The sequence below is a fragment of the Eleutherodactylus coqui genome, chromosome 4 (genome assembly GCF_035609145.1).
Source record: "Eleutherodactylus coqui strain aEleCoq1 chromosome 4, aEleCoq1.hap1, whole genome shotgun sequence".
In the NCBI taxonomy this organism is placed as follows: domain Eukaryota; kingdom Metazoa; phylum Chordata; class Amphibia; order Anura; family Eleutherodactylidae; genus Eleutherodactylus; species Eleutherodactylus coqui.
The window spans coordinates 299,414,360-299,486,448 of record NC_089840.1 but is presented as its reverse complement, the minus strand read 5'-3'; positions in this window follow the sequence as shown (position 1 = coordinate 299,486,448).

Below are 72,089 nucleotides of genomic sequence, written 5' to 3'. Positions count from 1 at the left end.
GGGGAAATGGCAAATGAAGTTCAATGTTGAAAAATGGAAGACTATGCACATGGGCAGGAGAAACGGATGTCACAAATATTCACTTATTGGGATACCACTAGGGAAATGTGATATGGAAAAGGATCTGGGGGTATTAGTGGATAGTAGACTAAACTGGAGTAACCAATGCCAGTCAGCTGCTGCAAAGACAAATAAAGTCTTGGGGTGCATTAAAAGAGGTATAGGGGCGAAGGACGAGAACATTATCCTCCCACTATATAAGGCACTTGTCAAGCCTCACATGGAATACTGCGTACAATTCTGGTCACCGGGGCTCAGGAAAGATGTTACAGTGCTGGAGGGGGTTCAAAGAAGGGCAACTAAACTAATACATGGAATGACGGGACTGGAATACCCAGAGAGGCACCAAAACTGGGATTATTCACCCTGGAAAAAAGACAGCTAAGAGGTGATCAAATAACCATGTATAAGTACATGAGGGGACGATACAAGGATCTCTCCCAAGATCTGTTTACACCCAGGACCGCGACAGTAACAAGAGGACATCCGCTACGATTAGAGGAAAGTAGGTTTCATCACCAACATAGAAAAGGGGTTCTTTACTGTAAGAGCAGTTAGACTGTGGAACTCTCTGCCGGAGAAAGTGGTGATGGCAAAATCCATAGAGGAGTTTAAAAGGGGACTTGATGTCTTTCTGGAGAGGAAGGACATTATAGGATACAAGTCTTAGGTTAATTGTCAATCCTGGTATACAGGCAGGTAGGAACTATTAGGGGTTGATCCAGGGAACAGTCCGATTGCCATTAGGGAGTCGGGAAGGAATTTTTTCCCCAGAAGGGCTAAATTGGCTTCTGCCCTTGGGGTTTTTTGCCTTCCTCTGGATCAACACAGGAAGATAGACAGGCTGGACTAGATGGACATTGTCTTCATTCAGCCTTACATACTATGTTACTATGTTACTATATCGCTCCACCTTTGCTGTAACTGAGCCTCTAGATCTTCTCGTAGGCTGTGGAAGTTGGTGTGCCAGATGGTTCCATACATGTTCTACTGGTGATAAGTCTGGTGACGGAGTGGCCACGGAAGTGTGACAATGTTGAAGGGCTTCCTGTGACCCCCTTGTGTGTGCTAAGCATTATCCTGTTGACTCTTGGAAGCCACCATGAGAGAAACAGATGTGGCTGCAGGATGTCCTGAGCATATCACTGAGCTATCAAGGTCCCTTGTACCACTACAAGTCCCAACACCCACTAACAGTCTGGTCAGACGCTCCTCTCTACTGGTGGTCTGTAGGGGACGTCCTGAGCCCGGTCACCTTGTGTGCCCTCACACATCCACTGGTTCCAACGCCTCCTAACAGTCTGATCAGATGCTCCTCTCTACTGGTGGTCTGTAGGGGGCATCCTGAGCCCGGTCACCTTGTGTGCCCCTCATCCACTGGTCCCAACACCTCCTAACAGTCTGGTCAGATGCTCCTCTCTACTGGTGGTCTGTAGGGGACGTCCTGAGCCCGGTCACCTTGTGTGCCTCCATTCACTGGTCCCAACACCCCCTAACAGTCTGGTCAAATGCTCCTCTCTACTGGGGGTCTGTAGGGGACGTCCTGAGCCCAGTCACCTTGTGTGCCCCCATTGATTAGTCTCAACACCTCCTAACAGTCTGGTCAGACGCTTCTCTCTACTGGTGGTATGTAGGGGGCGTCCTGAGCCTGGTCACCTTGTGTGCCCCTCATCCACTGGTCCCAACACCACCAAACAGTTTGGTCAGAGGCTCCTCTCTACTGGTGGTCTGTAGGGGGTGTCCTGAGCCCGTTCACCTTGTGTGCCCCCATCCACTGGTCCCAACACCTCCTAACAGTCTGGTCAGACGGTCCTCTCTACCGGTGATCTGTAGGGGGCATCCTGAGCCCGGTCACCTTGTGTGCCTCCATCCACTGGTCCCAGCACTTCCTAACAGTTTGGTCAGAGGCTCCTCTCTACTGGTGGTCTGTAGGGGGCATCCTGAGCCCAGTCACCTTGTGTGCCCCCATTGATTAGTCTCAACACCTCCTAACAGTCTGGTCAGACGCTTCTCTCTACTGGTGGTATGTAGGGGGCGTCCTGAGCCTGGTCACCTTGTGTGCCCCCATTGATTAGTCTCAACACCTCCTAACAGTGTGGTCAGACGCTTCTCTCTACTGGTGGTATGTAGGGGGCGTCCTGAGCCTGGTCACCTTGTGTGCCCCTCATCCACTGGTCCCAACACCACCAAACAGTTTGGTCAGAGGCTCCTCTCTACTGGTGGTCTGTAAGGGGTGTCCTGAGCCCGTTCACCTTGTGTGCCCCCATCCACTGGTCCCAACACCTCCTAACAGTCTGGTCAGACGGTCCTCTCTACCGGTGATCTGTAGGGGGCATCCTGAGCCCGGTCACCTTGTGTGCCTCCATCCACTGGTCCCAGCACTTCCTAACAGTCTGGTCAGAGGCACCTCTCTACTGGTGGTCTGTAGGGGATGTCCTGAGCCCAGTCACCTTGTGTGCCCTCATCCACTGGTCCCAACACCACCTAACAGTTTGGTCAGAGGCTCCTCTCTACTGGTGGTCTGTAGGGGGTGTCCTGAGCCCGTTCACCTTGTGTGCCCCCATCCACTGGTCCCAACACCTCCTAACAGTCTGGTCAGACGGTCCTCTCTACCGGTGATCTGTAGGGGGCATCCTGAGCCCGGTCACCTTGTGTGCCTCCATCCACTGGTCCCAGCACTTCCTAACAGTTTGGTCAGAGGCTCCTCTCTACTGGTGGTCTGTAGGGGGCATCCTGAGCCCAGTCACCTTGTGTGCCCCCATTGATTAGTCTCAACACCTCCTAACAGTCTGGTCAGACGCTTCTCTCTACTGGTGGTATGTAGGGGGCGTCCTGAGCCTGGTCACCTTGTGTGCCCCCATTGATTAGTCTCAACACCTCCTAACAGTGTGGTCAGACGCTTCTCTCTACTGGTGGTATGTAGGGGGCGTCCTGAGCCTGGTCACCTTGTGTGCCCCTCATCCACTGGTCCCAACACCACCAAACAGTTTGGTCAGAGGCTCCTCTCTACTGGTGGTCTGTAAGGGGTGTCCTGAGCCCGTTCACCTTGTGTGCCCCCATCCACTGGTCCCAACACCTCCTAACAGTCTGGTCAGACGGTCCTCTCTACCGGTGATCTGTAGGGGGCATCCTGAGCCCGGTCACCTTGTGTGCCTCCATCCACTGGTCCCAGCACTTCCTAACAGTCTGGTCAGAGGCTCCTCTCTACTGGTGGTCTGTAGGGAGCGTCCTGAGCCCGTTCACCTTGTGTGCCAGCATCCACTGGTCCCAACACCTCCCAACAGTCTGGTCAGATGGTCCTCTCTACTGGTGGTCTGTAGGAGGCGTCCTGAGCCTGGTTACCTTGTGTGCCCCCATCCACTGGTCCCAACACCTCCTAACAGTCTGGTCAGATGGTCCTCTCTACTGGTGGTCTGTAGGGGGCGTCCTGAGCCCAGTCACCTTGTGTGCCCCCATCCACTGGTCCCAACACTTCCTAATAGTTTGGTCAGATGTTCCTCTCTACTGGTGGTCTGTAGGGGACGTCCTGAGCCCGGTCACCTTGTGTGCCTCCATCGATTAGTCTCAACACCTTCTCACAGTCTGGTCAGATGCTCCTCTCTACTGTTGGTCTGTAGGGGGTCCTGAGCCCAGTCACCTTGTGTGCCCTCATCCACTGGTCCCAACACCACCTAACAGTTTGGTCAGAGGCTCCTCTCTACTGGTGGTCTGTAGGGGGTGTCCTGAGCCCGTTCACCTTGTGTGCCCCCATCCACTGGTCCCAACACCTCCTAACAGTCTGGTCAGACGGTCCTCTCTACCGGTGATCTGTAGGGGGCATCCTGAGCCCGGTCACCTTGTGTGCCTCCATCCACTGGTCCCAGCACTTCCTAACAGTCTGGTCAGAGGCTCCTCTCTACTGGTGGTCTGTAGGGAGCGTCCTGAGCCCGTTCACCTTGTGTGCCAGCATCCACTGGTCCCAACACCTCCCAACAGTCTGGTCAGATGGTCCTCTCTACTGGTGGTCTGTAGGAGGCGTCCTGAGCCTGGTTATCTTGTGTGCCCCCATCCACTGGTCCCAACACCTCCTAACAGTCTGGTCAGACGGTCCTCTCTACTGGTGGTCTGTAGGGGGCGTCCTGAGCCCAGTCACCTTGTGTGCCCCCATCCACTGGTCCCAACACTTCCTAATAGTTTGGTCAGATGTTCCTCTCTACTGGTGGTCTGTAGGGGACGTCCTGAGCCCGGTCACCTTGTGTGCCTCCATCGATTAGTCTCAACACCTTCTCACAGTCTGGTCAGATGCTCCTCTCTACTGTTGGTCTGTAGGGGGTCCTGAGCCCAGTCACCTTGTGTGCCCTCATCCACTGGTCCCAACACCTCCTAACAGTTTGGTCAGAGGCTCCTCTCTACTGGTGGTCTGTAGGGGGCGTCCTTAGACCGTTCACCTTGTGTGCCAGCATCCACTGGTCGCAACACCTCCTAACAGTCTGGTCAGATGGTCCTCTCTACTGGTGGTCTGTAGGGGACGTCCTGAGCCCGGTCACCTTGTGTGCCTCCATCGATTAGTCTCAACACCTTCTCACAGTCTGGTCAGATGCTCCTCTCTACTGTTGGTCTGTAGGGGGTCCTGAGCCCAGTCACCTTGTGTGCCCTCATCCACTGGTCCCAACACCTCCTAACAGTTTGGTCAGAGGCTCCTCTCTACTGGTGGTCTGTAGGGGGCGTCCTTAGGCCGTTCACCTTGTGTGCCAGCATCCACTGGTCGCAACACCTCCTAACAGTCTGGTCAGATGGTCCTCTCTACTGGTGGTCTGTAGGGGGCGTCCTGAGCCCAGTCACCTTGTGTGCCCCCATCCACTGGTCCCAACACTTCCTAATAGTTTGGTCAGATGTTCCTCTCTACTGGTGGTCTGTAGGGGACGTCCTGAGCCCGGTCACCTTGTGTGCCTCCATCGATTAGTCTCAACACCTTCTCACAGTCTGGTCAGATGCTCCTCTCTACTGTTGGTCTGTAGGGGGTCCTGAGCCCAGTCACCTTGTGTGCCCTCATCCACTGGTCCCAACACCACCTAACAGTTTGGTCAGAGGCTCCTCTCTACTGGTGGTCTGTAGGGGGTGTCCTGAGCCCGTTCACCTTGTGTGCCCCCATCCACTGGTCCCAACACCTCCTAACAGTCTGGTCAGACGGTCCTCTCTACCGGTGATCTGTAGGGGGCATCCTGAGCCCGGTCACCTTGTGTGCCTCCATCCACTGGTCCCAGCACTTCCTAACAGTCTGGTCAGAGGCTCCTCTCTACTGGTGGTCTGTAGGGAGCGTCCTGAGCCCGTTCACCTTGTGTGCCAGCATCCACTGGTCCCAACACCTCCCAACAGTCTGGTCAGATGGTCCTCTCTACTGGTGGTCTGTAGGAGGCGTCCTGAGCCTGGTTATCTTGTGTGCCCCCATCCACTGGTCCCAACACCTCCTAACAGTCTGGTCAGACGGTCCTCTCTACTGGTGGTCTGTAGGGGGCGTCCTGAGCCCAGTCACCTTGTGTGCCCCCATCCACTGGTCCCAACACTTCCTAATAGTTTGGTCAGATGTTCCTCTCTACTGGTGGTCTGTAGGGGACGTCCTGAGCCCGGTCACCTTGTGTGCCTCCATCGATTAGTCTCAACACCTTCTCACAGTCTGGTCAGATGCTCCTCTCTACTGTTGGTCTGTAGGGGGTCCTGAGCCCAGTCACCTTGTGTGCCCTCATCCACTGGTCCCAACACCTCCTAACAGTTTGGTCAGAGGCTCCTCTCTACTGGTGGTCTGTAGGGGGCGTCCTTAGGCCGTTCACCTTGTGTGCCAGCATCCACTGGTCGCAACACCTCCTAACAGTCTGGTCAGATGGTCCTCTCTACTGGTGGTCTGTAGGAGGCGTCCTGAGCCTGGTCACCTTGTGTGCCCCCATCCACTGGTTCCAACACCTCCTAACAGTCTGGTCAGATGGTCCTCTCTACTGGTGGTCAGTAGGGGGCGTCCTGAGCCCGGTCACCTTGTGTGCCCCCATCCACTGGTCCCAACACTTCCTAACAGTTTGGTCAGATGTTCCTCTCTACTGGTGGTCTGTAGGGGGCGTCCTGAGCCTGGTCACCTTGTGTGCCCTCACGCATCCATTGGTCCCAACACCTCCTAACAGTCTGACCAGCATCACCTGACCAGCAACACCTGACCATACCGCTGGAAACCGGAAGCCGGGGAGCGCTGACAGCAGGAAGCCTTCGGAGGAGGTGAGGTGGAGCACTGCAGAGTATGACATCAGCAGTCAAATCTGCACCCTAGGACGTGTTTTTTTTCGTCCTTACATACTATGCTACTACGTTACATACAAGGGGCCTCCGAGAGCCTCTTATAGGCCAAGGGGGAACCACTTTTAGGGCCTCCGGTGACAAGACCGTTCATCTAATCACCACAACTCTCCTCATTTACAGATCTGCCTGAGATGGAGCCTCATGCCGGGGTCTGCAGCATAACGCCAGCTTCTTCAGGGGGCGCAGGAGGGTTTTTGACAATGAGCCTTTATGAGGCTGCTGGTTGGAAGATCATAGAGTTCAATTTACAGGGATAGAGCAGCCCCAGTTACTCAGCCTTTGTCTTACCTCTCAGCCAATCAGCTCTATGGTGCTGGGAGGACCCTATAGTTATAAAAGTCCTTGGAGAGTTCCAGAAGGTTCGGTAAGAGGACGTATAGGTGGGGTATACATTGTGCTGATAGTCGGTTAGGGAACAGAAGCAGCAGAATTTTCCCGATTCCAAGGATTTGAGGATAAAGGGTGCCAAGTACGGGTTGTAAGGTTTGTCCTCAGCATCCCATGATTGTAGGCAGCCGTACTGCCAGCCACCACCGCTGGGTATGGATGCAGTGAAAGCGGACGGTTGGATGTCACCATCTGGATGTGCAATGAACGATGCGCTATTAACCCCTCCTGCCTCATTGGACTCTCTTCTCTGGGGGACGCTCAGTGCCCTACACCAGGACCCCAGACCAAGGGCAAAGACCAGCCTGTAGCACCCAGTCTGCCAACTCTCCATTGTAGTGTAGCATCTGCCCCGTTACACTAGCCTCCGCCACACCACATATGTAGATTCTTGATACTACTGGATGTAACATGAATACAAACCTGCAAACGTTTGACCAACAATCTCCTACCGTATTGTGTATACAGCTTCCATGCAGAACTCTGGGGAAAATGTATCCAATCAGACGTTTCCTAGGTCTCTCTTGATAAAATCTGCACTGCTGTGAGGCGCACTTCATTTACTAAGAGGCGCACATCTTTTAGGGGCCTCCTTCACACAGGTGACATGGCATCGCAGCGATATCTCATCGCTGGTCCGTGTGATATTGCTGCATCTTCTCACGGCAATACCGTGATTTTGTAGCACCACATATGAGGGTTTTGGGGGGACTTGACATATAAGCCTTCCCCGAAAATAAGCTGAAACTGAAGAAAAACATGTTTCCATCACCTCTCCCACCTTGTCCGGGGCGCCACTACAGCTTCTCCACGGGTCCCGGCTACAAAACCTCACGAGTCGCGTGCAAATTGCCGGACCTGCGAGGTCTTTGTGTCGGGTTGTCGCAGGCTACAAAACATCGCATGTGTGAAGGAACCCATAAGAAAGCACGGGCTTCACATACATCCGATTTGCAGCATTGTAGCAACGCAACAAAATCGCGCGACTTTGTCACCCATGTGAAGGAGGCCAAAGGGAAATGCACATGCAGACTGGAGGAAGAAGGGAGTGGGGACAGGGCTGCCGGTGGGGGTGGAGCCTAATGCTACACGGTTCTTCCCTCTCTGCTCTGCACTTGCACTCTCCCACCCTCGGCATGGATGGCAGAGTATGGGCGACAACCATATTGTGGCATTCCCGGAACCCCTTTAACAACCTGAGGCACGTCTAACCAGTCCTTGTGCCAGGGACAAGCTGCTGTGGATTCTGGCTAGTAAAACTGATCGGCCTGAGAGGCCAGACTTTTTTTTGCCAAGTCCCATCTACTTTTGGAAACGTGGCACAAAAAGCCTCAAAAGTTGCACATTTTTGCATCTGTAGGAGCCATGCAAAAAATTGTGAATTATTTATAACAGGAAGCTGGTGTGGAGGGGTTGTTAGACGTGCCCCCTGTGATCTTACATAGGACTGCCCTTTCATTCTGCACATTTCTCCTCCTCTCTGCCCTGTCCTGGCCTATGACCATCTATCAGGCTTTACATGCGGCATGTCGTTTACTGCCCAAGAAAGTGGTCATAAAGTTGGTAAAGCTAGACGTGGCGTGTAGCGCTCCCCACAATGCACCTGTATACCTGCCCCAGTGGCAGCCGGCAGCGTTACCTGGGGTCCACAGCGGGGAAGGCCCAAAGCGAACAAACAAATCAGGATTATTTCATACTGAATGCAAAACTTCTGTGACAGCAACTTTATGAGCCACTGCCTGTTGTTTTATGTCTTCTCTCAGAGTTTAGCTCCCGACTGTAGGGTATGAGGAGTGGTCAGCGGGCCGGGGCAGCGCGGGCAGCGTGGGCTCACTTTCCAGCTAATTGCCATATAAAATCTGGATTTATGGCCCAGTGTCTGCGATGACCCAGATATGGTGGGTAATTACAGAATGCAGTTTTACAAGCTCCTATGTAGACGGCCGGGCCGTAGATCACTGCCGCTCATTAGATGAGCCCGCCGCTGCAGCCTGTAATACAAAAATTAAGGATTCAACTATTTAATGCCAGATAGAAATTGCACCAATAAACTTCTGGAGAGCCCCCCCCCCCCCCCCCCTTCCACAATAAGAGCCTTGTTAGGAGAGCCTGGAGGCATCTGCAGCTCGGAGAAAGTCAATGAATGTTCTAACTAGAAGCTAAAAAGGGGCATTGTCAGGGCCGTATTATAGGGAGGGCACAAGGGGCCCCGGGCCCCCAGTACTCATTGTCCAGCCCTAAGCCCCTTCCACTAACCTTAATGCGGGCCCAGGTCCTGTTACCTGGCAGGGAGGTACATAAGGCAGGAGTCCTTGTTTGGTTCTGGCTAGCACCACCAAAGCCTCATTCTCAGTGATACAGTAGATGGGTGGTTGAGCTTCCATAGAACCCAAATATGGTGGAAATCCCTATGCACATTCCCTATATTCCTGGAGGGGTCAGTGCCCTTCTCTATTTCCCCACCCAAAGCCCAAAGTCAGACCAGGAACTGACAGTCTCTAGTGTATCTCATCCTTTGCACGAACGAGATCCTGCTGCACAGCCATATTCAGCTGCCTGCAGCCGGGACAGCACAATGGTGCCGATACACCAATGCGTCTGCACCTAGACTGTCAAAAAGTATGCCAGAATTTTGCACACTTCTGACCCATTATGTCACATCTGGGTTTAGACGCTTATCTGCACTCAAAAAGGAGGTGTGAGATATCCGAAAAAAATAGTCCCACAGTGGTGAACGGGCGCGTTGTCACAGGTGGCTCTGTGGTCCTTCCCGACAATGGCGCCAAAAGTGCTCTGCACGGGGTGTTGCAGTGGCCCAGAGAACGTACCATGGTACGCTTAACAGAAAGACCTGTTTTGTCACACATGACGCCAGTACTCCAACTGGACCCTCAGGATGGAATGCTGATGAAATAACTGAGACGAGTCCGGTAGCTTGTGGTAGTAATCTGGGAGTACACAGATTTACTAAACTGATATTTTGCAAAACAGTTAAATATACAATCTTCACAAAGGTCCTTGGAAGATACAGCAGTATGCAGTGAATTGAACATGATGAAGAATACAGCAATATTGACTTGATTAAGAACTGACTTCAACGCTCTCTCCTCTCCTCTTCTCTGAAACTCATTTGTAATAAAATTTCCCCCTAGCTGCTTTAGCTGAAGGGATAAGTGAATATGAAGCAGAGTGTAGGGTGGTCAGTAGACTAGTCCTGGCTTTGATTTCACCAGGTAGTTTTAGATTCACTGTTTTGTAGAAGACCGACCTTGGAAAGGTGTGACAGGACAGTTTTTGTGAGTGCCCTTAGGAGCAGCTGGGCCACTACAGTTCCCCCTGCTTAAAAACACAGCTGCCCTCAGCTGTACTGAGCTGCGAGTAGCGGGAAGGTGTGCCTACCAGGTATGTGTACAGTACTTAAGTTTGGAGTTTGGTATACCTGAGAGTTTTAGTATTTCGGTTGGGTTAGGACTAGAGATGAGCGAGCACCAAAATGCTCGAGTGCTCGTTACTCGAGTCGAACTTTCAGTGATGCTCGAGAGTTCGTTTCGAGTAACGAACCCCATTGAAGTCAATGGGCGACTCGAGCATTTTTGTATATGACTGGTGCTCCGCTAAGCTTTTCATTTGTGAAAATCTTAGCAAATCACCAAAGTCATGTAAAAAACACAGAAATGGATATGGCAGGCAAGGAGCAACATGCAGGGCTGCATTTCGGGCTCTGAGGTCTCACTATTAAGCCACAATAGTGGCAAGAGTGAGACCCCCCCCCCCCCACTGTCAGCATAACGATCGTTTTCCTCTGCCACAGCTGTAACAGCTGTGGCAGAGAAGAACGCTGTTAGCCCATTGAATTCAATGGAGCCGGCAATACAGCCGGCTCCATTGAAAGCAATGGGCTGCCGGCGAGTGCGGGATGAATTTTCGGGAAGGGCTTAAAAATATAAGCCCTTACCTGAAAAAGAAAGATTTTAGTGTAAAAAAGAATAAAAATGCAGGCATTCTCTTCAATGGAGCCGCTGCTGCTGCCGGCGACTCCATTGAAGACAATGGTCCGCTGGCACACCCAAATTCTTTTTCAGGGAAGGGCTTTACATATAAGCCATTCCCTGGAAATGAATTAAAAGTGATTTAAAAAACAAAAAAATAGATACTCACCTCCCTTCAGCTGCCGGGACACAGCCGTGTCTTCTCCTGCTGTCCCCTGCACTGTGGTGCTGAACTGCTGTCATTCAGCTGAGAGCTGCGCTGAGCCAATCAGAGGCAGCATTCACTCACCCATTCATGAATGGGTGTGAGTGAGATCTGCCTCTGATTGGTCAGGCTGTGACCAATCAGAGGCAGCTCATTCAGCAGGCGGGGATTTTAAATCCCCGGCTGCTGAATACTACAGAGAGCAGTTCAGAGAACTGCCAGCTGGCCGCAGCTGAACTCCGTCTGCCGGTACCAGGTGAGTATATATATATTTTTTTATTTTTACACATTTCTGGATGAATTGCAGGGAAGGGCTTATATATTTAAGCCCTTCCCGAAAATTCATTGTGCGATCGCCGGCAGCCCATTGCTTTCAATGGAGCCAGCTGTATTGCCGGCTCCATTGAATTCAATGGGCTAACATCGTTCTGCCGGGACAAGGTGATTATATTTTTTTTTTACGTTTTACACATTTTAGGATGATTTTCAGGTAAGGGCTTATATTTGTAAGCCCTTCCCGAAAATTCATCCCGCGCTCGCCGGCAGCCCATTGCTTTCAATGGAGCCGGCTGTATTGCCGGCTCCATTGAATTCAATGTTCAGTGCTCGTTTAATCGAGACGAGTACCGCGTGGTGCTCGTCTCGAGTAACGAGCATCTCGAGTACCCTAATACTCGAACGAGCATCAAGCTCGGACGAGTATGCTCGCTCATCTCTAGTTAGGACGAAATCCTACCTCCCAGCTTGCTATGGGGCACTTAGATAGTTCTCCCCAAAGACAAACAGAAAAATGCATAAACATTTAATGCAATTAAGGCATGAAAGAAATGTACTGTATGGTAGACCATCTGTTAGGAAGGGAATTTGAGGTTAGGCAACAATCATAGCATAACATGACTTTAGAGTCCTATGCAAAGTTTTTGCATATATACTGGAAGAAAAACATGCAGTAGTAACAACAGCGTGATTCTTGGCAAACCTTCTATTGATGGCAGAACAGCCACACGGATGTGCGAGAGTCCATGGAAAACATGAAAAGTCCACTATGCGAGAGTCTCTGAAAAAGAGGGTAAAATAAACGTGAGCATAAATAACAAACAACTGGTAGCAAACTTCAAGTAGTCTCTTGAGGCACATGACTTAAACGTTACAATAAACTTCAGAACTTCAGGACATTCTAAGTAGTCTCTCAGGGCAATGAGCTTGGTTGCGGACAATGTTGCAATAAATAAGATATGACTCTGAATCCGTGGGATTGATCAATTGACATTCGTATAACAAAGTCTATTCAAGAAGTCTTGGAGATGGTTGACCATGTGTGGTTCTGGTAGATCTTCTGAGGACGTTGGGCAATGCTGGTAATCTTTTTGACGTTGGTGATAATACTGGTGAAGCTGGTACAGAATTGGATGGGGTAGATGAAGTAGAAGCATTTGATGATGGGGTTGAAGTTGATATACCAGGCGAGAAAAATGGTTCAGATACTATAGCAACTGATTTTCTAAGGTGAATGGAGAAGGACATTCTGTGACTGATTGAGGGGTAGATTTGGTGATTTCTTCCTCTTGGTCCAATTCATTTTCTTCCATTTCAGAGTCTGTAGGTGAAGCAGGTTGGTCAAGACAAATTTTAAGGCAATTACGGTGGACAACTTGGAGTTTTCCTTCAGGATGGATGATGCGGTAGAGTAATTTGTCTGGGGATATTGCAGTGATGACTGTATAGGGGGTAAGTTCCCATCCAGTGTCTAACTCTCCACTACGGTGTTCTTCTCTTAACCCGACTTGGTCTCTAATTTGTAAATCTGATGTCAAAATCACAAGCTTGTTTTTTTCTTACTCCCTTCGAGTGTGTATCAACAATTTCTTGGGCTTCCTTGAGTCTTCTTTGGTGGTCTTGTATCCAATCAGTTTTGGGCAATGGGTCATGGTCATCTGCTACTTGAATTCCTAATTTGAGGTCTGTTGGCAACTTTCCTTGATGGCCAAACATTAAGTAGTAGGAGTATATCCTGTGGAACAATGTGAGGTATTCTTGTAGGTGTAGATCAATTTCGGCAGTAGAGTGGGCCAATAAGCTTTCTGTTTAGGTGGAATGGTTCTAAGTAATTCTAAAATGGTTTGGTTTACTTTTTCGCAAAGTTCATTTCCTTGGGGATGATAATTGGTGGTACGGAGTTTCTTGCAATTGTAGGTGGAACATAATTCTTGGAAGAGTTGGGATTCAAAAGCTGGTCCTCTGATAGGATTTAGTCAGGGCATTCATAGCTGAGAATGAAATGTTACCATACAATGGCGGCTGTGGTTCTGGTGGTACGGTCTTTTGCGGGAATGGCAACTGTGAATTTGGTGTAATGGTCGATCAAAGTGAGTACACAGCTATACCCGGACTTACTTGTTTCTATTCTAAGGTCATCAATGGCGAGGATTTCCAAAGGTTTGGTGGTAACGATGGGGTGTAGCGTGGCTTACTGATCATTTTGGGCCTTACTCTTGGTTTCACATACTGTGCATTCTTGGCACCATTTTAAAATAAAATTTCTCATGCCGATCCAGTAGAAAAGCTGTGGATTACAGTTTTTTTTTGTGAACGCCAAAATGTCCAGATTGATCATTGTATGAGAGTAGAACTTGGCTGGCATCTCTGCGGTGGATTACTATTTGTTGTAGGCGATTTTGAGATGTGGGGTCAATAGAACTTCTGTAGATGATGTTTTTTCTTAGGCATAATCTTTTTCTCTGTCTCCATAGTCGTTGTGACTCGGGGTCCATGGATTTACGTAGAATGCCTTTTGGAATGGCTCCTGTTAACAAATGTTCCTGTAGTTCTCTGAAGGTCCGACTGTCCTGCTGGCAAGAACCATTTGTTTAGAGAGTCCGCATTTTCTGCTAAAGAGTTCAGATTAGAAGAAACAGCCTGGCAGTTTTCTTGGGCTTGTTGGGAGGTGAAGTCTGGCATTTCAATGTCCTCCCATGTGTCGTCTTCAGGGGAACTGTCTATTGAGGTAGGTAGTCTGGAGAGAGCACCAGCGTTTGTGTTGCTTTTTGCAGTGCCGTATTTGACTTGGAAGGTGCAGTTGGCTAAGCGGGACAACCATCTTTGTTGTAATGGTCCTGGTTTGGCTGAGTTTATGTGGGCATCCAGATTATTTTATCCGTGTAAGCAGTAAAGGTGGCAGCAGGTAAGTAGTATTTACATTTCTCTGTAAGAGCCCAGACTAATGCGAGAAGTTCTAACTTGAAGGAGCTGTAATTCTAGTCATTCCTCTCAGCACCTTTTAATGAGTGGCTGGCATACACAACTACCCTCTCTTTGCCTTCTTGCACCTGGCTAAGTACTGTGCCTAGGCCCTTGAAGCTGCTGTCTGTGTAAAGGTAAAAGAGGGCGCATATTCAGGATATGAATGAATAGGGTGTGTGGTTAACCTCACTTTTATTACCTGGAAGACCTGCTCTTGTTCCTTTTCCCAATTAATGGTAACTCGTCATCTGAAAGTCTCTTTTGGATGTCCAAGCAAAATTTCTTGTAAGGGGGCGGCAATCTGCGCAAACTTAGGGATAAAGCGCCTGTATTACCCCACAAACCCTAGCAAGCTTCTGATATCTTTTAGCGTCTTTGGGGTAGGCCAGTTCTTAACAGCATCTACTTTTCAGTGTCTGGATAAACCCCCTCGGCACTGCCAATGTGTCAGAGATAGCCCACTTTCGTCTGCACAGGTGACACTTAAATGGTTTGATTTTTAGACCGTGGTCAATGAGGATCTGAAACACTTCCCTGAGGTGTTGGATATGCCCCTTATAGTCTTTTGAATATATGATCATGTCATCTAGGTATAATAGGACAGATTAAAAATTTCTATGGCCTAAACACCTTTCCATGAGATGCTGGAAAGTACCTGGGGCGTTGCAGAGGCCGAAGGGCATGCAATTAAACTCAAACAACCCCATAGGTGTGGTTAACGCAGTTTTCTCGTGATCTGCCTCGCTCATGGGCACCTGCCAATATCCACTGGTCAGTTCCAGAGTGGAAAAATACGTGACAGAACCGTAGGGCTGTCAGAGACTCCTCAATGCGAGGCAGGGGCTAGGCATCTTTGTGTGTGACACTATTGAGCTTTCTGTAATCTACACAGAAGCAGATGCCTTCATCTTTCTTTTTCACCAGGACTGTGGGAGCGGCCCAGGGACTATGGCTCTCCCTGATAATGTGATTATCCTTCATCTCTTGAATCATATTTTTGACCTGTTGGCAGGAGGAAGGTGGGATAGGCCTGTACCTCTCCTTGATCGGTGCGTGACCATTGGTGGGAATGGAGTGGCAGAGGTCCGTGACCTGGCCAAAATTAAGGCTATGTTGGTTGAAAGTGTCTTTCTTTTCCATCGCTACGTCTTTTATTTCCTGCACCTGATCAAGGAATGTCTGGGCATCTCCGATATGTAACTCAGAGAGACAGGAGGGAGACTCAGTGGAACCTGTCTGTACGGACTGAGTCTCTTGTAAGGCCCGGTCAGTCTCATTTTCAAGTATGTCATTGAGAGCAAGCAGGGAGACCTCCGCCACGGCAGAATATTTGTTTATTTGTACAGGGATATTTCCAATATTAATAAGATGGATTAGCACCTTCCCGTCTGCTACGGTAGCCAGGCTCCGGGCAGCCATCAGATATGGGACTAGTATTGGTGTGAATGTTCTGTAGGACCCGCTGGGCCACTACACTTTTAGATAAGACAATTTTCTTCTGGTAAGCAGAGAACCATTTGAAGGGAATCAATCTCCTTACCCAGAGAACCAACTCTGTGCACAGGCCAACTGTCTTGTCACTAGACTGCGGCACACCAAATTGTTCCATCAAAACCTGGAATGTCTGCAACAAAAATTAACAACCCAACAAATCCCCTGGACAACAAAAAGGAATTGTCAAGATAGTGAATCACCCATGAGATGCTCATCTTATATCGGACCGTCCAGTCTAGAGAGGAACTAAACAACTCAAAGTAATAACATGAGATGGAGCATCCCATTGGCAAACTCATCCACCAAGAACTGACCTTCCAAGTAGGTGGAAACAGACCGGGTAGAAACAAACAAAGAGCTGACTGGATGTCAGATGGATAGCAGAGGTCCATGGCTGCACTGATAGTACTAATACTGATAATACTATACTGATAATACTAATACTAATGCTGATAATACTGATAATACTAATGCTGATAATACTAATACTGATAATACTGATAGTACTAATAATACTAATGCTGGTAATACTAATTCTGATAATACTAATACTAATGCTGATAGGACTGATGCTGATAATACTAATGCTGATAATACTGATACTGATAATACTAATAGTACTAATGCTGGTAATACTAATACTGATGCTGATAATACTAATGCTGATAATACTGATAGTACTAATACTGATAATACTAATAGTACTAATGCTGGTAATACTAATACTGATGCTGATAATACTAATGCTGATAATACTGATAGTACTAATACTGATAATACTAATAATACTAATGCTGGTAATACTAATACTGATAATACCGATAATACTAATACTAATGCTGATAGTACTAATGCTGCTAATACTAATAATACTAAGGCTGATAATACTAATACTGATAATACTAATAGTACTAATGCTGGTAATACTAATACTGATGTTGATAATACTAATGCTGATAATACTGATAGTACTAATACTGATAATACTGATAATACTAATGCTGATAATACTGATAGTACTAATGCTGATAGTATTCATACTGATAATACTGATGCTGATAATACTAATACTGATAATACTGATAGTACTAATGATGATAATACTGATAATACTAATGCTGATAATACTAATAGTACTAATACTGATAATATTGTTAATACTAATGCTGATAATACTAATGCTGATAATACTAATACTGATAATACTGATAATACTAATGCTGATAATACTAATACTGATAGTACTAATGCTGGTAATACTAATACTGATAATACCGATAATACTAATACTGATAGTACTAATGCTGGTAATACTAATAATACTAACGCTGATCATACCAATGCTGATAATACTAATACTGATGCTGATAATACTAATGCTGATAATACTGATAGTACTAATACTGATAATACTAATGCTGATAATACTAATACTGATAGTACTAATGCTGATAGTACTAATACTGATAATACTGATTCTGATAATACTAATGCTGATAATACTAATAATATTAATACTGATAATACTGATAGTACTAATACTGATAATACTAATGCTGATAATACTAATACTGATAGTACTAATGATGATAATACTGATAGTACGAATGCTGATAATACTAATAATATTAATACTGATAATACTGATAGTACTAATGCTGATAATACTAATACTGATAATACTGATAGTACTAATGATGATAATACTGATAATACTAATACTGGTAATACTGATAGTACTAATACTGATAATACTAATGCTGATAATACTAATGCTGATAATACTGATAATACTGATAGTACTAATACTGATAATACTAATGCTGATAATACTAATACTGATAATACTGATAATGCTAATGCTTATAATACTAATAGTATTATTGCTGATAATACTGATAATACTAATGCTGATAATACTAATAGTACTAATAATGATAATACTAATACTGATAATACTGATAGTACTAATACTGATAATACTAATACTGATAATACTGATAATGCTAATGCTTATAATACTAATAGTATTATTGCTGATAATATTGATAGTACTAATGCTGATAATACTAATACTGATAATACTAATATTGATAATACTAATGCTGATAATACTGATAATACTAATGCTGATAATACTGATAGTACTAATACTGATAATACTGATGGTGCGGGCAGACGAGCGCATAAACGGCGCGTTTTTGCGACCAAACGTATATACGTAACCATCTGAGGCAATCATTTCGAATGTATTCGTTCACATGGGCGATTTTACGGCGCGTAAAAACGGCAATTCGAAAAAAAACGGAACATATGCGACCGAAATACGCGCCAACGCATATTCGATCGCCGAAAAGACCGTTTGCAAAGTAGGAACAAACGAAAATACGCTTTCTAGCTCTGGTCGTGATCGGTGAAAAACGATCGCTCGGGCGATTATACGTTGCACTCGTGCAAACGTAAATACGCCTACGCTCGTCTGACCGCACCCTAATACTGATATTACTGATAGTACTAATGCTGATAATACTGATAGTACTAATATTTATAATACTAATGCTGATAATACTGATACTGATAATACTAATGCTGATAATACTAATATTGATAATACTAATACTGATAATACTAATAATACTGATAGTACTAATACTGATAATACTAATACTGATAGTACTGATAGTACTAATGCTGATAATACTAATGCTGATAATACTAATAGTACTAATGCTGATAATACTGATAATACTAATGCTGATAATACTAATAATATTAATGCTGATAATACTGATAATACTAATACTGATAATACTAATGCTGATAATACTAATATTGATAATACTAATACTGATAATACTAATAATACTGATAGTACTAATACTGATAATACTAATAATACTAATGCTGATAATATTGATAGTACTAATACTGATAATACTAATGCTGATAATACTAATACTGATAATACTAATACTGATAATACTAATAATACTGATAGTACTAATACTGATAATACTAATAATACTAATGCTGATAATATTGATAGTACTAATACTGATAATACTAATGCTGATAATACTAATACTGATAATACTAGTGCTGATAATACTGATAGTACTAATGCTGATAATACTAATACTAATGCTGATAATACTGATAATACTAATGCTGATAATACTAATACTACTGATAGTACTAATACTGATAATACTAATACTGATAATACTAATAATACTAATGCTGGTAATACTAATACTGATAATACTGATAATGCTTATACTAATGCTGATAGTACTAATACTGATAATACTAATAAACTGATAATACTAATGCTGATAATACTAATAATACTAATACTTATAGTACTGATGCTGATAATATTAATACTGATAATACTGATAGTACTAATACTGATAATACTAATGCTGATAATACTAATATTGATAATACTAATACTGATAATACTAATAATACTGATAGTACTAATACTGATAATACTAATAATACTAATGCTGATAATATTGATAGTACTAATACTGATAATACTAATGCTGATAATACTAATACTGATAATACTAATGCTGATAATACTGATAGTACTAATGCTGATAATACTAATACTAATGCTGATAATACTGATAATACTAATGCTGATAATACTAATACTGATAATACTGATAGTACTAATACTGATAATACTAATACTGATAATACTAATAATACTAATGCTGGTAATACTAATACTGATAATACTGATAATGCTTATACTAATGCTGATAGTACTAATACTGATAATACTAATAAACTGATAATACTAATGCTGATAATACTAATAATACTAATACTTATAGTACTGATGCTGATAATATTGATAATACTAATGCTGATAATACTAATACTGATAATGCTAATAATACTGAAAATATTAATACTGATAATACTGATAGTACTAATGCTGATAATACTAATGCTGATAATACTAATGCTGATTATACTGATAATAATAATACTGATAGTACTAATGCTGTTAATACTGATAATACTAAAGCTGATTATACTGATAATAATGATAATACTAATACTGATAATACCTCTAGTACTAATGCTCATAGTACTGATACTGCTAGTACTAATACTGTTAATACTAATGCTGGTAATACTAATGCTGATAATACTAATACTGATAATACTAATAGTACTAATACGGATAGTACTAATAATACTAATACTAATAATACTAATACTGATAATACTGCTAGTACTAAGGGTGAAGTCACATGAACGTATATCCAGTCCATCCTGATGAAGTGACACGCTAAAACAGTGTCATAGAAACGTGTCGATGTGACAGTGTGTATAGATATAGAAAGTACAATATAAAGTACTGATAAATATCGATCCCTCTACTTATTCAATCTGAGGTTGCTTATGTGACAGTGTGTACAGATATAGAAAGCACAACAAAAGTGCTGACTCTCTATCAAATATTGATCTTTTTGCTGATACTATCTAGGGGTATTATTGTAATAAATGCGCTTGATTTCATCTGACAAAAGACGTATAAACATAACGTGTTGGTGACAGAGTCAGATTATCCTACCACCTTCAACGTTTGGGGTTACTTTTCCCAACATAACCTGGTGCGACGGGTATTAATCTTCTATAGCACTCGTAAGTTATGTGGGTAGTGAAATAAGAAAAGAAGAAACGTCTACACTCATAATTTAACAGAGTAGTGAGTGTAGTGATGGTCAAGTCACTTTAAAGACGGACCAATATTTACAAATAATTCTTTTAGTTTGTGTATGTTTGTGTATGGTCCCCTTCCCTCCCCCCCCCCCCCCTCTTTCCCTTCTTTTAATGAACATTAATAAAATTTATGATTTTAGTATTAGTAAAGTTCTTGTCGGTGAAGAATTATTACTGAGTTTCATGAGGACTTAGAGGCCACTGTGACACACGAACGTATATCGGCTCGGTTTTTACGCCGAGCCGATATACGTTGTCTTCGTGTGCAGGGGGGGAGGATGGAAGAACCAGGAGAAGGAACTGAGCTCCCGCCCCCTCTCTGCCGCCTCTCCGCCCCTCTGCACTATTTGCAATGGGAAGAGGTGTGGCGGGGGCGGGGTTAAGTTCTGAGAATTAGCCCCACCCCGCTCCACCTCTCCCCATTGCAAATAGTGCAGAGGGGCGGAGAGGAGGCAGAGAGGGGGGCGGGAGCTCAGTTCCTGCTCCTGGCTCTTCTATCCCCCCCCCCCTGCAGAGGAGAACAACGTATATCGGCTCGGCATGCAAATCGAGCCAATATACGTTCGTGTGACTTCACCCTTATACTGATAATGCTGATACTGATAATACTAATACTGATAACTGACAAGGGAAAAGCCACCATAAGGGTAAACAAAAACTTCACAGAATAAATCTCAGAACCTATCCGAAGAGCTGCTGGAAGAATCACAGACCCAGACCCAGACCCAGATCCAGACCCAGACCCAGACCCAGACCCAGACCCAGACCCAGACCCAGACCCAGACCCAGACCCAGACCCAGACCCAGATCCAGACCCAGATCCAGACCCAGACCCAGACCCAGATCCAGACCCAGATCCAGACCCAGATCCAGACCCAGATCCAGACCCAGATCCAGACAGGTCCTCACTCCACGGCAGAAGGAGACTGCACTGAATTGACCAGTACAGAACCCAGGCCAGGAGGGAACTAAAAACCCTCCCTAATTGCCCCCAGGTGTAAACTAACAGCTGACACCCCCATCAGAGGCAAAGGAGACCCGTGCAGTCAGGACCGACACAACAGTTATTGTTAGAACCTGATTTGGTATCTCTGTGGATCTGAACACTGTATCTGTTTATTGTAACTCATAGTTCATTTTTGGAAAAACACCCTCCAGTACATTTAGGGCTAATGCCCATGGACGGAAATCCTTTGCGCTGTTCCGCAGCTATTACTTTTTATTGAACCTAATAGCTTTCTGCCTTGCAATGTTCACGCTGTGGAATTCTACCGCCGATTTCTGTAGCGTGAAAGAAATTGCGGCATGTTCTTTTTGCCGTGGAAAAACACGCATCCGGCTTCATTTTAGTCAATGGAAGCTGTCCCACGATACTTCTGCTGTGAGCCCAGCAGGAGCATCGTGAGAATACGCGTCACTGCCCACCGCCGGTGCATCATGAGCTGCACTGCGCATGTGCACCAGCTCACTGGATGGGACTCTTGTGGAAGATTCGGAGAGGTAAGTATCGGGTCCTTGTGGGGCGCCATGTCAGACTCCGCTGCAATATTCCACTGGCAGAGTCCAACACGGCCGCAGGCCGGAGGACTTAGAGGCTTTACCCTGGGTGGAGTCACCGGTAAGACTTAGTTAAAGTAAGCACCAAGATCTGTTGTGGGAGGGAAAGTGTTCATACCTCCCCCCACCCCTAAATAGGGGTACACAGGCCCAGGATTGTTGAGAGTTGTAGTACATACTTGTACTTGTGGACACTTTCGCTTGTCAGGGCCCTGGGGAGCAGCCCGCCGGCAGCACTGTAACAGCAGGAAGCGGGCTGCAGGTAGGAGCTCTGGTGGGGTGGATGTGACCGCATTGAGATCGGATGAGCAGCGGCTTTCTTTACCTGGTGGCTCTGTTTTTGACCACCACAGCCAGACATAGGGATCAGCAAGGACTTGAACATCGCAAGGGAATAGTGGAGCACATGGCTGTTGGCCGCCATCTTGATCAGCTGCCATGCGCTGACCAGGAGGGAAGTTGGGGGAGCGGGGAGCAGCAGCACAAACGGAAGTGCAGTTGGTTTGGCCAGCACTGCCTCCCATTCCTCTTCCCTGCTGCTTACTCTAAATCCCCTGGGGCTGCCTGCTTTGGGTCCTGCACAGAGGTCCATGCCAGGAGACTACAGGGTTATGCAGAAGACCTCAGGGAAGAAGCTATAGCTTCCAGCCTGGCAGCTGCTACTGTAGCTGGCCAGAGAGAGGAGAGTTCTACTGGGCAGAGAGCGAACTCTGATATTACAGCGGCATCAGTGCGAAGCGCAGGCTTGGATTCAGACAGTATTTTGGCAGCAGCATGAGGATACCGACTCCTCTTCTTTTTCCACAGGTCAACAGTCACATCATTCCAGTGCATTCACGAGAAAGGAAAAGCAATGGCTGCATTCAGGCCGGCGAGACAGATATGGCAGCCATGGTCACCCCTCCTACCATTCTGAACACAGGTCAACCCGTTCCTCCTCTTAGTCAGAAAAAGTCAATATCAGTGCAAAAAATCCAGACATTCTTTGTGGTCAAGACGTTCAAAGTGGACCAGAGTCAACCATGAGCCTTCAGCCGAGGGAACTTCTTCCAACACTGTCGGTTCAGATCAGTATATGGGACAGCCCTCTATCCAGGCGCCAGCTCGGCTTCCACCCTTGCCAGTGGAGGAGGACAGAAGGGATGAAGAGATGATCTGCCAGCGTGTTTGGTCTTCCGGGACTGTTCATGGGGTTTCTAAAGATAGTAACCTGATTAATGCACTTGGACAAAGAATTGGGGACATTTGCCCTTTACTCACAGTAGGGGGAATATCTGATCCCCCTGATCGGGATGTGGAGCCCCAGGGCATAATATTAAGAAGTACTATGTTGTTGTGTGGTTCCCCTTGGTTGAGATTTATCAAAGGATGTAATAAAAAGGATTAAAAAAAGGAGAGTCCATGGAAATATGGGGGTTCCTTTCAGTCGACCACAATGCAGTAGAAAAGAGAGAATTTTTTTAAGGGATTCGGATAGGAAACCAAGGGTTGGCGAAATCTTTGGTAATTTGGCTGCAGGTTTTTTTTGGCTTTGGCATATGTTGTATGTCAATATCAGTCACTTCTATCTGTGGGTGTACAGTCACTTATATCTGCGGGTGCACGGTCACCTATATCTGCGGGCGCACAGTCACCTATATCTGCAGGTGCGTAGTCACTTATATCTGTGGTTGCACAGTTACCTATATCTGCGGGCACGCAGTCACCTATATCTGCAGGTGCACAGTCACCTATATCTGCAGGTGCATAGTCACCTATATCTGCAGGTGCACAGCCACCTATATCTGCAGGTGCACAGTCACCTATATCTGCGGGTGCACAGTCACCTATATCTGCAGGTGCACAGTCACCTATATCTGCAGGTGCACAGCCACCTATATCTGCAGGTGCACAGCCACCTATATCTGCAGGTGCACAGTCACCCATATCTGCGGGTGCACAGTAACCTATATCTATGGGTGTGCAGTCACCTATATCTATGGGTGCGCAGTCACTTCTATCTGCGAGTGCACAGTCACTTATATCTGCGGGTGCACAGTCACCTATATCTACGGGTGCATAGTCACCTATATCTACGGGTGCACAGTCACCTTTATCTGCAGGTGCACAGTTACCTATATCTGCGGGTGCACAGTCACCTATATCTGTGGGTGCGCAGTCACCTATATCTGCAGGTGTGCAGTCACCTATATCTACGGGTGCACAATCACCTTTATCTGCGGGTGCACAGTCACTTATATATGTGTGTGCACAGTTACTTATATCTGCGGGTGCACAGTCACTTACATCTATGGGTGCGCAGTCACTTACATCTGTGGGTGCGCAGTCACCTATATCTGCGGGTGCACAGTCACCTATATCTGCGGGTGCGCAGTCACCTATATCTGCGGGTGCACAGTCACTTACATCTGTGGGTGCGCAGTCACCTATAGCTGCGGGTGTGCAGTCACTTACATCTGTGGGTGCGCAGTCACCTATATCTGCGGGTGCGCAGTCACCTATATCTGCGGGTGCACAGTCACTTATATCTGTGGGTGCGCAGTCACTTCTATCTGCGGGTGCGCAGTCACTTCTATCTGCGGGTGCGCAGTCACTTCTATCTGCGGGTGCGCAGTCACCTATATCTGTGGGTGCACAGTCACCTATATCTGCGGGTGCGCAGTCACCTATATCTACGGGTGCACAGTCACCTATATCTGCGGGTGCGCAGTCACCTATATCTACGGGTGTGCAGTCACTTCTATCTGCGGGTGCGCAGTCACTTACATCTGTGGGTGCACAGTCACCTATATCTGCGGGTGCACAGTCACCTATATCTGCGGGTGCGCAGTCACCTATATCTGCGGGTGCACAGTCACTTACATCTGTGGGTGCGCAGTCACCTATATCTGCGGGTGCGCAGTCACTTATATCTGTGGGTGCATAGTCAACTATATCTGCGGGTGCGCAGTCACCTATATCTGTGGGTGCGCAGTCACCTATATCTGCGGGTGCGCAGTCACTTATATCTGTACGGGGTAATTATCGGGCTTCTGCCTGCCGGTATTGTGGCTATTCCTGGTACCCGCTCTTACGTGTTGTGTTTGATGCGCGGTGTAATACCAGCCGGTTCAGCTCATATCTCTTCCAGAGAGTCTTGCTTTAGTCTTCTCCACTTGTCCTATCTTATTCCTGAGCATCTTAAGTCACCGGCGCCCCCCCCCCCCCCCCCAGCGTATATCACTGCGCCGCACAGTCCAGGGCTCAATAGCCTTCTCTCTCCGTGATACTCCCAGAGTACGTGTCTCCGCATCCAAACGGCTCCTTGATTAGATGACTCGCTCTTTGCCAGATGTGATATTATTCTCTGCTGCATCCATTAACTCCCTCACTGCTGAACGCGGGACGCCGGAGCAAGAGATACTCGCATTAATAGCGAGTCGTAGAACATTTGTGGCGCCTCAGGAGGGACTTCACGCTTCTGAGACTGGAATTCCGATTCTTCAACCTAAAACTTAAGATATTCAGTTAAACAGCGACGGCGGATAGTTTTGCATTCCTACCAGTTAACACTTACCGGGGTCCAGGAAGCTGAGATAGGGGAAGCTGTTTGCTTGGGGTTGCCACACTGTGGAGCCGCTGTACTAGCCTCTTCTACAGAATGAACAGCGCACAATCTCTGCGTTCGCACAGGTGACATTCGCCGCTCCTGCTGAAGGGGGCGCCAGGTGCTCAAAGCCCGGGACCAGAACGAATGTCAAGATGAACTGTATGACACTACGAGATTACTTTATGCTTGTAGCTGCTATTCTGCTTCCCAATCATTCCCTTTTTCATTGTTGGCCAAAATGGGTTGCAAAGTGGGTGGAGCTTATACAAATTTGCATAAAATTGAGTGCTCCTTGTATGTTTTGCAGGTGTTGCAGTCCACTCATGGGGATGCAGATGTCGTCAGTTACCTGTTCTCTGGTCGTAGTATGTTGGTCTTACTTGAGCAGTGTGTGGCGGTATGTCACTGCGTTGTGTGACGCTATGACTGATGAGTGTAATTTCTGCAGTGTACTGTATGCTGGTGGCGGCACGGAGTAAAAAGGGTTACTAGGCTGAGAGGGTACATGGTGCAACCGTCCAATGATAAGATGAGAAGAGATACATAACTCCTCCTTTATTTTGATAATGACACGTTTCAAGGCTCCGGACCCTTCTTCAGTAATGCAGGGGGTGTATAATTGGAGCCATAAGTGTGTGTCCACCATGCATCTGGAAAAGCAGGTTGTTCTGCACCCACTCCCAGTAAAGTGCCCACCTGGTCCAGATGGCCTCCAAACAGGGAAATCCCTCTACTGCAGATATATATAGGCCTCTGGGCATCCCAACAGGGTGGCTCCACCCTCTTCTGCTTCCGTGCACCGGTTCAGATACTTAAAGGATGCGTAATAACTTGTTATAACATCATGCATCCATATTGTACTCTGCATCATCCGGTGTAGCCCACCGCTGCGCACATCTCCTCCCACCGTCTTCTAGTTGGCCGTGTCAAGGCACATGTCCATAATAACGGCCAGTTCCTGTCTCACTGGTTGTAGCGTCTCATCCCCGTAGGAGCTCCATCCCATCACCCAGAACACAAACACGTCACAGCCATAACTTCCCACATTAATGACTTGCGGCTTCACTCCTGTGTCACATCCATCTATAATTATATCCCGCTGCTTCACTATAACGCGTGCCTTGTTGTGCCATTACATATATATCACAACATCCTAAACACATAACAGAGCAACTGCACTGCACGGTATTGCACTATACTCTAAACCATGCGCCATAACTAATTATGCTCACTTGCATCTTGCAGTCCCATGAAGTCTTCATCCTCTACCCTGGCCAGGAATTCAACAAAACACAGTCCCAAGGGAGTCAGTGCCCTCATGCAGAGGCTGCTCTGTGTTCATGGTGCTATCACTCACTTTGGCCTCAAGGCTTACCAGTCTGATGGCATCATCTTTTTCTGCCCCCAGATCATCAGGGCTCACTGGTGGTCTCTGAGTTCAGCGGCCCTGTTGCTCATGTCCTTTCCTGGCAGGTTGAGTATGGAGTAGGCCTCCACCACTTTAAGAGCCCTTGCTGGTGGCTGCTGCCTGGACTCTGCTCCGCATTGCTTCTCGCTGATGTCCCTCTGGCTCACTGCTCTGGAGCTCTGATGCAGGCCCTTCCCTTATATAGCAGGATCCCGAGAATGTTCCAGATGATTCTGGACAGTGGCTGGGGCCTAGCCTCTTCACGAGCCTCCTCACTCTCAGCCCTGCTCACAGGGATGTAATCCAGAGCGGAGCCAAAAGTACACAGCCACAAAATCTCAGTGGTTTAAGTCATGTGACCTCCTTCTTTCTGAAGGTCCTCGAACACACACAAGTTCACCCATATACAGACAAGCACATCAAAGCTTTGGGGCTCAGTAACATGGGTGGTGATCCACGTGGAAAAATGCCACACCTGCCAGAAAAAGAACATAGGGCTGGCAATGGAGCTGGTCATGCGGAATTTTGTCAGCACATGTTGCGGGCGTTTGTAGAGCGGAAATACGTGCGGATCACCACCCGTGTGACTGAGCCCTTATGCTTGGCGGGACCATCGACTGTTTACCTACAGCTTCTATATAAGGTGGCCAGATTTTCCCAGAGTCAAAGCGGGACAAAGGGGTGTGGCCAGGGGCATAAACGATGGGTGTGGTCAGGGGCGGGGCTTACCACAATGTATGATTTTACCTCCATCGTTTTAAAAAGTAAAGGGCCGGTTCAAAAGAGAAAGGGAGCAAATTCCACAGAATTTCTACATCCAAAAACAGTCAAAATCTGCACGATTGAAACGAGCCACGTGTCCACAGCTGATGTCATACCACGCGGCGCTCCCCCTCACTTCCTCCGTAGGCTTCCTGCTGTCAGCGCTCCCTGACTTCCGGTTCTCAGCAGTTTGGTCAGATGATACTGGTCAGCTGAGGCCGCTGGAAAACGAGGAGCGCTGATAACAGGAAGCCTACAGAGGAGGTGAGGGGGAGCGCCGCATGGTATGACATCAGCTGTGGACATTCGTCTGGTTTCCAGTCAAAATCCCCACCAATGGTCCGGATTTTGACCTTTTTGGGATGTAGAAATGCTGCAGAATTTGCAGCAGAAATTTTCGCTGCAAACATTCTGCAGCATTATTGCCACGTGTACAGATATCGGAGGCCGCCCTCACACCGCCATTATTGCCACGTGTACAGATATCGGAGGTCGCCCTCACACCGCCATTATTGCCACGTGTACAGATATCGGAGGTCGCCCTCACACCGCCATTATTGCCACGTGTACATATATCGGAGGCCGCCCTCACACCGCCATTATTGCCACGTGTACAGATATCGGAGGCCGCCCTCACACAGGCATTTTTGTACAGCGTTTAGCGCTGCTTTTTCAGCACTGTGCTAAACGCTGTACAACGCTCGATTCATTTCAAATGGGCTGCTCACACAAGGCTGAAAACGTTGACAGCGTTGCCTGTTCTGTCTTCGGGGGTTTTCCGCTGTGCATCACCCATTGAAATAAATGGGCAGCTGTTTCCACACTGCTTAAGATGCGGCACAACTTGCTGCCGTGTTTTGAACAGCGCTAAACACCAGTGCTAGCTGCACGCCCAGAAAAAAAGAATTCTCACCTGGCAGTTGTCATCGGGCTTCCCCGGTGCCGCGGCGCAGGTTACTGCCCACTTGTCACGCCGACAGAGCATCGTCTGCTAGAGACAGAGATTGAATTCCCCGCCTCTAGTTAGAGATTGCTCTGATTAGCTGAGTCGGATATGAGTGACAGCCCTCTCAGCCAATCACAGCTAGTGCTGGATACACCAATCAAAGCCATTCAGTCAGCGCTGGCTATGATTGGCTTATGTGGGCCGTAAGTCAGCCGACTCAGCCAATCAGAACAATCTCTTGCTAGAGGCGGGGATTTCAATGAAGCCTACTTGCTAGAGTTTTTTCTATTTTGCACCTCAGGAAAGTTCAAGTTGTCCCATCTGTAAGACTCGATTCCAAAACTGAAGTATTTCTCTGCCTAAACAAACTATTTGAAGGGGTTGTCACGGAGCAGTAAGAGGGCAGACCTAATTGGGAAAGTCAAACAGCAGAGCAATCCTCCACTGTCTACCCCCTTTTATAAGCCAAAATGGAGGATCGCACTCGGTGCTCCCAGGGAGGCCGACAGAGAAAAAACATATAGCCGGGCATGTGTAGAGAAGCCAAACCCACGGCAATCACCTGATCAGATGCTTCTCGCGGGACGACACCTTTAATATTACCAGATTCACCCGCCGCTACGCAAACATAAAAAGCTTGGAAAAATGGTTGTAAATGTTTTAAGAACCGTTGAGCCGAGGATTCAGCTTGAACAGGTCGCAGTCCACGGCCTGATCTTCCACATTTTGTGGACATGGCAACAGTGTATATTAATGTCACTATATTACACCACTTAGTATAGTATATGTTACTGTGGAGCCCCCAGTATATTTGTTGTATCCTGCGGTAATTTCTTCTAGCTCTCTCTGTCTCTATCTTTCTCTCTGTCTATCTATTTCTCTCTCTGTGTGTCTCTTTCTCTATCTGCGCACCTCTCTCTCTCTCTCTCTGTGCCGTCATTGTGTCTCTCTCTGTGTCTCTCTGTGTATCTTTCTGTGTCTGCTGTGTGTGTCTCTGTCTCTTTCTATTTCTGCCTGTCATGTGTGTGTGTGTGTCTCTCTCTCTGTTGCGTGTGTGCCTCTTTCTTTGTGACTCTCTCTCTGTCTGCTATGTGTCTCTCTCTGTTAGTCTCTCTCTGTCTGCCGTATGTCTCTCTGTGTGTGTCTCTCCCTCTTTGTATGTGTGTGTCTCTCTCTCTGTATTTCTCTTTCTCTGTGTGTGTGTCTGTCTCTTTCTCTCTGTGTATGTCTCTCTCTCTCTCTGCCATGTGTGTCTCTCTATCTGTTTCTCTGTCTGCTGTCTGTGTCTCTCTCTATCTGTTTCTCTGTCTGCTGTCTGTGTGTCTCTCTCTCATTGTCTCTCTTCCTCTGTCTCTCTCTCTTTCTCTCTTTTTCTGTGTGTTTGCCTCTCTCTGCGTTTCTTCATTTGTGTGTGTGTCTCTCTCTTTCTCAATGTGTGTGTCTCTCTCTTTCTCTGTGTGTCTCTCTCTCTTTCTCTCTGTGTGTGTCTCTCTTTCTCTGCGTGTGTGTATCTCTCTTTCTGTATGTGTGTCTCTCTCTTTCTCTGTGTGTGTATCTCTCTCGTTCTCTGTGTGTGTCTCTCTCTCTTTCTCTGTGTCTCTCTCTTTCTCCCTGTGAGTGTCTCTCTCTGTGTTTCTCTTTCTCTGTGTGTGTCTCTCTCTTTCTCTCTGTGTAGGTTTCTCTCTCTCTGTCTGCCATGTGTGTGTCTCTCTATCTATTTCTCTGTCTGCTGTGTATGTGTCTCTCTTATTGTCTCTCTGTGTCTATGTCTGCCGTTTGTGTATGTTTCTCTCTCCCTGTCTGCCATGTGTGTGTCTCTCTATTTGTGTATCTGTCTGCTGTGTGTGTCTCTCTCTCTTATTGTCTATCTCTCTGTCTCTTTGTGTTTCTGTCTGCTGTGTGTGTGTCTCTTTCTCATTGTCTCTCTCTCTGTGTCTCTGTCTGCCGTGTGTGTCTCTCTCATTGTACCTCTCTCTGTGTCTCTGTCTGCCGTGTGTGTGTCTCTCTCTCTCATTGTCTCTCTCTCTCTCTGTCTCTCAGTGTCTCTGTCTGCTGTGTGTGTGTGTCTCTCTCTCTCTCATTGTCTCTCTCTGTCTCTCTGTGTCTCTGTCTGCTGTGTGTATCTCTCATTGTATCTCTCTCCGTAACTCTGTATGCCGTGTGTGTCTCTTTCTTTCATTGTCTCTATCTGTCTCTCTTTGTGTATCTCTCTCTTTGTTTCTCTCTGCCTTTCTGTGTCTCTGCTTGATGCATGTGTGCCTCTCTCTTATTGTTTCTCTGTGTCTCTCTCTATGTCTGTCATGTGTCTCTCTGTGTCTCTCTCTCTGTCTGTGCCATGTGGGTTTCTCTCTCTGTGTCTTTCTCTCTGTATATCTCTATCTGTCTGCCATGTGTGTGTCTTTCTCTCTGCGTCATGTGTGTCTCTCTCTGTGTCTTTCTCTGTCTGCCATGTGTGTCTCTCTCTTTCTATTTCTCTGTATCTCTGTCTGCCGTGTCTCTCTTTCTCTGAGTCACTCGCTGTCTCTCTCTGTCTCTTTGTGTCTCTCTCTTTGTGGCTATGTCTGACATGTGCGTCTCTCTCCCTCTGTGTCTCTCTCTTTCTCTGTGTGTGTCTCTCTCTTTCTCTCTCTCTCTCTCTGTCTCTCTTTTTATGTGTGTTTGTCTCTCTCTCTCTCTGTTTTTCTCTTTCTCTGACTCTCTTTCTGTGTGTGTCTCTTTCTTTCTCTGTGTGTGTCTCTCTCTGTATTTCACTCTCTGTGTGTGTCTCATTCTTTCTCTCTGTGTATGTCTCTCTCTGTCTGCCAAGTGTGTGTCTCTCTATCTGTTTCTCTGCCTGCTGTGTGTGTTTCTCTCTCTCATTGTCTTTCTGTGTCTCTTTCTGCTGTGTATGTGTCTCTCTCTCCTTGTCTCTCTCTGTCTCTCTGTGTCTCTGTCTGCCATTTGTGTGTGTGTCTCCCTCTCATTGTTTCTCTCTCTCAGTGTCTGTCTGCCGTGTATGTGTGTGTGTGTGTGTCTCTCATTGTCTGCCTCTCTCTCTGCCTGCCATGTGTGTCTCTCTTTTGTCGTGTGTGTCTCTCTCTCTCTGTCTGCTGTGTGTCTCTCTCTGGTTGTCTATCTCTCTGTCTGCCATGTGTGTCTCTCTGTGTGTCTCTTTCTCTTCCTGTGTCTACCGTTTGTGTGTGTCTCTCCCTCTGTGTCTACCATGTGTGTCTCTCTCTGTCTCACTCCGTATCTCTCTCTGTCTGATGTGTGCGTCTCTTCATCTGTCTGTCTGTCTCTCTCTCTGTCTTTATCTCTGTGTATCTCTCTCTGTCTGGTGTATCTCTTTCTCTGTGTGTCTCTATTTCTGTCTGCCATGTGTGTCTCTCTTCGTGTTTTTCTCTGTCCGCCGTTTCTGGGTTTGTGTGTCCCTCTCTGTGTCATGTGTGTGTCTCTCTCTCTGTATTTCTCTTTGTGTGACTCTCTCTTTCTGCCGTGTGTCTTTCTCTGTGTGTCTCTCTCTCTATGTCTGCCATGAGTGTATCGCTCTGTGTTTCTCTCAGTCTGCTGTGTGTGTCTCTGTCTCTCTCTCTATCTGCCATGTGTGTGTATCTCTATCTCTGTCATGTGTGTCTCCCTCTTTGTCTTTTTCTCTGTGTCTCTATCTCTGTCTTCTGTGTGTCTCTCTCTCTGTCTCTCTCACTCTGTGTCTCTCTCTGTCTGCCATGTGTCTCTCTTTCTCTGTCTCTCTCTGTGCCATGTGTGTTTCTCTCTCTGTGTCTTTCTCTCTGTGTATCTCTTTATGTCTGCCATGTGTGTCTCTGTCTCTCTCTCTGCCTTCCATGCCTGTGTCTTTCTCTCTGTGTCATGTGTGTCTCTCTGTGTCTTTCTCTGTCTGCCATGCGTGTCTTACTCTGTCTATCTCTCCGTGTCTCCCTTTGTCTGCCATGTGTGTGTCTCTCTTTCTCTGTATCTCTGTATTTCTATCGGCCGTGTTTCTTTCTTTCTTTCTCTGTGTCACTTCCTTTGCCGCTCTCTGTATCTTTGTGCCTCTCTCTGCTGTGTGCATGCTTCTCTCTCTCTCTCTCTCTCTCTCTCTCTGGCTCTGTCTAACATGTGTGTCTCTCTTTTTCTCTGCCTCTCTCTTTGTCTCTCCCTCCCCTATGCAGCCTCACTGTTTGCCGGCTATGGCTTCCTATCGGCGTTGCTTCTGGCGCCGACATAGCAGAGCTACCATAGATTTAACATTGTAACTTTACACTCGCCTGACTGCTCACTGAAGCTATTAAACTGAAGGTGGTGAGCCTGGGCCCCATCTAATGCCACGAACATCAGCCCCCAAAGTTACAGCAAAGGGGTCAAAGTGCGGGACAAGAAAAGGCTTGTAGGCGTATTTATATTACATATTGGTGCTGCGGGGTAAGACTTTTGCCCCAATGTTGGAGAAAACACTCTAGAATCCTTGGTCCCAGGCTCGGTGCATACATGAAACATCTACGGTAGCAAGGCAGCCATATAGGAGGCATCTGCTTGCTTCAGAGAGAACTATATGGCCATAAAATCACATCTAGATTGCACTGCTATCCATGATTAGAGGAAGCTCTCAGGCCGACCAGTCAACCTTCTGCAGTCGGAGTAAAGTTAGACATTCCTGGATCCTCAGGGGGTAAGTAACATCTTAAACACCAGGTATTACCACCATTAACCACCGGAATAGTCTTCCACTACTTTAGAACACCGGGAAGTCTTCCTCTATCTTAGATTATCAGGATGATAGTCTTTCACTACCCTGAACCATCAGGAAGATAAAACCCTTCACTACCCCAGGACTCCAGGAAGATGAAGCTCTTCACTATAATACCAGAAAGCTAAAACCCTTTATTACCCTAAACCACCAAGGGGATTCTTCACTTCACCACCCTAGACCATCATTAAAGGGGCTTTACCTTTAGGGTGCCCACCCACTAGCGTTTTTTTACTGCGAAATTCGCAGCGTTTTTTTTTTTTCTGCAGGGGTCTTTGGGCTATGGGACATGCAAAGCTAAAATCGCGATCGCGCAAAATCGCGATATCGCGGTAAATCGCGATTTTGCGGGATCGCGATTTTTACATTACAAGTCCCATAGACCCCCTGCAGAAAAAAAAACCCTGCGAATTTCGCAGTGAAAAAAAACGCCAGTGGGTGGGCACCCTTATAGTAGCTGGGCCAGCTGTAAAATAAAAAAGAGAGAAAAATCTAATCTTGTAGAAGCCCCTTAAGAAAAAAAAAAGATAAAACGAAAAAAGAAATATGGAGTTGAATGAAAAATGAACTTTTTTCAAAAAATGCCGCATCTGACAGAACAGCCTGAGCTGCTGACAGAATGAACCATTTCCTTTGGCAAAACTAGAGTGAACCAGCACTCACCCCAGATTTTTTTTCTCTCCGTGTGAGTTTAGAGAAAACACAAATAAAAACAACTGAAAACAAAAAAATCCATAAAGTTAGCGGCCGGGCAGCTGGTCCCAGCGGATCCCACAGGAGGCGTCTGTGAGTGTTCTCCGTTCATCCGCGGTCTCTGGTTACAAGGAGATTGTCGTTATAATTTGATGTCCGCCCTCGGGGACACGTGAAGTGTGCTTCATTTTTACACATGCTGCCGGGCCGGCCGCTCCTCAGATGAGCGGAATCTGAGCTCATTACACAAGAACACTCTGTTATTAATTACTTTTAATATGTTTTACTAATTAGCTTCGGAATCGGCAGATTTCTCTTTCGCTCGGAGCCCTTAAAGCTACATAAAGGTTCATTATGGTTAGAATGTGCTGTAGACATCAGATGCTGCACATAATAGGAAAAACCTACAGAAAAACGCACCACTGATGTGCAACAATGTAACCAGAGGAGATCCATACAAACCTTAACCCCTTAGTGATCGGCCTATTTTAAATATAAGAACAATTTTTTGTGGATTTTAAAATGAATTAAAAATGTAAAAACCTAAGTTCAAGTTCGTTATTGTCACATCCGTAACGACCCGTACAACAAACTGAAGACACTTCTTGGCCTCCTTCATACAGGCGACAGAAAATAACCGCAAGAAAATCACAGCGACATCACACTGGTGGTCCATGCGATATCGCTGCATTTGCTTGTGGCAATACCGCGATTTTGTGGCACCACTTGTGAGGATTTTTGGGGGTGGGGGGGCTTGAAATAAAAGCCCTTTCCAGCTCCACTGCATCTTCTCCCCGGGAGTTGTATTCAGCATCTCTTCTTGCTGTGAATTGAAAAACCCTCGCCTCCTGAAAGCGCTGCCTTTGATTGGCTGAGTGTTATGACACTTAGCCAATCAGATCCACTTCTTGATAAACCAATCACAGCCATTCATTGAGCGCTGGCTCTTATTGGCTAAGCATCACAGCACTCAGCCAATCAGAGGCAGCTTCCAGGAGGCAGGAATTTTTCAATCCCCGGCCAAAAGAAATGATGGGGAGCAGGAAAAAGATGCATCAGAGCCGGGCAGCGCTTCTAAGCTGATGTATACTTTTTTATTTATTTTTTTCCTGCAGCCAGGGCTTAGTTTAGGGTTTTGACAGTAGGATTTCTGTGCAGGATCACTAAATCATCCCAGACAGATATTTTTCCAGCCTTTGTTTGAAGCCTTCCATTGAAGCAACCTGTTCCACTCATTGATCCCCTCACTGTCTAATATCTAATCTGTGTCTCCTCCCCTTCAGTTTCATCCCATTGCTTCTAGTCTTTCCTTGTACAGATGAGAATAGGGCTGATCCCTCTGCACTGTGACCGCCCTTCAGATATTTGTAGACCGCTATTAAGTCTCCTCTCAGCCTTCTCTTCTGCAAGTTCAACATTTCAACACTGGGCCTAGGACAGAGCCTTGTCGTATCCCACTTCATATATTTTTCCACTTGAATGTGCAGCCATTTATGACCCCTCTTTGAGTGCGATCACTCAGCCAGTTGTGAATCCACCTAACAGTTGTCTTGCCAATCCCAGATTTGGTCATTTTTTTTCAAAAGTATGGTATGAGATACTTTGTCAAATGCTTTACTAAGGTCAAGATATACTATATCCACCGCATCTCCCTGATCAACCCAGTCGGTGATTCTTTCATAGAAGGAAATTAGATTAGTTTAACATGACTTACAAATCCATGCTGGCTCTGGTTAATTACTCTAATTTCATCTAAGTACTTGCATATGTGAGAACAGTAAATATGTATCCATTTTGTCTCTTGTATTCATCTTATATGCTTCTGTGTATAATATTATAACCTTGTGATTTTCCATTAACTAAGAGCATTCCAGACATAATATCTTAGCCTTGCCGAAATGGTACAAGAAATCCACACTGGTGACCCTGACCTTTTCAGCACCAGTTTCCCGAGAATATGTTCTGTTTTACTTAACCCTATACATTGAGATGCAGCGGTAATAAAAACAGACTACTTCCTATCACATTCAGAATTGTGTATGTTATTTGTAAGCTTCATTGAGCTTGACCGTTAACTCTTAATTTGGCCACCTGAAAACATACCCACTAGCAAATAGTTCACTAATACATACATGCTTTTTAATAATTTGTTCAAAAAATCTTTCCCAGTTTAGATGTCAGGCTCACAGGCCTGTAGTTTTCTGGTTCCACCTTCTTCCCTTTCTTGAAGATACATTTGCCCTTTTCCAATTTTCTGGGACTTCTGTTCTCCAGGAATTTTCAAAGACTATGGCGAGTGGTTCAGTAATTACCTCCGCTGCTTCTTTCAGTATCCTAGGATGTAATTCATCTGGACCTTGTGACTGAAATTCATGTAAGTCAGCTAAGTGTTCCCTCACTATCTCTCTGCTTATAAATAGCCTGCATTATTGCATTCCCCCAATAGCACAGGGAAGATCATCTGATCTTACATCTATTTTTTGAGAAATAGCAGATACAAAATAGCAATGTAAAAGTTTGTCCTTCTCAACATCACCAATTCATCACTTTCATCCTTTAAACATCCTATAGCAGCTTTTGACTCCCAAATCCTTTTTTATTTATTTTAGCCTCAACATCCAAGGAATTCATGATGACTGCCTCAAAAGGTCCCAGTCACCCTTACTTCCTCAACCATTCCCTCCCTGTTGGTAAGAATTAGGTCCAAGATAGCAGATCCCCTTGTTTTCTCTTCTACCTTCTGGAAGATAAAGTTGTTAGCAAGAGCAGATAAGAATGTGTTGTGGGTCCATTACTTTTACTTGAGATTCCCAACAAATATCTCGATGGGTAAAATACCCCATGATCACTATGTTGGGCTTCTTTGAGAGCTTGGCCATCTGGTGTAGAAAGAGTTCCTCCATATCTTCTGCTTGTCCAGGCGGCCTATAGCAAATGCCTACAATGGGGTCCTTTCTGTTGTTCTCTCCTTGTATTCTTACCCAAACAGTTTCTACAGAACTCCCAGCTCTGAAGCTTGAATCTCTGTGGAGATGAATGTTCTCCTAACATACAACACAACACCTCCTCCCCTTTTATTAGGTCTGTTTCTTATAAATATATTGTATCCTTCAAGCCTTGTATCCAATCATGTGTATCATCCCACCAAGTGTCCGTGATGCCTATGACATCATATTTCTCTTCCTGTGTTCGGAGCTCCAATTCCCCTTGTTTGTTTCCCATGCTCTGGGCATTTGTGTAGAAACATGTTAGTTTGTGATCGGGGTCTCTTGCTCCTCTACTTCCTTTCTGATTTTTTTGTCTTTGTTCTTTCTTTTCACTTCTGATAGCGAGGTTCTCAAATGTATTATTTAGCTGGATATTTTTGCTTTTCACTTCCGTTCCCATATTGTTCTAGTTTAAAGCCCTCCTAACATGCGAAGTAAGGCGCCCACCAAATATATGCTTTCCTGTCTGTAAGGTGCAACCCGTCTCTAGCAGGTAGTCCATCATGTAGGTAATTCACTCCATGGTCTAGGGATCCAGATTTTTGCTGACGACACCATCAACGTAGCCAGTTGTTCACAAGAATCCTGTTCCATCCCCTTATTCCATGGCCATGAGGATGGATGAGAAGACCACCTGAGCTCCTAGCTCCTTCACCTTCCTGCTGAGGTCTTCAAAGTCTCTGCAGATAGTTGCAAAGTCCTTTTTTGCAGTGTCATTTGTCCTGACATGTATTGGTAGAAATGGGTGGTGTTCTTTAGGACTGAAGAGTCTTGACAGCCTATCAGACACATCTTTGATTTGTGCCCCAGGAAGACAGCACAGCTCTTGTGAGGTTATGTCAGGTCTGCAGACAGCGGCCTCTGTTCCTCTCAATAGGGAATCCTCTAAAACCAACACTCTCCTCCTCTTCACAACAACACTTTTTTTCCATCCAGGAGGATTCTAAGTGCTTACTACACAGTTCTTTGTGGGTAGAGTCATTTCTTACTGTACTTCTTTCTTCTCTGCTCTGTTCTTTGTGGGTAGAGTCATTTCTTACTGTACCTCTTTCTCCTCTGCTCTGGTCTTTGTGGGTAGAGTCATTTCTTGCAGTACCTCTTTCTCCTTCTGCTCAGGAACTAGTACCAGGCCCCCCTGCGTGAGAACCTGGTACCGTTTCCCAAGCATTATGGGTGCTGGCTGACTCCGGATCCTCCGGCTTCTTTGGATCACATGCTTTCATTCCTCGGCTTCTGTAGGTACGATGGACATTTATTTTCCTTCGACCTTCTGAAGATTTTCTTCTGCTCTGTCAAGGAAACCCTCACCTTCCTTAACGAGTTACAATGTATCTATTCTCTCCTGAAGACTCTACACCTTTTCCTCCAGTAGAGACACAAGCTTGCATTTCTGGCCGGTGAAGTTTGTCTTTTCCTCTGGTCGGTCTGTAAACATATAGCATACGCTATATAGAATAGCATTGCAGCTCACCATATGGCTCCTCTCTCCTTCCTTGCTGTCAGTTGATGCCACTTACAAACTGCTAAAAGTCAAGAATTCTCATAATGATTGTAACATCATATAGGTTAAATAGGTATAAAATTTGCATACAGTCTAGCAACGTCCTCCATGCGGCTAGACCCCACTACACCCAGCAAACACCTCTCTCACAGCGACTCCTCACTCTTCCATTAATGCACCATGAACTTTCAAATTATCTTCCTGGGGTTGCAATCCCGGGCCTGGTGATGTCCTCCAAGCATCTAGACCTGGCTAAACCCAACAATCGTCCCACTCATAGCGACACTTCACTCTTCCCAGAATGTGAATATGCAGATTATCTTCCTGCAGTTCCAATCTTTATAATGTGTTGACATAAAAATGTACTGCATCACTTTGTGCAATGTAGAAAGAAATCTGTGGGTACCTGAATACATTCTGACAGATCGTATTATAGCGCTGGATTGATATTTATTATGTCTTTTGTAACTACCAGAACAGCTCAACATTCCAACACACGAACATCAAGACTGATATACGTATTAAACCCCAACTAGTAAACAGGGATGCAAGTTAAGATTAACAGATCTGTTACCACTGACTTGTTGATGGTTTCCATGTAGCAATATTGATTATTCCCTTAAAGGGGTTGTCCCGAGGCAGCAAGTGGGTCTATACACTTCTGCATGGCCATAATAATGCACTTTGTAATGTACATTGTGCATTAATTATGAGCCATACAGAAGTTATAAAAAGTTTTATACTTACCTGCTCCGTTGCTGGCGTCCTCGTCTCCATGGTGCCGACTAATTTTCGCCCTCCGATGGCCAAATTAGCCGCGCTTGCGCAGTCCGGGTCTTCTCCTCTTCTCTATGGGGCTCCGTGTAGCTCCGTGTAGCTCCGCCCCGTCACGTGCCGATTCCAGCCAATCAGGAGGCTGGAATCGGCAATGGACCGCACAGAAGCCCTGCGGTCCATGAAGACAGAGGATCCCGGCGGCCATCTTCAGCAGGTGAGTATGAAGACGCCGGACCGCCGGGATTCAGGTAAGCGCTGTGCGGGTGGGTTTTTTAACCCCTGCATCGGGGTTGTCTCGCGCCGAACGGGGGGGGGGTTTAAAAAAAAAAAAAACCCGTTTCGGCGCGGGACATCTCCTTTAAGGATCAGGCACTTTTTAGGGATTTTACCCATCTGGTGGTTTTACTGCAACATTGTTTTTCCTTTAGCTACCAAAATATTTTTTCCTGCGTTTTTTTTAAATATATTTTTCACTAACTTTGTTTTCCATTTTTTAGTTTGGGGGGTAAAAGCTAAAAAAAAAAGATTTTTTTTTACATTTATAGTTCTTTTTTTAATTAGTATATTTACGCTAAAATAAAGTAAAGGAACGGGTTCCTCATTTTGTTTTGGATGTTTTGATATATAATATCTATGGTTTTGGATTACAGGCGCATACGATGACGGTTTTGGTTGGTTTCGGCTTTGGTCATTTTCTTTTTTATGCATATATTTTTATTTTATTCTAGAATTTTTTTCTACTTATTTATGTAACTATTGGTTTTACCATTTATGACCCCATGACGTCATTTTTTTAATTACGCACTTTTCCACTTTACCTAGGGCGTCCATAGGAGCCGCATCCATAGGAGCCCCAGTTACAGGGAAAGCATCCACCTGTAGTGACTATAGTCACTGGCAGAGCTGATCTGGGTCTGATAGGACCCTGCAGCTCTGCTGTAATAGGGGGACCCGGTGATCACGTGATCACCAGGTCGTGTAGTGGAAAAAAACACGTCCACTTCTTAGTACATAGCGCTTATTCAGCACTATTTACCCGGGAAAAGAAAAGGCAGAAGCAGTTAAAACCCACTTCTCCCTTCTCCTCCGGGTTCTCAGATGTGATTAACAGCTGAGAACCTGACCTGTTCCTGCTTGATCGCAGCAGCAGAGGCTTTAATCCCGCGCTGTATTTTTGCTATCAGCAGGGATTAAAGCTCAGGACCAAATTCACAGCGCTTGGTCCTTAAGAGGTTAAAAGCAAGGAGTTAAAAAAGTGAAAATTGCAAAAGAGAAAATGGTGAATTTTTAACATTGACTTGCAGAGCTTTATATCATAAGTGGAGCTTCCATTTAAATATTTAACTTCTTCCTGTTATTCTCAAACTACCCTGTAATAATCTTTGTAGTTGATGGTTCCTTTACCCAGTCTCAATCTTCATTCTCCTCCATTGAGCTCGTACAGCGATGCCCTCGAAGTCTTACATGTCAGTCTACCTCCTTGTTTAGACGGAGTTAAGTGCCATAATTACTCCACGTACAAACATTCATTTTGAGCCTCTTAAAGTAATCAGAAGGTTTAACTAGATGCTAAAATTATCTCCTCTTATGAAACCGAGTAAATGCCAAAGAGACGTCTCGTCCCTTACAGAAAAGAGGAAGTTATAAAAGGTTCCTGCCCTCCTGGGTAGACTAGAGGAAAAAAACTTTTCACTTACTTTAGTGAGGGGTCCGCAAGGGCCATCAGGCCTCCTCTAATATCCAGGTCCACTTATGGAAGATCATTGATTGGACACAGATCTTTTTTGCAGGAATGACTCCAGGTTTCTTTATTCCACAAACATCTCACATAGTAGACTGGTCTTTTCCACTTAAAATGTGCTTTCATACTATTAACACACTCTACTATGTCAAAAGCTTGGAAAAGGAGGCTACTTTGGTTGTAAGACCTTTGAAATGTGTTCCCTTAGAAGTGTCTATTGTCTTATTTCAATGCCGGGCAGCTGAGCAAAAGCGAGCGGACCCCATTATAGTCAATGGGGTACATCCAGAGCTGTTTAGTTCCATCATAAGATGGAGCTGTTCGGCCATAGGGATTCCCCTAGCAGGAAACTAGAACCCCGAGCACATATGTAAAATCACCCTTAATGTAACAATTATTTAGTACTAGGTGATATGCAGGGGTGTTGTGTACATCTAAATATATGCAGCATCCCGTAGGGTGACCCCGGACCCAAGAATGGTCGTGCCAAATTTCATCTTTTTACGACATCGGGAAGTTAGAGAATTAGATTTGGTACATTACACAGGGGTGCCAATACTTTTGCTCTTAGGTGATATCCGGGGGTGTTGTGTATATGTAAATATATACACTAGAAGATATACCGGGGCGTTGCACCTCGTTTTTATGAATAGCAGTCCTGGAATATACACCGCACCCTACTCATATGAAAGCTGTCTGAAAAAAATATCAGTGTTGCCCATAGCAACCAATCACAGCGCAGCTTTCATTTTACTTCAGCTGTATAAGAAATGAAAGCTGAGCTGTGATTGGTTGCTATTAGCAACAAAGATTACAGGGGAAGCCGATAAGTTTTATATTTTTAATTCCACCAGTATTCGTCACCCGGTGCTGAAGAACAATCATGCAAAATTTTACTCAAATTGGACTAGAACTGTGAACACAAACAGACAGACAAACAAACAGATTTAGCGTTTTATACATAAGATTATGCAGCGTCCCGTAGGGTGACCCCGGGCACAGGGCATAAGTTGAGGAGCTGGGAGGGCAAGATGCTGGCTGGTCACCTTGGCACTTACCACGCTCCCTCCTGGAGGGACACACATAGCCTTGGCCAGGGCAGCACTGGGCCTCTTCCGGACACCCATAGGATAGGGATGCCCAATAAACTGGAGAACAGGAATAGCAAATGTCACGGGTGACGCCAATGTTCCATTACCCGCCGGTATGACCCTTGACAGTAAATAAATAGAGCCGCAGACAGAAGTAACGTACCTCAGGTCCATGGGAATGGCACAACTTTTCTGGAACAACTTCTTGCATACAAGCCACAAATAACAATAATTTTCAGTGCAGGTATTAGACAGACTTGAGAGTACTTCTACCCGGTGATTCCAGACTTCAGGTGTGAAAAAAAAATGGGTGTACCTCTACGCGGTGATCGACTAGATCCTGATGGACACGTAGGAAAAATGAATAAAGAGTACCTCTGCACTAGGCCTTGAAAGTGGCACCTGCTTCTTGCTCCCGCTCTTTCTCTCTCTCTTCAATTGGGGCTCACTCCTCTTTCATCTCTGGAACATACACTCTCAGGGAACCTCTCTTCTTCCTTTATTCTTCACCACATGGGGGTTGAAAGTTCCCCTATGTGGCCGGCACTCTAAAGCCTCAGGAACTCAGAGTTCGTATTGCTTACACAGAAAATTTTATAAAGTCACAAATACTTTATAGTAACCGAAGAATAAAATATCTATACACATAGGGGAGCATTAAATTCTCCTCAGGCTGCATGTACCGATGTCCCTCTGCAGAATATGCTACTCCTCCCGCTCACCTCATTTAGGACCTAAAGACTTTCAAGCTTGTACAACACCAGGAGGTTATAGTACATAGGGGTGCACTTTTGCAATTAGCATTGAATATGACCCCATTACTTTTCCTATTTAGGAGCTAAAGAATGCTCCTGCCAAATTTCATGTTTGTACGACACCGGGAAGTTAGAGAATTAGATTAGTTACATTACATAGGCATGCCAATACTTTTGCACTTAGCATTGAGTAATCGAGTTGTGACCCCTTTACTTTTCATATTTAGGACCTAAAGAATGGTCGTGCCAAATTTCACGTTTGTATGACACAGGGAAGTTACATTATACAGGGGTGCCAATACTTTTGCACTTGGCATTGAATAATCGAGTTGTGACCCCTTTGCTTTTCCTACTTAGGACCTAAAGAATACTCCTGCCAAATTTCATGTTTGTACGACATCGGTAAGTTAGAGTATTAGTGGCGAGTCAGCCAGTCAGTGAGGGCTTTCACCTCATATATAGTCTACTGTTATTTATTATGCTGTATAATATTGTGCATTATATCCTATTATATTATATTGTACTATAGGATTATATTGTATTATCTTATATTATATGGCAGGGATTCTCAGCCAGCACCCTGGTTGGGAATCACTCTGCCAGCATTTAATGGGTTTTCCAGGCAGCGCCCACCAAGATACATTGGAGTTGTAGCGGAAGGGCTGCTCAAACTGCTCTGTAGTGACTGGCGCTTATAATTGCAATTGCAGTTCTCACTGAAATCAATAGTCGCTGTGCTTGTACTTACAGGCTATAGACCCATTGATTTCAATAAGAGCTGGGCCTGCAATTATGAGTGCCGGCCACTACACAGGTGTCAGAGCAGTGCTTCCGTTCTGACCCCAGTGTATCCTGGTGTGCATAATGGAAACCCCTTTAGGCTTGATCCACATGGAGCAGACTTGTTAGTAGCAGCAAAGTGCATGAGATTTTGAATTTTGAATATAGTCAGGTGAGGATATAGTCAGCAACACTGCTCTTACTAGAGGTCGTTGGGTGCCCAGAATATCAGAGGTAAAATCATATGTCATGGTAAATCATGCCATAGCCATGCCCCATGACCACAACCTCTTTTTGGTAGGGGTGCCCCTTGGTAAAAATGTTCTCCCAGAGGTGTCCCAAGGCTGAAAAGGTTGAGAAACACTGTTAAATGGGATTATATTATATTGTATCACATTGTATTGTACATTGCATCATATTATATTACACTGTATCATATATTGTATACTGCACCGGATGATATTCTAAGTTATAATACAATGTAGATGTATTATATTAGACAAAGATGCATCCTCTGCTTTTCTTTTCAACTTCTATGTGGAAGTGATCATGAGGCGGCTTGACTTAAATGATCAGCATATTGGGTTGAAAATAGATGGAAGAGCCATCATTAATCTAAGTTGCTGAGACGATATAACCCTGGTAGCAAAGACCGCGAAGCATCTGAAGACGCTGATCCTGAAGCTGAAAAAAGAAAGATGGGACTTCACCTGAACATCAAGAAGACAAAGATCGTGACCACTGCCAACAAGGACGTCCACCTAAAGGTCAACAATGAGAAAATCAAAGTGGGTAATAGTTTTGTATTCCTTAGGTCCCTCATCGATTATCGTGACAGCTTGACAGGTGAGATAATGCGAGATTGGCACTGGGGCGTATGGCCTTGGTGCGCATGGACCCAATATGGAAGTGCAAGGATGTCTCAGTCATCATCATCAAACGAAGGTTAATCACAGCCATCCTCTTCCCGATTGCAATATATGGCTGTGAGACATGGACATTGAGGATAGCAGACAGAAGAAAAATGGATGCTTTCGAGCTGCGGTGTTGGAGAAAACATCTACCCTGGACAGAGGGGGTCACAAACAAAGCTGTCCTGTACCATACCAACCCGAAGTGTCCCTGGAAGGCAAGATCCCCATACAGAGACTGACTTACTTTGGACACGTAACGAGGGCAAATGCGCTGGGAAAAAAGATGATACTTAGAATGGTTAGTGATAAAAAGGAACCGGGGAAGACAAAAGACATGTTGGATAGAGAAAATGTACAAAGAAATCCCCACCGGGGCAGGACACATTGAAGATGCAACAGCCACTAGGACACAGACAATGCCCCACAAAGCAACCCAAATAAAGATGAAGTGGCAGCACCAGTTGAAGCTCGACAAAGACCTAATTGCAGGTCGAAATGTAACTGCTATTTCTTATTATAGGAGAATAAAACTTCAAGGAATTTTTGCACCAACGGATGATGCCACTTCATCTTTAAAAGACACATTGGATTGACACCATCAAAAAAGACATAGGATTGAACATCAGGCAATTGCAAGCAGCTGTAGAGAATAGACAAGCTTGGAGAGGACTGGCCTACAGAGGATCTAAGAGTCGGACATGACTAAACGGATAGAATTGAAAATTGGAATTATACTGATTATATTACATCACATTATACAGTATTAAGATGTGTTTTATTATATATTACTGTTGATAAGGGCCAATAGGGGCTGTAAAGAAATTAATAAATGTCGCTAATCAAAAAGGAGTTAATATATTTTGCTTAGTAATCTATTTGAATCAATAAGGTTGAATACTGCAAATATTCTATTCTGCTCTGAAGGACTCATGACTATTGAGTAATAGGCCAAACGTCTGATCTAAGTGGAATCAGGAAGTTAAGAGCAGATGTTCATAAATGTAGTGAGACATAGCCTAACCGCAAAGAAGTTGTCAGCTCTTTCTCTATATTTACTAATGTACTCGTCTAAAAGTCATGTGAAATCAGCTATTTCTTGAATGTCATATATCAAGCCTAAATGTCAAAGTTTATTGAATGATTATGTCATAAGTTTATTGTCAGATATAGAAGTCATGAGTTTATCATGAGGTTATTCCCTGTATTACCAGAGGTCGCATCCCTGCGTGGGCGATCTTCTATATAAACTGAGACGATACAGACAATAAACAGAGTTCATTACTTCACCATATACCGTGTGTAATGGTCAGTACTTTGACTCTCAAAAGGAGCGCTCCTCCTGCTTAGGTCAATTTGGAACCGACAACATAACTGACCAGTCTGTTTGAACAAATTAACCCTCGACACTGTTTCCTATCATATTGTACAGCATTATACTAGTATGTTTTATTGTGTTCTATTATATTATGACGTTTTATACACTCATTGGTATAAAAACACTCCAGCTCCTAGAAGTAGTCGTCCTGCCACAAAGCTCGGCATGCAATTCCATCTCAGGCAGATATGTAAATTATGAGAGTTAGGTTTGATGAGATGATCGGTCTTTTCACCGGAGACCCTAAAAGCGGGTTCCCCCTTGGCCTATAAAAGGCTCTTGGAGGCTCTTTGTGATTAGTGACCTCTTCTTCCACTTGTGTAGAGCTTGTTGACCACTAGATGCCTGTTAAGGATTTGATGTGGATCTGCTGTGTCACCCAACCAGTAGTTGAAACAGTCTGGCAGGGCAGACAGCTGACTCTGGAAACCCAGATGCTCACCACTGGAAGGCATGACTTGGAATGCAAGGTGACCAGGGCATTTAGCCCTATGCTGGAAGCAGGAGATGGAAAGTCCCTGCCTATCAATAGCAGAGAATTCGCCCTGACAAGGGTGGCCCTGCGCAGAAACCTAGGCGCTGATGAACCCTCTCAGGACTGATCACCAGGAAGCCAGGAAGTTGGATAACACCACGCTGTCTGCAGAACCAAAGAGTGAGCAAGTTCAGGACCAAGCTGGAAGTACTTGAGCAAACTGTAGACCAAGCCTAAACTGCTAACACACGAACAAACAGGAGCAGCTGCATCATGTGCATATATGAGGGCTCATATACCAACACTGCAGCAGGGGCCATCAGGTCTGAGGCCTCTATATAGTGGTGAAGAGATGATCAACAATCTGCAGATGGGTGGAATAGGCAGAACCAATTTAACCATGGCAGTGCTAGAAAAAAGACAACACAGATTCAGAGAATGACACCCTTGTCTGCCTGACCTAACAATGCCTCTATGATGCAATGAAGAGATTTCACCTCATTAGTAGAGTCTAAGAGGGGGTGCATTATTGGAATGTGAGAACATACTGTTAGGAGGTGTTGGTACCAGTGAATGTGTGACCGAGCTCAGGACGCTCCCTACAGACTACCAGTAGAGAGGAGCGTCTTTAGGAGGTGTTGGGACCAGTGGATGGGGGCACACAAGGTGACGAGGCTCAGGACACCCCCTACAGACCACCAGTAGAGAGAATCATCCGACAAGCATGAGCAGCTCCAACTGTTTCATTGTCTGTCATCCAGACAAGGGTGGAACCATCGTTACACCCCTGTGTCTGTTGAAACCATTTCTAGGCATTTGGATGAAGAACATTTTGTCCCACGGTGCCCATTAGGTGTACTATCTTTGATGCCCACCTACCATCTCCTCCATTTGCAGTAATATTGTGAACAATGAAACTGAACTGCTATGGAGTGGAACCAGGTTGTCTTCAGTGACAAATCCTGGTTTAGTTTGAGTGCTGACGATGCTGGTCTTCTTCTCTGGAGACCTCGGGGCGAGCGCCCCAATCTTGCCCCCACTGCTAATGTGATAGTCTGGGGAGCCATTGCATATGACAGTCGTCGGTCCCCCACTAGTAGTGGTGCGAGGAACAATGACAGCTCAGTGATATGTTCAGGACATCCTGCAACCAATTGTCTAATTCTCATGGCGGTTTCCAAGAGGCACGGATAATGCTCATCTGCACACAGGGGAGTCACAGGAATGCCTCCACAACATTGTCACACTTCCATGGTTGCCCGATTTCCAGATTTATCACCAAAAGAACATACATGGTGCCAAATGGGACACTAACTTTCAAAGCCTATGAGTTTGCATGATCTAGAGGCTCAGTTACAGCAAATGTGGAATGATATTCATCAGGATAACATACAAAACCTGCATGCCACCATGACCCCTGTATCACATCTTGTATCCAAACTAGAGGCGGTACAACAGTGTACTAGAGCCTCCATACCTGACCATATCACATCCTGTATCCAAACTAGAGGCAGTACAACAGGATATTAGAGCCTCCATGCCCACCCATATCACCTCTTCTATCCAAACTAGAAGTGGCCCAACAGGGTACTAGGGTCTCCATGACCAGCCATATCACATCTTGTATCCAAACTAGAAGTGGCCCAACAGGGTACTAGAGCCTCCATGCCCACCCATATCACCTCTTCTATCCAAACTAGAAGTGGCCCAACAGGGTACTAGAGTCTCCATGACCAGCCATATCACATCTTGTATCCAAACTAGAGGTGGCCCAACAGGGTACTAGAGTTTCCATGCCTGCCCGTTTCACATGTTGTATCCAAGCTAGAGGTGGTACAACAGGGTACTAGAGCCTCTATGCCCACATGTATCACATCTTGTATCCAAACTAGAGGCGGTACAGCAGGATGCTAGAGCCTCCATGCCTGCCCATATCACCTCTTCTATCCAAACTAGAAGTGGCCCAATAGGGTACTAGAGCCTCCATGCCCACCCATATCACCTCTTCTATCCAAACTAGAAGTGGCCCAACAGGGTACTAGGGTCTCCATGACCAGCCATATCACATCTTGTATCCAAACTAGAGGTGGCCCAACAGGGTACTAGAGTTTCCATGCCTGCCCGTTTCACATGTTGTATCCAAGCTCGAGGTGGTACAGCAGGGTACTAGAGCCTCTATGCCCACATGTATCACATCTTGTATCCAAACTAGAGGCGGTACAGCAGGATGCTAGAGCCTCCATGCTTGCCCATATCACCTCTTCTATCCAAACTAGAAGTGGCCCAACAGGGTACTAGAGCCTCCATGCCCACCCATATCACCTCTTCTATCCAAACTAGAAGTGGCCCAACAGGGTACTAGAGTCTCCATGACCAGCCATATCACATCTTGTATCCAAACTAGAGGTGGCCCAACAGGGTACTAGAGTTTCCATGCCTGCCCGTTTCACATGTTGTATCCAAGCTAGAGGTGGTACAACAGGGTACTAGAGCCTCTATGCCCACATGTATCACATCTTGTATCCAAACTAGAGGCGGTACAGCAGGATGCTAGAGCCTCCATGCCTGCCCATATCACCTCTTCTATCCAAACTAGAAGTGGCCCAACAGGGTACTAGAGCCTCCATGCCCACCCATATCACCTCTTCTATCCAAACTAGAAGTGGCCCAACAGGGTACTAGAGTCTCCATGACCAGCCATATCACATCTTGTATCCAAGCTAGAGGTGGTACAACAGGGTACTAGAGCCTCCATGCCCACATGTATCACATCTTGTATCCAAACTAGAGGCGGTACAGCAGGGTACTAGAGCCTCCCTACAATGGGTCAGTTTTCCACAATAAATGGTCCTTTTGCGCTGATATGTAATCACTTCTTTATATCAGCGTTACAATCACACAGAGAAAGTTTAATCCATCCAGCAACTTCTAGGGGAGGGATGTTACTGACAATGAGAGTGTGAAATTGTATATGATATGACATGATATTACACTATACAGTATTATACTGTATCACTATATATGACACTGCAGGATATGTTGCTTCATATTATGTTTTATTGTATTCTATTATAGTAAACGGACATATTATAAGATGTTTAATTACATTCTACAGAATTGTGTTATAATAAACTTTTATTATAGTGCTATAAAGTATTGATTAGATCTGCTGTAATTAAGTATAAACCTGCCATCCTATTAGCGCTATTGACACAAAGACACGCCGAGGCCGTGATATAATAGTCTAGATGGGATTTAATGACACCACATTATCATTGTTACAAAGTTCACCAGGACTCCGCTTCCTGAGTGTTGACGTCCTGCGGCTGGAGAACAGAAGGCGGCGGCGCATTCTCCGTGCAGGCTGTCTGTTAGGATTACAAGGATACTTGTTTAAATTGTTTTATGCCAAAGCATTAATTAAGTATAAACTAATCAGTTCATTTGCCAGCAGTCGAGACAGATTTCATTCATATTGCAATTCTTCTGGGACAGCGGCTCATTATTCCACAGCAGCACTGATGTGCGCGGAGTATTTATCTCATCTACACGAGACTGGCTGCGGAAGGCAGCTTATAGGAGCATCTGACTAATGAGGCTACAGGGGGGTCAGAGGACAGGGGTCTGCAGCCTGCGGCTGTCCTGCATGTGGGCAGCTGCAGAGTCGCAGGTTGGAGACCCCGAGTCGTAGGCTGTTATAATAAATACTGCAGCAAAAGTGGCAGAATACGTCCGAGGACACAGACCACTGCGCTATTATAAACTATCACTACTGGATCACACGTCTAACACAGAGTTCTATATTGGAGACCATATGGTTAGCACAGGCTAAACCACGCTGCAGAGTCTGAAGAAGCCTCTTGTCTTTCATCTTCCAAACATACCTGACTTTTTAGATGACTTTGGCTGCCACCTTTGTACATGTGGAATAACACTATTTCTGGCCATTACATAACTTGCATCCTGTATTTTTCCCCTACAGGATATGTATCTGATTCTCATATTTCTCATAAGTGATGAGAGGCTGTAATACTGTGTTCTATACAAAGTGCACAGAATACTGCAGATTTTGGTCTCTAACTGTCCCTAACACACAGATGTAACATCATTATGTAGGACACTTTACAGCAGGACTAAACAGGTTCGATGTGAATAAACAGCACAAAATCATAGAAGTATAGAGTTTGAAGGCACCTCCAGGGTCATCGAGTCCTCCAGGGTCATCGAGTCCTCCAGGGTCATCGAGTCCTCCAGGGTCATCGAGTCCTCCAGGGTCATCAAGTCCTCCAGGGTCATCAGGTCCAACCCCCTGCTCAATGTAGGGTTCACTATATCATCCCAGACTGATATCTGCCCAGCCATTGTTTAAAGACTTCCATTGAAGGAGAATCCCCCAATTTTCATGACAACCTGTTACACTCATTGATCACCCTCACCGTCAGGTCGCTTTCACACAGCTAATAAAATCACGTGAGATTTGTGCAATGTGAGATGAAAACAATGGGAAGCACCTGCCGATCTGACTTCTCTGAAGTGATGCGAGGCATTTTTGTGTCAAAAACGTCTCATCTCAGCAGGGAAATCCCACATCAACCAGTGCAACATCAGGCTGAGTTTCATGGCCTGAAATCACGTGTGAAATCAGCCTCAGAAAGCTTTTTCTAATGCCTAATCTGTGTCTCCTCCCTTTCAGTTTCATCCCATTGCTTCTAGTCTTTCCTTGTGCAGATGAGAATAGGGCTGATCCCTCTGCACTGTGACAGCCCTTCAGATATTTGTAGACCGCTATTAAGTCTCCTCTCAGCCTTCTCTTCTGCTAAACATTCCCAGATCCTTTAACCGTTCCTCATAGGACATGATTTGCAGACCGCTCACCATCTTGGTAACTCTTCTCTGAACTTGCTCCAGTTTGTCTATGTCTTTTATAAAGTGGGGTGCCCAGAACTGGACCCAGTATTCCAGATGAGATCTGACTAAGGAAGAGTAGAGGGGATAATGACCTCACGTGATCTAGACTCTGTGCTTCTCTTAATACATCCCAGAATTGTCTTTGCCTTTTTGGCTGCTGCATCACATTGTTGACTCATGTTCAGTCTATGATCTATTAGTATACCCAAGTCTTTTTCACATGTGCTGCTGCTTAGCCCAATTCCTCCCGTTCTGTATGCGCTTTCTTCATTTTTCTTGCCCAGATGAAGGACTTTGCATTCCTCCTTGTTAAATACCATTCTGTTAGTCGCTGACCACTGTTCAAGTTTGTCAGATCTTTTTGAATCCTCTCTCTCTCTTTTCCAGTGTTTGCCATTCCTCATTCGCAGAACCACAGAAAGCAGCAATATACTTACTGATACAGTAGGACAGTCAATACAACCACTTATCCCTCAACATGCAGACAGCCAGACTGCCAAATGGAGCAGCAATTGCACAGGTGAAGGTACTATAAACAACCTCTCACATCTGGACCTGACTTGTATTCATGTGCTGCTTATAGATAGCCTGCATTCTTGTATTCCCCCAATATCACAGGGAAGATCAGCTGTTTTTGCTGTTAGCCATTTAGTCATTCACGACCCTGGGCGACCCTAAACGCGAGCTCCATCCATGTTTTTCGGTTTTGCTTCTTTCAGTTGTATGATATCCATGCCAATATCAGCTCTGACTGTTACCATGCGGTGGTTGCGGCTCCTCCCGGGGCAGCGGGGTGCTGGGTCCACCGGTCAGGGCGCGTCCCCCCATCTTGTGGTCCGGGTGCCTGGCCGGCGGTGTGCTGGTGGCTCACGGCGCCGTGCGTGTGCGCATCGGTAAGTGCAGCTGCTGTGCACTAGCTTCCTTTTTATATTGTCTGTTCTCCCTCTCTCCGGGCCTGGGCAGAGGCTTTTGTTTAAAGGTCGGGCAGAGACTTGCAATCACTGCCAGTTATTGGTTTCCCTCAGTGAGTTAGCTAGCCTTCCTCTGTCGGTCTGCTGCTCTTGTCAGCTTGTTTGCTATTTCTGCCAGGTTATTCCATCTGCCTCAGGTCTGCTTTGTATTTTCGTGTTGGTTTATTACATCTGCCTTTTCTGACGTTATTCTGCCCTTTCCATCAGGTACACCAGCGAGAGTAGGGATCGCCGCCCAGTTCCCCGCCTGGGGTTAGCCAAGGGCGAAGGCAAGTAGGCAGGGACAGGGGTTGCAGGTGACATCAGGGTAACCCGGGCTGGTGTATCAAGGGCAGTATACCGTAACACTGACAGTATCAGCCATCGTGTCCTTTAGCTCCTGGTCTTCTTTTGCCACTGATTTGTCCAAGCATTATAGATTTTTCTAGCGACTCGCACACATTCTATGACCTCATTGTCGATTTTGATTTGAATTTGGCCTTTTTTCGCAGTTGTCATAATTTTAGTCTTCTTTACATTCAGGTAGAGGCCCATTTTGTCACTCTCAGTTTTCACTTACATATCAGCTACTTCAGACCGGCTTCTATTTCTGCAAGCAGAATTGTGTCATCCACATAACGGAGATTGTTGATGTTTCTTCCACCTATTTTCACACTGACTTTCAATTCGTCTAGGTCCATTTTCCACATGATTACTTGCAGCCCCGTCGGACACCTTTGCCGATCCCAAACCAATCTGTGTCCCCATACTGTGTTCTCACAGCGGCTTCTTGATTGGTATAAAGTGATTTTATCAGTTTGACTAGATGTGCCGATAAGTCCAGCTCTTGTAGGGGGCGCCATAGCTTGTTATGGTCAACGCAGTCAAAGGCTTTGATGTAGTTGATGAAGCACATGTAGATATTCTTTTTGTATTCTCTAGCTTTTTCCATGGTCCATCGAAGGTTTGCAATATGGTGGCAGATGTCACGTTCTCGCTGGAATCATGCCTCCGATCTCAGTCTTTCCTGTACAATTTTGAGAATAATCTTGCTTGCATGCGGAATGAGGGCTATTGTTCGATAGTTGGAGCAATCTTGGTAATAGCACAGGCAAGATCACCTGATGTTACATCTACTTTCTGAGAGAAAACAGATGCAAAATAGGAGCCTGAGTTCTGTCTGATCTGTGTCGTGTTTCATGCCTTCTGTTCTATCTGAGGCTTCTTGTTCTGCTCTGTTTGTACTTTTGTTTTCTGTCAGTTTTCTACCAGTTTCCATTTCTGTTTTTGGTCACTTGCTCTGTACTGCATCTGTGTGCTTCTCCATCTGCTGGCAGTCCCTACCTTTGCTACTCCATCAGGGATAGTCAGACCTGAGGTTCCAGTGCAGGGCTTCCCTTATTGGGCAATCACACAGGTACCCTGGGGTTAGTTGCCTTGTCAGTGTAGGGACGCGAGACAATGAGGACCCTTGAAGTGGGGTCACTGCTTAAGTGACTTGGCCAATCCATGAGCTGATTCCTCATACTCATTATAGCAATTCCATCTGTTCATATGAGTATGCTGGTGAGTGTTTTGGCTGTTTGGCTGCTGTCTTGCTTCTGTCTGTTCGTCTCTTTGTTCTGAATTCTGTCTGTATTCCTGAATCTGAGTTAGTCCCTTTTCCTAGCAACAGTCCCTTTATCTGAAGAGTCAGCAGCCAAACACACCAGGTCCTGTCTAGGCTTCGTTGGTTGGTCCAGTGGATCCACATTCTGTGATCCATAACATATGCTGTGTGCATTTGTGTAGAAACATGTTAGTTTGTAATCTGGGTCTCTTGCTCCTCTACGTTTCTTCAGAATTTTTTGTCTTTGTTCTTTCTTTCCACTTCATTGTATTTATTAGCTGTATATTTTTTTAATATAAATTCTTTATGAAATTTGGGTTGGGCAGACAAAAGAAAAAGGAGAAGGGTAGCTTCGGATGCAACAGCAAACTTGTATATAACAACTGTAGTTTCAGTGAAACAGAGAACAGAAAGTGAGAAAGAAATAACAAAGGTTGGGGGAGGGCAAGAAACTAAGGGAAATTCGTAGCTCTGCTTATTGACCCAGTTGCAGGATTATACGGAAAATGTATTACTTTGAAAGCAGAGGCGTAAATTGAAGCTCCTGGGCCCCAATGTAAAAGCTGTAACAGGGCCCCCAACTATAATGCTTTATTCATAATACTGGGCTCCCTATATGGAGAAGAGAGGCCTTATGGGCCCCTAAGGCTCCTGGGCCCGGGTGCAACCACATCCCCTGCATCCTATATAGTTACACCCATGCTTGAAAGGATATTTTACTTGGTGAAAAGTATGTGTGTGAGATGGGCATCATTTATTCCTGTAGAAAATCCATTTAGAGCAGGTTTTAAGGTATTTCTCCACTTTTCCTTGTTGAAAGTATCTTTTTTTTTTTTTTTTTTCAAAACTGCTTATTGTACTGATGTCATTGAGCTAGTGTAAAGCTCTGCTGAGGCATGTAGCAAGGCACCCACCAAATATATGCTTACCTGTCTATAAGGTACAACCCATCTCTAGCAGGTAGTCCATCATGTAGGTAATTCACTCCATGGTCTAGAAATCCAAATCTTTGATGACGGCAGCATCGACGTAGCCAGTTGTTCACCTCTAGAATCCTGTTGCATCTCCTTATTCCATGGCCATCCACTGGGAGGATGGATGAGAAGACCACCGGTGCTCCTAGTTCCTTCACCTTCCTGCCGAGGTCTTCAAAGGCTGGACAAATATCTGTCTGGGATGATTTAGTGATCCTGCACTGAGCAGGGGGTTGGACCCGATGACCCCGGAGGACCCGGTCACCCTGGAGGTCCTGGTGACCCTGGAGGTCCCTTCCAACTCTACCATTCTAGGATTCTAAGTCTCTGCAGATAGTTGCAAGATCCTTTTTTGCAGTGTCATTTGTCCTGACATGTATTGGTAGGAATGGGTGGTGTTCTGTAGGACTGAAGAGTCTTGACAGCCTATCAGACGTATCTGTGATTTGTGCACCTGAAAGACAGCACATCTTTCGTGAGGTGTCAGGTCTGCAGACAGCGGCCTCTGTTCCTCTCAGTAGGGAATCCCCCACAACTACCACTCTCCTTTTCTTCACAACAACACTTATATATCTCTATTTGGGAAGATTTTGAGTGCTGGTACTGGTTTCTGAGTAGTATGGGTGCTGGCTGACTCCGGATCCTCCGGCTTCTTTGGATTACATGCTTCCATTCCTCGGCTTCTGCAGGAACACTGAACATTTATTTTCCTTTGACCTTCTAAAGATTTTCTTCTGCTCTGTCAAGGATATCCTGATCTTCCTTAATGAGTTACAATGTATCTATTCTCTCCTGAAGACTTTGCACCCTTTTCCTCCAGTAGAGACACAAACTTGCCTTTCTGACCGGTGGAGTTTGGCTTTTCCTCTGGTCGGTCTGTAAACATATAGCATACGCTGCAGCTCACCATATGGCTCCTCCCCCTCCATGTTGATTTTCACTACCCTAGACCTCCTGAGATAGTAAACATCAACCATAACCACCCTAAGCTATTAGGAGATGCAATTGCATCATATTCTATTGCATCATATCTTATCCAGATGTTGGGTCCCAAAAAGGCCAGCTATTACTTTAGAGCATTCATTCTTCAGAATAAGGTCAAAAGTGTGCACGCCTGGTGGCAAGGGGGTTTCTCATGTGCGGATTGCCGACCTCTCTCGGACAGTAATGGACACAACACATGCAGAAAAGACTCCAGACACATTGAATTCTTTAAAACTGACACTCGCCAGCATATATTTTCCCCGCACCACAGCAAACTTGTACAGCATACAAGGTCCATAAATGTCCAAAGTTCACAAACCCACAGGACCTCCGTCACTACCCCCCGGGTTGTCTAGAGGGCATCTTCTTCCATCAGACATATGACGGTTCCCACAACTGGTCCGCACCAGACCTCAAGCTCCCAGCAGCCAGCATTCCCAGCTGGGCTATAGCTCTCCTTCTTGAATGTGACAGGATCTGAAGCTTTTATTTCACTTCCTGCCACACCCGAAAGTGTTTAACTCTTTCTGTAGTACTAGAATGCCCGTCTCTATAGCCCTCTGCAGGCCATCCTGTGTACTACAGTAGTAGATCCTACATTATTTCTCCTGCCCACATCACCTCTGGTGTCAGAGAACACCCCAATTATAAAGTGCAATGCTTATCATAAAGAAAATACTTGGTGGGGAGGAGGGGAATCTCATGGGATGAAAGCCTAGCTCTGAGCTCAAACCAGAAAGAGTCTGACCAATTAACAAGCACAGAGAGAAGAAAGGGGAAGTTAAAAAGCTCCAGCATATACAGGTTCCATGACATTTTTGTATACTCTACAGGTAATACACATGTCCAGCTATAGGAAGGAAGGAGGGGGGATTGGATGTTTTTATTATTTTTTAATGGGGTTGTCCTACTTCTAGTTGTTTTGTTGCAGGATGCAAACAGCTCTGTGCATAGTGCAGTGGCCTAGATTGGTATTGCAGGCTGAGGCCCATTCACTTCAATAAGTACCAACCCGGCCAGTATACAGCGTATGGAGCTGTCCACTTCCTGCAGCAAAACAGCTAGATGTGTGACAACCTTTTTAGTGAAAGGTTCACTTTAAGAAGAAGAAATGTTTGATTTGCTATGAATACAATGAAATGGGTGGCATCTGATATCAGGGCACAGCGCAGATTTTCCAGCACATTCCCCCTATATTTTAGGCGCAGCAGCGGTGATCACAGGATGACTTGACCCGCGTTCTCATCAAAGCATCCTGTCACTTTCCGAGGCAAACTGCAAGCTGCTAGAAAGAAAATGTTATTTCCACTTTAACGTTTTTCATAGTCTCTGTGGTCAGAAACGCTCTTTTCTCCTTAGGGAGAGCAACTATATACTATAAACTAAGTGAGGAGACTCAAATGGCCACGCACGCTCCTCTGGGTAATATGCAAATAAGGGAGATGGAATAAATCCTCCACAGTGCCACCTATTGAAAGGCAGCATTCCTTCGAGTCAAAGTGGGACTTTTTATACAAGTCATTGTAGCAAGACTTGTATAAAAAGTCCCACTTTGACTCGAAGGAATGCTGCCTTTCAATAGGTGGCACTGTGGAGGATTTATTCCATCTCCCTCATAGTCTCTGTCAATCACGGAAGCAGAAATCCCTGCACACAAACCTCCATTCTGCGTCAGTCTTCCAGCGGTTATCACCGGTGGAAGGAATATAATTCCAGGGGAATATTCTGTCTAATCTCTACCATTAGGACCAGAAGGTACGGGGGACCATCACAAAACTGTGGATGCCCAACCTGCTGACTTCTGGTTCCAATGACGGCGAGCACATTGGTGGCCCCTGCTGCGACCACAAGATCTACAGTACGGAGGAGCCGGGTCGGACATGAACAAGTGATGCAGTGCCTGCGCCACCTTCCACCATCACATGGACTGGAAATAACCCTGTTATCTCTCTGGAAATCATTCAGGTGATCTTCATTTCCCTGCAGTAATTGCTCGGCATTTCTAGTAGTCTCTGGCAGTGAAGGAGTCAATATTAACATCCCTGGTGGTAAAAAAGGAACAAAGAACTTAATGATAACAATCTTGTTGGCTCTAGTAAATGGAGGAATTAATGGTAGCCTTCCTGGTCATGTAGGGTAGTGAAGAGGTTACTGATTGCATCCCTTATGATCTAAGGCAGCAAATAAGCAAAAAGTAATAACCTTTCATGCTCTAAAGTGGCAAGTAAGTTAACAATAACATCCCAAGGGTAGAAGCGGGGTTAATGACCATGTGCCTAGGGCTCTAGGGAATTGGGTAATGATAACATCAATGTGGTCTATGACAGTGAAGGGGTTAAGGTTAATATACCTGGTGGTCCAAAGCAGCAAAGAGGTAAATGATTATATCCCTGGTGGTTTAAAACAGTGAAGGAGTTAATAATATCTCTGCTTGTCTAGGTCAGTTAAAGGGTTAATGATAATATTCCTGGCTAACTAGAGTAGTAAAGAGATTAACAATACTATCCCTGGTGGTCTATGGCAGTGAAAGGGTTAGTGCTAATATCGCTGATGCTGTAGGATGGTAAAGTAATTATAATCATAGAATAGCAGAGTTGGAAGGGTCCTCCGGGGTCATCGGGACCTCCGGGGTCATCAGGTCCTCCGGGGTCATCGGGTCCAACCCCTGCTCAGTGCAGGATCACTAAATCATCCCAGACAGATGTCTATCCGCCTCTGAAGACTTCCATTGAGGGAGAACTCCCCACCTCCCGTGGCAACCTGTTCCACTCATTGATCCCCTCACTGTCTAATATCTAATCGGTGTCTCCTCCCTTTCAGTTTCACCCCATTGCTTCTAGTCTTTCCTTGTGCAGATGAGAATAGGGCTGATCCCTCTGCACTGTGACAGCCCTTCAGATATTTGTAGACAGCTATTAAGTCTCCTCTCAGCCTTCTCTTCTGCTAAACATTCCCAGATCCTTTACCCGTTCCTCATAGGACATGATTTGCAGACCGCTCACCATCTTGGTAACTCTTCTCTGAACTTGCTCCAGTTTGTCTATGTCTTTTATAAAGTGGGGTGCCCAGAACTGGACCCAGTATTCCAGATGAGGTCTGACTAAGGAAGAGTAGAGGGGATAATGACCTCACGTGATCTAGACTCCATGCTTCTCCTAATACATCCCAGAATTGGGTTTGCCTTTTTGGCTGCTGCATCACATTGTTGACTCATGTTCAGTCTATGATCTATTAGTATACCCAAGTCTTTATCACATGTGCTGCTGCTTAGCCCAATTCCTCCCATTCTGTATGCACTTTCTTCATTTTTCTTGCCCAGATGTAGGACTTTGCATTTCTCCTTGTTAAATACCATTCTGTTAGTCGCCGACCACTGTGCAAGCTTTTCTAGATCTTTTTGAATACTGCCTCTCTCTTCCCTAGTGTTAGCTATCCCTCCTAGCTTTGTGTTGTTGGCATATTTGATCAGTTTCCCCTCAATTCCCTCCTCCAGATCATTTATCACAATGTTGATGATATTAATGATAACATCTCTGTGAATCAAAGACAGCAAAGGAATTAATGCAAACATGCCTTGTGGTCTTGGGACAAGTCATTGAAGTCATTAATGCTAACATCCATGATGGTCCAGAGCAGCGAAGGAGTTAAGCATAACATCCTTGGTGGAGCAGGGAACGGGAAGGGTTACTTACCTGTACTGGCAGCCACTATGATAGCTATCTATGGCTGCCACTACAGGGTGTTAGAGTACTTGATTCAAAGTATACGGTAGCCCTATCCAGCAGGTATGTCTAATGATCTGTACGGAGCACCGGAGGAGGTCGTGGACACAACACAGAAGTGGTTGAGCTACAGCTCCGAGCTCTTCTGAACGAACTTCCCTTTTTTATTATTTATAGACAAATTAAGAAGAACATTAACCAATTAGTGTCAGACAGCAGACAATAATTAACAACATGTATAATCATTTTTGTAAGTGAATCATCTTAACCCCTTAGTGACCAAGCCTGTTTGCATCTTAATGACCGAGACAAATTTTGGAAATCTGACGTGTCACTTTAAGATAGAATAACTCTCTAAAGATTTTGCATATGCAGGTGATTCTGACAATGATTTTTCACCACATGTTGTGCTTCATTTAGGTGACATGACTAGATCAATAGAATTTGCATATATTTAGTAAAAGCACCAAAATTGGGAAAATTTTGGAAAATATTGTCATTTTTTTTTACATTTTCAACTGCAATATGTCAAATATGTGCAAACATTCTGTACACATTTTCTACCTGTTTACTTTATTCTGGAAGCACATTTGAAAACCTTTAGGTTTTATTAACCATTTAGGAGACGTACAAATTTAACATTACTTATTAAAATTTTGAGAAACACTTTGTTTTCCTTCACCAAGCCAAGATTGCAAAGGCTCATGGGTGTCAGAATAATAGATACCCCCACAAATGACCCCTCGTACAACTGTGGACCATCATAAGGATTTTGACCTTCTTTTTTCAGTAGTTAATGCAATTTAGAGAAGCCAAAATAAAATTTCATATTTTTGCAAGTATGCCATTTTAAAGACTTTTTTTTTCTATAGTGCACATGAAAATGAGGATTTGCAAACCAAAATGGATCCCCCTGTTTCTCCCGTGTTCAGAGACATACCCATTGTGGCCCTAATCTTATGTCTGTATTCACAATGGGGCCTAATCGGAAGGAGCAGCCGGTGGCTTTGAGAACAAACATTTTGCTTGACGTTTTTTTAGGCCCCATTGCCCACTTGAGCTTTGAGCTGCGAAAACAATGGAGAACCCCACAAATTACCCCATTTTGAAAACTAGACCCTTTAACAAATTCATCTAGGGGTCTACTGGGCATTTTGACCCCACGGTTTTTGAATGAATTTAAACAAAGCTTTTTGGCAATTGTATAATTTTAAAAACATATTTTTTTTGTACAGCACAAATATGAATAAAGACTTGTGCCCCAAAATGGATTCCCCTGTTTGTCCCGTGTTCAGAAATATACCCATTGTAGCCCCAATCTACTCACAGGACACACGGCTCACCCTCTAATGGAGGAAAACCCATTGGATTTCAGGGCACAACTAAATAATTTCCAGGATCCATTGCTCACTTGTGCAGAAAAAATATTGACTCCCTAAAAAGACCAACCCCCCCCCCCCCACCTACCTGCTTTTTGGCGCTCGCTAATTCTTAGATAAAAGTAATAATGTAAGCTGTGTGGTATGTCTGAAGATGAGGGTAATTACGGAGGCTGGTTGGGATGGGCACATGGGGCAATAAAACTGGGTATCCCTCCTGCTCCCATGCTTTTTGGGGGTATTTCTTGACCTTAGCGGCGGGGATGCGGTGTAAAGTGGTGTTCTGTGAGTCTCCGTAAGCTTGCCGAGGTGCGGCGGTCTCACAGACAAGGCGCACAACAAGCTGCTCCTGGAGCTGCAGGAAGGCGAGCGTTCCCGGGGCTTCTTGTAAATTATGTATCACAGATAGCGGTCTGAATAACGCCGGGCTCACACAGCCGGATGTGGGATCTGCTTGTGGAGGCCGGCAGCGGATCCCAGCTGTGAGCCCGGCCGCGGCACTGCTTACGGCCATGTACTGCACATAACTGCATACTCACAGGCGGTCATGCGCAGTACACCGTTTGTTTGTTGACAGATGCGTTGGTCCGTGGCTCAAATGTGACATCATAGAATAGTGTGTTCGAGGGAGGACAGGGGTTTACCTTTCCTCCAGACCCCCCTCTCATCCGGCTCTGCACCCCTTCTGTGCCGTTCCTCTTTTTCTCCACTCCTGGTTCAGATGCAACCAGGTTAACAGCTGTTATTCCATTCAGGAAGTCTGTCCGCTGCCTTGGCTGCTGCGTCTGCCCTCCAGCTCCCTCGGTTGTCTCCTTGGTGTGAGCCTGGGCCTTGATGATGGCTACCTGTTGGGTAGAGCTAAAGCCTTGTACAACAAGGACACCTTCTGTGTTCTGGACTGGTTTACCAAACGAGGACCAACAACATTTCTATTGCGCAATAAGGGTGTGAATCAAACGCGATTCCATAAGAGTACCTTGAGTCGGGGCACACCTTGACAGTCTTACCTTCAGCCAGTTTACACGCTTCAGTGAGCGCCATCAGCTTGGCCCCCTGAGCAGACTTCCCAGGAGGAAGTGGTTTCTGTAGACTGACCTCATTAATGGGTACCATTGCATAGTCTGTTATGGTATCTGGAGTCATCGGCAAAAAACTCAAAATCTGCCTGAGCAGTGGGGGTTTCAACAACAATTTCTAGACCCCTGGTTTAGTTTTCTAGTAACCCAAAACAGTCATGCATTTCATCTTCACCCTCTATTTCTATTTTCCCCTCTTGTGAATTTAGTGAAAGCAATGACGCTAGATTCAGAACTGTACATGCCCATGTGTCTCATGCGAGAAAAGGGTGAAGGCAATGTCACAAGTGCCGGGCCGAGGCAACAGACCTTTTGAGATCCTGAAAATTCTGGTAATTGTTGCATGTAAATTGGACCTCTCCTCCTGCTGGCAGGGCTATTGCATTCTGGGAATAAACCACGACACAATTAATGGTCCTGCAGTAAAAGGCTCCTCTTGTCATCAGACATTCAATTCAAGCAATCAGTGTTAGTTACTTACATCTAAGTAACTAACATCACACACTTTTCGTTGGTAATTCGTTCATCGTTGTCTTTCAGTCCACTTACAATCCATCGTTTGGCCGCTAGCTTTTCGCTTGGTTTAAGTAAAATTTGTTCAGTCGTTTAATGATTGTTTTGCCTTCACCGGCGCGCCTCTCAAACAAACTATCGTTAAACTATCCTTAATGTAAAGGCTGCACGGCGATAAAAGAACAACTGAGATTCTCGTCAGCCTCGTCCATTTTTCAATGTTAAGTTTAAAACCGTCGCTCATTTTTGAACGCTTAGGCTGGGTTCACACGGGGCGGATTTGCCCACGGCCGCTAATCTCGGCATTAGCCAGCCATGTGGACAAGATTTCTCTGAAACCTCGTCCACACGGGACGGCCAATCCGCTGCGGTAAATCCGGCTGAAACCGCGGCTGCGGCCGCCGCAGTTACAGAAGATGCAGCATGTCTATTTACTTTCCTTTTTTGTTTATTTTCGTCGGGGCCGCGCTCTCCTCTATGGGAGCGCCGGCCACAACGGAAAAGCAAGCGGCCGGGCGGCTTCAAAGCCGCCGCGGCTTAAACTGCGGCGGTTCTCTCGGCGGAAATCTTGCGGTTTTTGCTGCGGCCAAACCGCAAGATTTCCGACGGAATACGCCCCGTGTGAACCCTGCCTTAAATGAATTGTGAGCGATAATTGCTGCGTCTAAATGGACCTTTATGCCGATATGCAGATAATATCTCTTCATTTCAGCCTCCTTACATCCTTTGTCTGACACTATCGGAGACACTGCCATCCACTCATCAACTTCCATTCGCAATGTACTTATCAGGCTCGTCAAGTAGACAATCGTCTTATTACTGCTTTAGCATCATAACTCAGTAGTAGACAAAAAGTAAAACCTGATATATATATATATATATATATATATATATATATATATACACACACACATACATCACTCAACTGGAAATGCACTTCCTCTTTGCTCTGTGTAAAGGAGGGGCAAAACTATTGCATCAGAGAAATCATACCTATTTTCCCCTCCCCTTACATGGAATCATAGAATGGTAGAGTTGGAAAGGACCTCCAGGGTCATCGGGTCCTCCGGGGTCATCGGCTCCTCCAGGGTCATCGGGTCCAACCCCCTGCTCAGTACAGGATTTACTAAATCATCCCAGACAGATCTCTGTCCAGCCTTTGTTTGAACACTTCCATTGAAGGAGAACTCCCCACCTCCCATGGCAACCTGTTCCACTCACTATCACCCTCGCTGTCAGAAAGTTTTTTCTAATATCTAATTTGTGCCTCCTCCCTTTCAGTTTCATCCCATTGCTTCTAGTCTTTCCTTACCCCTAGCCCCCCCTTACATCACCTAGCCCCAGCTGTTCATATAACGTATACACACAAGACACAAATATGTATATACAGGCCCTTTACATCCACAAAATTCACAAAAATAACAAATCAACATTCTTAATTTTCAAACAACAAGATCAGATCCAACAAAACGTACATCCATCTCTTGTACACAATATCACAAACACCTCCAACCGGCACCTTTCATATCGCTTGGAGACAATGGAAAGGAAAGAACTCTTTACATGTCTAATTTCTACACCCTCTGACTAGAATCTCCCATCTTTCCCAGCAAGGACTTCTATGCAGAGCCCTTACAGTGAATCCATCATCATTTATCCGGCCTCCACTTTCACTTCTAAACCTTTTTTTTGTTTGTTTTTTTCCTTCCTTTCTCAACGTCAAGTTTAGGACATGGCCACCTATTTATCCCTGCCCTTCCCTGTGGTCAGGTCTCTGTCCCTAGGAGAGATATTGCCATCCCAGAAGGACAGAGTCATTCCCAAAACGAAACCCTAACAAAGATTATTCGGATAAGTCCTTAACCTGTTAGTCCAGAATCCCAGATTCCAATTAAATCAGTCTGGCAGTTGGGTAGCCTTTCCTCTGGTTTCTCACCATGTTGACACACAACCACAAAGTAAAGAGACACAACAATGTTATCACCAGGCTGAAGCTTTTACCACAACGTCCTTCTATCTAGAGGAAGTCTCACACACTGTTGCATTCATGAGTCTCCAGTCTACTTCCAGTGATACACATCCACACTTTGGTCTTTCCCCCTATTTCTGGTTTGAGCTATTCTATCTTTCCGACGGGCGCATACTATCTATGTCAATGATACGTGTTAGGTCACAATTTAATGCCACCGGAAGAGGCACAAGAACATTTTGTTATTGCAAAGGTGTCTCCAATAATGCAATGATATCTTTAGAAATCTTTTGCTCCTGTTTGTGTAACAAGTGAACCCTGGCCACAGTCCGGGCATCATCTGGTCATCCACACAAAATACACTGATTGATAATAGGGGCTAGAATAGAAACAGAGAACAGTACCTTCTCAAAACAGCAGGCAGGAACACAAAGTCTAACTCACCCGGTTTTGTGTTAGTCTGGTGTCTTCCATCCGGAGATTCAGACAGTCCTTAGAACATTCCACTGGCCGCATTCTGTACCTGAAATGTAGAGTATTGGGTTCAATTTGAATAATACTCACAGTATATCATAGCCTTATCAATCAAGTATGTTTAATTAGTTGAACTGGAGAAAACTTGGACACAAGGCATGTGTGGTTGAGTCGCAACTCAGAGCTCTTCTGAACTTACTTCACTTTTGTATAGAAAGCAAAATATGCAGGAATCAGTATAGCGCCCCTACGTATACAAATTTAAAATGGAAATGAGTAATGCATATATAGGACTTACCCCAGTACTCAGTGGAATCACAAGGAGGTGACTCCCACTGGTACCTCCAAGTCCAGGAAAGCCTGTAAGAATGGACAATCTGTATCCCAATCCTGAAAGGAGAGCTGCTCAGGACTTTCTGTCCCCCTGGAACCGGGGGACCCAATGGTGTGGAATCCAAAGGAATAAGGAAAAAATGATCCAAGCGCTTCTCAGGAATACAGAGGTTGATCCACTCGATGAATATTAAATTTATGAAATTTATTGCAACGCGTTTCAGCCCTTAGAGGGCCTTTATCAAGCATACAGTATATTACAATTATCTGGTTTATATAGAAAAATAAAATGACAACTTACTCTTGTTGTGTCTGATTGTCTCACCCCAAGATGGCGCCCACCATGGGAGAGCAATCAGACACAAGTTGTAATTTTATTTTTCTATATAAACCAGATAATTGTAATATACTGTATGCTTGATAAAGGCCCTCTAAGGGCTGAAACGCGTTGCAATAAATTTCATAAATTTAATATTCATCGAGTGGATCAACCTCTGTATTCCTGAGAAGCGCTTGGATCATTTTTTTCCTTATTCCTTTGGATCCCTTTTGTGTAGACTAATGAAGAACATTCACTAATTAGTGTCAGACAACACAGCCCAGCCATCCAATCAATTAACATGAATGACATTTTTGTTATCAAGTCATCTTAAAGGATAAAGTATGATGCTTATTAGCAAGCAAATATCTCTAACCATATGTAGTAATGCCGTAACCCTGAAGATCTCTTACCCAGCACCTAGCCTTAGACTGGCCAAATATGGTTCTGTCTACAAGTTAGTCCTCTTTTTTGGACTGCTTTTACAAGTCTAAGTAAAATAGCAATAAGCCACATGAACAATGTGTAAAACAATTTAGATAGATTACTCTTCCAAAGGATTGCGGTGGCAGAGAATTTGGTTATCTTTCTTTTCGCTGGTTCTCTTGGGACATGTTTGGCTGGTCTCGAAATGTTGGGAGATCTGCTAACCGGCACTCTGGAGGCATCAGTCACTGGCACTCTATAGTGGATCTGTGGCAGTCATTCTGATGGAGGTCTGTAAATGTGGAGCGGATCTCTACCTAGCCCATGTGTCAAGCAATGTTATGGCCATTTGAGGCCTAAAGAGGTTTTCCAGCTCTAAATAGTTGATGATCTACAATATCCTCAGGATGGGTCATCGAAACCTGATCGTTGGGTTAGCGTAGAAAATTGCATCAGCAGCACCAATGTAAACCCCAGTCTGGGTCGGGCAAACAGATGCAACAGTCAAAGTATTCAGGAGACCGAACCCCACTCCTGGAGAGTATCCATGAATGCAGAAGAAGACTTCAGCAGCCTGCAGGGGTGCTAATCCATAGAACAGTTTTATTCCTCTGTCCCATGCAGAAATGGCAACGTTTCGAAACCTCGCCATTTTTGTATGTGATGGAGGAATAAAACTTTTCTATGGCTTAGCACCCCTGCAGGCTGCCAAAGTCTTCTTTTGCCACCTGATCGTTGGGGTCCGTCCCCGCTATTGATATTGCTTTGTTGCTGTACTGTAGGTTCTTGCACTGACTTATATTTATAATTACTGCAACTTGTAGCAAAATGTTACATTTCCTTTTAAAATATTTTTGCTACATTTCGTTGAGACATTCACTTAGTTTTCTAAATCCTCATAATAAACGAAGCTTCATGCAATAATAATATCATTATACACTGAATCTATAGAACCGAGACATTTAAGAGCAGCAGATCCATCAGCAGCAGCTTGTTGATGGTTTCCAAGGACCAACAGATGACTTCTTATTATATAACGTCATCAAGTTTACAGAAGAGCAAAGCAATCAGACAGTTTGATTTCCAGCCTCTTCCCCACTCTGCCGGTTCCAGAAGCATCACTACTCTCCTCTCCAGCTGAACACATTGAGTTGGAGTGGCAGTTGGATGACTTTGGTTCCACTAGCCTGGTGGCAATGCCTGCTCCAGTGGCCACTAGTATGGAAATGGAGTATTACATGCAGCCAGTGACATAACTGACCATCCAGGCAATATATGCCGCTTACTGACACCCTAAAGGGAGCTGAGGAATGGGCTTACAGAGATGAAACCACCCCTATTAAGGATGGTCTTGTTGCTGGTCCTTGTGTCGGAGCTGCTGCTCTGGAGTGCTGCAGATTCCTTCAGACTGCACAGTGTGTTGGGGATTTACACAAGGGGCTCTCTAGAAGTGAAGTGTGTTTGAGGGGAACAATATTCTGTAATGCAGGCACTTCTAAAAAACCGTTCAGACCAGCCGGTGGATGTGGAGTGTGAAGTGTTTGGATTGAGGTTATCATAACCGCCTCACGAGCTCAGCGTTCAGACAAGGCGCAGTCCAAGGTGCTTATTAGCTGCTCCGATTGTTCCTTCCGTTCCACATTATTGCGCGATGTCTGATATTAACCTCCCAGAACCAAAAATACTGATAGACTTCACAGGATGTTATAAGCAAGGATACACAATTACTATCTGCTATCTCTCCATCTCGCCCTTTCAGTATGATATGGATGATGTCTGCATGAGTTTTATGATTAAATATAGAATATATGAATACTGAAATTACTCATCATTATATGACATCTAATATATATCCTTGATCATATTCTGTATATTCCTATAAAAAAGTATTAGCCCCCCACATGGATATTGCCCTCCGAGGTCATAGGGGGATGGGCATCAGGATATCTAATCTACAGAAGGTAATTAAGCTGTAACTATCAGACTGATATCATTTCCATCTCCCGTGCCCGAGGGGGGGAGGGGGATATTAGAAGCCCTTTCAGAGTATAAATATGCAGATTATGAGGCTTTTTTTACTCTTTCTTTTTTTGTCAGTTCCATTCTGCACAGAACAAGAGAAGTAATCATCTCCGTCGCTGCCTTTAATGCCGGCTGATTATGCACGTGCACTTAATAAAAGGGACAATACTGTTCCAGCTCCGGCCGATTCCCTGTTAAATTAATAGAGTGGATTTTATTATAGATACTTAGAAATGAGATTTAGGTATCCGGCGCCGCGCAGTTACTATGGAACACGGCAGCTCCTGGGACGACTGCGTAATATGTAATATATGCCTCCGCCTTCATCTACAGAGCGGGCCGAACACTGGGAAATAAAGTTATAAAGGAAGTGATTGATGCCTTATTGCCTTCAGGAGCCAAAAGTCTGAGCTGCGTCCTTGTCACAGAGGAAGCGTGCAGGGGAGAACATTGTCACAATGTGTCCCCCTACACTTAACGATGCTGCACACTAATTCTAGTATCCCCCCTTGGAGCAAACAAGGAGCTTGTCAAATGCAGGAAGGAAGTGCAGCTTTGCTCCTCGAGCGGCATTTTCAATTGTTATTATTATTGTTTTATTTACTATAAAAACTGAGACACAAATATCCTAGATAGCGTAATAATAAGCTTTATTTATATGGCGCCAACATATTCCGTAGCGCTTACAAAGCAGGGAGAAACAAACAAAACCCCGGGTACATGTAGTGATCAGCTGATGGAGGAAGGAGGGGCGCGGGGCTCCAACGAGCTTACATACTACAGATAATGGGGGAATACAGAAGGTAAAGGGCTGGAGATGTGCACGGTATGGTGGGGTGGAGATGTGCACGGTATGGCGAGGTGGAGATGGGCACAGTATGGCGGGGTGATGATGTGTACGGTATGGCGAGGTGGAGATGTGCACGGTATGGCGAGGTGGAGATGGGCACGGTATGGCGAGGTGGAGATGGGCACGGTATGGCGGGATGGAGATGTGCACGGTATGGCGGGGTGGAGATGTGCACGGTATGGCGAGGTGGAGATGGGCACGGTATGGCGGGATGGAGATGTGCACGGTATGGCGGGGTGGAGATGTGCACGGTATGGCGGGGTGATGATGGGCACGGTATGGCGGGGTGGAGATGGGCACGGTATGGCAGGGTGGAGATGGGCGCGGTATGGCGAGGTGGAGATGGACACGGTATGGTGGGCTGGAGATGGGCACGGTTATGGTGGGGTGGAGATGGGCACTGTATGGCGGAGTGGAGATGTGCACGGTATGGCGGGGTGGAGATGTGCACGGTATGGCGGGGTGGAGATGGGCACGGTATGGCAGGGTGGAGATGGGCGCGGTATGGCGAGGTGGAGATGGACACGGTATGGTGGGCTGGAGATGGGCACGGTTATGGTGGGGTGGAGATGGGCACTGTATGGCGGAGTGGAGATGTGCACGGTATGGCGAGGTGGAGATGGGCACGGTATGGCGGGGTGGAGATGGGCACGGTATGGCGGGGTGGAGATGGGCACGGTATGGCGAGGTGGAGATGGGCACGGTATGGCGAGGTGGAGATGGGCAGGGTATGGCGAGGTGGAGATTGGCGCGGTATGGCGAGGTGGAGATGGGCACGGTATGGCGGGGTGGAGATGGGCACGGTATGGCGAGGTGGAGATGGGCACGGTATGGCGGGTGGAGATGGGCACGCTATGACGGGGTGGAGATGGACACGGTATGGCGGGGTGGAGATGGGCACGGTATGGAGGGGTGGAGATGGGCACGGTATGGAGGGGTGGAGATGGGCATGGTATGGCAGGGGGGGAGTTTGTGCACGGTATGGTGGGATAGAGATGTGCTTGGTATGGTGGGGTGGAAAGTATGGGATGCTATACACATAGACAATGGTCAGGCCATATAGTGGCTGAATCGGTGTGACTGCAGGGGGGCGGTTGATGGCGGCTGGTAGGGATTGAAGTCAGTAGGTCAGGGAGCATGTTATCAGGGGGGTACAGAGGGGTTTGGTTTAGGGAATATGGTACCCCTAACTGAAGAGGTGTGGTTTTAGAGCACGCCTGAAGCTTTGTGTGTCGGGGATTGCTCGGATAGTTTGGGTAGCGTGTTCAAGAGGACTGGTGCTGCTCTGGAGAAGTCTTGGAGGCAGGAATGAGAGGTTCAAGTTAGAGGGGCGCTTAATCTGATTTTGATAGCAGAGTTATGGTGGTGCCACACACTGAGATGGAGATGTCAGGATTAGGTCGGTTAGTGGAGGGCGGAAACACAAGTAGGTCAGTTTTAGAGAGGTTCAGTTTTAGGTAGAGAGAGGACATAGTGCTAGAGACAGCAGACAGACAGTTAGTGGCGTTCTGGAGGACTGACGCTGTGATGTCACAGGAGGAGGTGTATAGCTGGGTGTCATCAGCATGGAGATGTACTGAAAGCTAATTTCGTGATGATTTGTCCAATAGGGGCCGTGTAGATGGAGAAGAGGAGGGGGCCAAGGACTGAGCCCTGGGAGAGCACAACAGCAAGGGGAAGAGGAGAGGAGGGGGCCAAGGACCGAGCCCTGGCGGGCCCCAACAGCAAGGGGAAGAGGTGGGGAGGAGGCTGAGGACCGAGCCCTGAGGTACCCCAACAGCGAGGGGAAGAGGAGGGGAGGTTGAGCCTGCAAAAGAGATGCTGAAAGAGCGGTCAGATAGGTAGGAAGAGAACCAGGAAAGAGCAGTGTCCTTTAGGCCGATGGAGCGAAGCATAGTGAGGAGGAGTTTGTGGTCAACAGTGGCAAATGCTGTGGAGGTCGAGGAGGATCAGTAGGGAGTAGTCACCTCTCGACTTGGCTAACAGGAGGTCATTTGAAACTTTAGTCAGTGCGGCTTCTGTCGAGTGTAGGGGGCGGAAGCCGGACTGTAGGGTGTCAAGAAAAGAGTTTTTTGATAGATAGCTTACAAGGCAGGAGTAAACCAGGCATTCTAATAGTTTGGGGATGAAGGGGAGATTTGAGATGGGTCGGTAATTGGCAGCATCAGTTGAGTCAAGATACGATTTCCTTAGCAGTGAGGATATGATAGCGTGTTTGAATGAAGAGGGGAAGATGCCAGAGGTCAGAGAGAGGTTGAATATAGTGGTAAGGTGAGAGATAAGCACCGGGGAGAGGGACCGAAGGAGTTATGGGGGACCAGAAGAGGTGTGAGGGGAGAGGGTTGCTAGCACAGGTGGTAGGGTGAGCAGGGGAAAGTAATCTGGAGACTTCTTCCTCTGTCATTGGTCTGAGTACAGAGGGTAAGCAAGAGCTAGATGTAGTACTGTAGAGACTTGAGTCAGGGCTAGTCGGAGATTGAGAGGTTATTGCTTGCTGGATACCGTCCATTTTCTTTTGGAAGTAAGCAGCCAGCTTATAGTGCCAAGATAAAGATATAGTGCCCATATACATAGTTCACATTGTATTCGGAAATATAGTGCATGCAGTGAAGCCTCAGCAGGGACATAAGGAGTGTATAACGTCCAAGCAGGATGTGCTGGAGTAGGTTGGAGACTTAAGATACTACACTAATGAACACCAAAGAGAAGAACTGCGTACTGGACTCATGGGCAGACATAACATAAGGACTGAACTGATGACCAAAACACGTACCAAACAAACCTGCACACATAACAAGATGGAATGGTTATAAAAGTATCAGCTATTGGTTTGTGAATTGGCCAATTCACTTAAGTCCACAAGTTCACTTGAAGGGTCCTCGTTGTCTAGCGGGTCCATACTCTGACAAGACAACTTCCACATGAAACCTGTCTGCATGCGGGGCGATCGTCCTGACAGGGATGGCCCCATGCTGGATCCTAGGGACCTATCTTACCCTAGATAGCAAATTGATCCACAGCAGGACAGGATGCAGCTCACACCAACAAGCCAGGGATTCGCA